We start from the raw sequence: 65,479 nt of genomic DNA, 5'->3' as shown, positions 1-65,479 counted from the left end.
AAACTCTGAGAAACTTAACTTGAAGCTGGACTCAAACTAAATTGTTAGGTCAATGTCAATTACACTATCTCTGGTGACCTTTTTGTCTGAACATATTGCGGTAGGGGACAAATAAGAAATACAAGGCTTGGGGTTTACTCACAAGAGAGAGATTTAATTACCAGATCTGAATAGACCTCTGACAATCTCCTCTCATGAGAGGCTTCTTTTTTGTGCAGCATGGGGGAACTTCGGCCCACTATAGACCCAAGAATCCTGTATATAATTGCTAGTTGCCAGGGCAATGCCTGGCTTTGCAACAACATTGGGACTTCAGGGTGATGGTAGCCTCTCAGGAAGCATTGTGGCTCACCCAACTTGATCAGCAGCTACCCAATGCCTGTCAGACCATAGTGTCACGTAGCCAGAATTTTGACCTAACAGTAAATGGTATAAAGCTAGGTCCACTGACTTCCACGATGCACACACTCGCCTATGAACACACTATTCACGGATCTGCCCATTGTGCAGTCATGGCGCAAACACATCCATGAACCCTCTGTCGTTCAACAACTCCGGCAGCCTCCCGATGCTGGTCCCTCTCAGGAAACACCCTCACTGACTCCGGCGGTTCCCCACATTTCTGGGTGCTCAGAGGATCGTGTCCCTCCTCCAACCCTGTTTTCAGGAGAGGCAGGATCCTGTAGCACATTCCTTTCACAATGTTCTCTGTTCTTCACGTTACAGCCCTCTGCTTTCCCATCGGAGACAATGAAGGTGGCTTGTGTGATCACACTCCTCACCGGAAGGGCCGGTAAATGGGGGACTGCCATGTGGGCCAACAGACATCCTTGTTGCGCTTCTTTTCATGCCTTCTCCACAGAGCTCCACCGAGTGTTTGATTGCTCGGCTCAAGATCAGGAGGCGGCGAGGGTCTTATCCAGACTGTCTCAAGGAGATCTGCGAGTCTCAGGTTATGTGATCAAGTTTCGCACCCTGGCTGCTTCTTGTGAGAGGAACGATCACGCCATGTGGGACCGGTTTCTGCATGGGCTTTCCGAAGACATCCAGGATGAAATCTATCATTTGGATCTGCCTCCACGCTTTGGCGATTTGGTGGATCTGGCTTTCCAAGTAGATCAATGTCTGGCTCTATGCCGTCAACGCCACTCTCCACCTACCCTGGAGGCTGGCCATTCAACCCAGTCCACTGCTTCGGCCAGGTCACCAGAATCATGGCCCGACATATGTTGGGAGAACTCGGATTTCGCATAAGGAGAAGCAGCGATGTCTTGTTCAAGGATTATGCTTTCATTGTTCCTGGTCTGGTCACTTCTCTGCTTCCTGTCCGGTAAAAGACACCGCTGTTCAGTCTTGTGTTTCATTGCAGGATGAACCGGCGGATTTATCCGGAGTACCGTTGACATACCATGACTTGAGGGCAGTGTTCAGCCGGTCCCGCACCATGACCCTTCCTCCTCATCGCCCGTTCGACTGTGCGATCAAATTGCTTCCTGGCACTTCACCTCCATTTGCTCTCGGCTCCCGAGAGGGAGGCCATGAACAGGTATCTTAGTGATTCTCTGGCAGCTGCCTCATCTGCCCTTCCTCATCACCGGCAGGGGTGGGGTTCTTCTTTGTGGAGAAGAAGGATGGCTCGCATAGACCCTGTATAGATTATCAGGGGCTGAATGACATAACGGTGAAGAATCGTTATCCTTTGCCGTTGATGTCCTCAGCTTTCGAGCTCTTTACGAAGTTGGATTTACGCAACACTTATTGTCTGGATTAGGAAGGGGGATGAGTGGAAGATGGTTTTAACACCCATAGGGGGCACTTTGTATATTTGGTCATGCCTTTCGGATTGGTCAACTCCCCTGTTGTCTTCCAGGGGCTTGTAAATGATGTGCTTAGAAACATGTTGATAATTTTGTGTTTGTTTATCTAGATGATATTCTGATCTTCTCCCAGAATATCCAGGACCATGTTCAGCATGTCAGGCAGGTGCTTCAGTGACTGCTACAGAATCAGCTGTTTGTCAAGGCGGAGAAGTGCATTTTTTATGCACAGCCAATTCTGTTCCTGGGGTTCATCATTTCATCCGAGGGAGTGCGCTTGGACCCTGCTAAGGTCAGAGCCATCTCCGATTGGCCAACCCCAGATTCTCGCAGAGGGCAGAGGCCGCGTTCTCTAAATTAAAGGAGCGGTTTTCTACTGCACCCATCCTTGTTACTCCGGACCCTGCATGTCAGTTCGTGGTGGAGGTGGATGCATCTGAGGTTGGTGTCGGAGTGGTCCTGTCGCAGCGCTCTTCCTCGGATGGAAAGATGAATCCGTGTGTTTTTTTTTCGTACCGCTTAACACCAGCAGAATGGAACTACGACGTCAGTAACCGAGAATTGCTGGCTCTCTGGTTGGCTTTGGGCAAGTGGCATCATTGGTTAGAGGGTTTGGGGTACCTTTCGTGGTCTGGACTGATCATAAGAACCTAGAGTGCATCCGTAGCGCTAAACGCCTTAACTCTAGACAGGCTCGCTTGGCACTATTTTTCACAAGTTTTAATTTTGTTCATACTCTAAGAACGTCAAGCCTGACTCTTTGTCTTGATGTTTCGAGGTCAAGACCTCCACCGTCACACCGGATACCATCCTACCTGCCACTCGACTCGGCCAAAGTCCGTGCTGCACTACGAAACACCATACCCCCCGCTATGTGTCCAGCGGTCGGTTATTTGTTCCACAATCAGTTCGAATGCACGTCCTACAGTGGGGTCACTCATCCAACGTCGCTTGTCATCCAGGGGTGACTCGCACCCAGACGCTCATTAGACAATGATTCTGGTGGCCATCGGATGCACGGGACGCATGCTGGTTCATAGCCACTTGCCCTGTTTGTGCGACAAACAAGACTTCCTGTAAGTGAGTTTGTCCTCTGAGTTCCACCTCCAGACAAATGGGCAAGCGGAGCGGGCGAATCAGGAGCTTGAAAAAACCCTGCGCTGTGTGGCCTCCTGTAATCCGTCTTCTTGGAGCAACCATTCAGTCTGGGTTGAGTACGCCTACAACTCCTTGCAGTCATCGTCTACAGGGTTATCATCCTTCCAGTGCATCCTCGGTTATCAGCCCCCTCTGTTCCCCACACAAAAACCCGACGTTCAGGTCCCGTCTGCCCATGCGTTTATTCAGAGGTGCCGGCACACCTGAAAAGCCGCCAGAGAAGTCTTCATACAGACTGGCGCTCGTGTTAAGAGGTCGGCGGACCGGCACCAGTCTAAGCCCCCAGCTTACATGTGTGGGCAGAAGGTTTGGTTGTCCTCTAAGTATATTCCACTCCGACTCCCCTCACATAAGCTGGGTCCCAATTTTTTCGGGCCGTTTCCCATTACCAAGGTCATTAGTCCGGTGGCGGTCCATCTTAAAATACCTCCTCACCTCAAATGCATTTCCAGTTAGCTGTATGCTTGTTCTCAGTGCTCATGAATCTTCTATGGAGGATTCCTTGTCTCTACCCATGTGTCGGGAGAGTGATTGCCTTCCAGTCTGCTGTGCGCTGTTCTCTGCACCTCACTACGCTTCAATGGAAGATTCCTACGAATCTGCTCCTGACTTCCACAACGCATACACTCACCTACGAACACACTATTCATGGAATTGCCCATTGCGTGGCCACAGCACGCACGCATTCACAAACTTCTCCCCTCTACTGCAGCCGGTGCCGGGATCCTCAGTCTTTGCTGGCACAGTTGAAGTGAATATTTATTGTTAATAAATCCTTTGAACTGTTTCTCTGCACTTGGGTCTCTTTGTCTCGGTCTCACTGTCTTGACATGCATGATCTTCGTGCTTCAACAGTAAGAGAATGTGAGAAGCTGCTGCTTATATACTAACTGCATCATTAACATTGTGTGCGCTCTGTGTGTGTATTAATGACAAAGAGCAGATCACTTTATTCACTGTGAAGTGCGTAGCACATACATATATTTATATATACTTATAATTAAATCATAGCCTTTTGCGTTCTAACACCTTAAACTCTGGTGCATTTTTGGGCTGCCGCCCGCATTTAAAAGCTCACCATTCACACATACTGTGGATTAATTGCAAAACATTTGTCACAATGTGCTCGTCCATAGACATTCAGTCTAATTTTCAGTTCAAGCATCAACCTTGTTGTTTCATTGAATATCTTAGCCTCTGAGTGGAATAGAATAAAAGTGTCATTAGAAAGCTGAGATCTTTCTTTTTGTGATGATATATAACATTTTATCATCAATAGTCAAAAACATATATTTCTGATGGTTTGTTTAGCATGCTTTGCCTTCTGAATAGCATAATGTGTTCTGGACATCTAAGATATAGCATTGGATTATTCAGCCTCAAAAGCTAACAGACAAGTAAATAATTTATAATTTTTTAGAAAAAGGTAAAAGCAGATATAAAGTGTTTAGCTGTTTGGGGCTTACAGAAGCAGTTATCGGAGCATGAAAGATACGTTTGTATTTGATGACTTATAGAACTAATATTTCACTTTGTGATTCTTTTGAAAAAATAAAACGGATTTTCACGGGCCCTACAACTGCAGGTGGATTTTAAAGTGTGGCTTTACATTATTATAAATCACTGTCACTAACATCTTTAGTAACATTCTTTAGAAGAGACACTTGCACCTACTGTAAGAATGTCAGTAGCTGCACAATGTTTATATAGCAGATATTTATTGCTGTTCTAGATCTTTTGTTGATACAGCATCAGGAGCAGGTGTTGTAATGTTCAGCATCTCATTAAAGACACAGCTCTTCTGGCTTTCCTGCGAGACCACACCTTTAAGTGGTTTTATCAGTCTTTGTTATAATGGTTAAGGGGTAACCTGCCATAACCCTCTGTGGTCTAACATGTTTGCACAATGTGGTTGTTTTTAGTAGTTTTCTTCTACAAATGCATGTGAGTTTTTGTTCTCAAACATCTCCTTCCTTGGGTGATCTATTCATGTTTTAATTGTGGCTGGTTACAATTGATTTCTCCTGAAGAAATTCCCAGTTTGAGGTCTGAAGGCAAGAACTCCCATGGTATAAACGAAAAATAAAAATGACAGTATTTTGTAAGATTATTACGAATACCTCATTCAGACTGGAGCATGTGTGTGATTGAAGTGTCAGTAACAAGTGCTTGATGAGTAAGGGAGAGATACAATGCTTTGGAGTGGTGCCACAACTTGACCTCTGAGGTTAAAGGTCATGAAGTGAAAGTGAACGCGGTGATCAACCTGTGGAGAAAAAAAGAGTCCAGATTGAGGGTGGAAAATAGGGTGGGGTTGCTGGCTGACAGGAACAGGCCTCTAAATGTTACTGTGCTGCACCTGTTCTGGGGGACTTATTTCCCACAACAAGTAGGCAGATATAACCAACTCCTTGCCAGTGTAGAATATCATAGTGGTGGTGCTGGGGTAACAAGTGCAACATATTACTATCATGCACTGTGTGTCAGTGGCTTGTAGGAGCTTGATATTTATATAAACCCAACACTCAGTGTGGAAAATATTCTGTAAATCTCAGAGGCTGAAAGGCTGCTCTGAGATCTACTGTAAAAATATCTCCCTCCGACTGGAGAGCATCCTCTTGATTAGACTAAATATAGGCCAACTTTATTTTAATGGTGGCTAAAAGTAGCAGTTGGAATCGTGCAGTGTGCCACTTTGCAATTGAGTTGTGCACTTTTTATAAACAGAACTCCCTATTTTTATGCCGCAAAAGTGTGTATTGATATCACAGGAACTTTTATCCCTTGTAGCCCATGCTTAGCTCTATAATCATGCTTGAAAATAGTCTCACTGTGACAGATTCATATTTGAGAGCTTTGGCATTGGTATTGCATTGGAAAAAAGTGAATATAACCAAAAAGATGGCCACAAATCCTAAATCAATTCATCTATTATTTGTCAACAATAATCTCGCCCTATTTTCCAGGGATTCTCCATTCACTACATGCATTTATCTAAAGATGCACTGTAAAGAAAAATATTGTTGTTTCAACTTAAAGGAATATTACGGGTTCAGCTCAACCGACAGCATTTGTGGCATAATGTTGAGTACCAAATTTTTTCTTAAAAAAAAAAAAAAAATCAAAAACAGAGGTTACAGTGAGGCACTTACAAAGGAAGTCAATGGGGCCAATTTTTTGGAGGGTTTAAAGGCAGAAATGTGATGCTTATAATTTTATAAAAGCACTTACATTAATTCTTCTGTTCAAACTCTGTTCAAACTGTTTAAATCATAATTTTTACAGTCATTTTAGGGTTTTAGAGATGGAAAAGTTGTTTAAATCAAGTAGACAGTTGACTTAAATGTATATAACTTAAACTGTTTTATAGTCTAATTTTATCATTAATCATTCTCACTGCATACCATAGCAGTTATGGTCATCCCTTCATGCAAAGCACAAGAATGCTGACAATCATTACATGATAAATTACTGAAAGGGAGAGCAAATATAACAAAAACAGCATTTAAAAGTAGCAAAAAGTAAAACAATAAAAAGACAGTAATTTGCAGTCGTATGGATTACTTTTATGCTGACTGTATGTGCTTTTTGGACCTTCAAAGTTCTGGCGACCATTCACTTCCATTGTATGGACCTACAGAGCTGAGATATTCTTCTTAAAAATCTTTGTGTTCAGCAAAAGAAAGTAAGTCATACACATCTGGCAAGGCATTTTGGGTGAATTAACCCTTTAAGTCTGCAACTCAGCCCAAAAGATGACCCTCTGAGAGTCAAAAACGTTATTCTTGTGGTGGACAGAACAAGGGGTATGGAAGATATGGTCTGTGGGAGGAGACACTAGCTGTTAGAGGATGGATCAAGCTCTGGAATTGTTAGCTGAAGTGTGGACATGCATGTTGTCTGTGGAACAGGAGAAGAGCTGACTCATTAGGGGGATCAGAAACTCTCAGAGTTCCTCTCCTTCTTACCAGAAGAGAGTGGGAATGGAAGTCCTCCTGCTTGGGCCAGTTGATCAGAAATAGTCCCACCAGACCTATTTTTAACCCCTCCGAAGCAGTATGGGGGTGGGGCTATGCTCCCTCACCCTGGCTACAATGTATTTTTAGAGTTGGTTACCTCTTTTATGGAGTCACAGTGGTTATAGTTAGGAGCAACAGAGTCAGCTGCTGATGCAAACGTCATGGAGAATAGTGACAGAGGGTCAAGATCACATCTGCCATTGAGGCCTTTTGTTGATTCAACTCTTTATCTCGATCTGTTCAGATACAACAGCTACAGCCACACTGGAGCACTTGCACTGACCCATATTTTTTTTTTACCACTTATGATTTGTCCAAGAAATGTAAGCACAGCGTAGTTCTAGCAGGAAGACTAGCAGCTGTACATCATCGCACCATTAGCTAGGTAACTCCTTGCCAATCACATGTAAGCCATTGCTATATAAGTCTGCTCACATTATCACATTGCTGTTTCAGTGTGCTAACACGGCAACCTCCACCACCCCACCACCACCAGTTGAGTCCCGTCCTGCACAGGGATAGGCTCCTCGCCCCTGCCTCCTATCTCCGGCAGGATATGACAGTTCCGAGTACAACTTCTTCGTACCGCCAGACGAGGCTTATGCCAAAGAGAGACATTACATTTCTGTTTTATATTCATCAAATAAAGTCTGCAAGTCTTCCTGATATAACTGATATGCAGAACCGTTATTTAAAAATTGTTTTATTTATGCCTTTTTGCACAGTGGTAATGAAATAATCATTAGACTACAACAATAAAAGCATAATAAAATTAGCCTATAAATATTTTATGTAATTATATTTAATATTTTAATATATTAAAGGAATATACAATACAAGTTCAATACAAGTTAAACTCAATCGACAGCATTTGTGGCGTGATTTTAAAAATTAATTTCGACTCGTCCCTCCATTTCTTTAAAAAAAGCAAAAATCTGGGTTACACTGAGACACTTACAATAGAAGTGAATGGGGCCAATCTGTTAAAATACTCACTGTTTCAAAAGTATAGCCACATGACGTAAACAATATACATGTTAACGTGATTTTAGTGTGATAAAATTGCTTATTAATCTATCTTTTCTGTGTAAAGTTATAGCCAGTTTTACAACTGTGTTACAATGACAAGACACCGTAATGCCACAAATCCTGTAATCCTGGTAAATAACTATTTAAACAACTTTACAGCTCAAATAATACATGAGTTTTAACAGAAGAATTGCTGTAAGTGCTTTTATAAAATTATAAGGTTCACATTTCTGTCTTTAAACCCTTCAGAAATTGGCCCCATTTACTTCCATTGTAAATGCCTCTTGTAACCTTGATTTTAGCTTTTTTTTAAAGCAAAGGAGGGACGAGTCAAAATAATTTTTTGTGGTAATCAACATGATGCCACAAATGCTGTCAACTGAGCTGAACTGGTACTGAACCTGGAATATTCCTTTAAATACATGAAAACTTCGGGCACTTTGATGTCCCAGGAGTTGATTTTTATTACAACAAAACAATTTCAACTTTTTTTTTTTTAAATACACATTATAACTAACTTTATTTATTTATTTATTTATTTATTTTGCAAATGCCTTTTATGAATAGACTGTGCAGTTTTAGTCAAGATAGTCTCATGAAAACTTTGTACGTGATAGCGAAATTGTAACATATCGTACGAAAAAGGTACTTTTATTCTCATCGGCCAATAAACAAAATGAATTTCAAATTGGTACAATACAGACATCACATTTTAGCTAGCCTCATATCAACACTTTATTTTAAGAAAGAAAATGTCTGTGAACAAATTTGGTTACTCATTCCATATTTATTTATGCAATACAAATGACTGATGTGTGTCAATAACCTGTAATACGCTTCTCTCTTCTCGTTCCAAATCTCTTTTTTCCATGGGACACAAAAGTTATTTTCCTATTAAAATCTTGGTTAGGTTAATGTTTGGGTTAGGGGTTAAACTAGGGAAAAATCGTAATAATATCGTTCGTTGGTTCTTTCCTTTTTTTTCTCCATTGGACTAAAAGTGGTATGTTTTTGTACGTGCCAGCTCATACAATTTCACCATCTAGTACTATTATTACAACATGTCATGAAACCTTGTCCCGGACCCATGAAACTATTAAACCATGAAAATCCATCATAAAAGTACACATCATCATATGTTTAAAAGTGGTGGCATTGGTAGGCTGTGGCTGAAGAACAAGCAGGATGTAAATTTAGTGCCGGAGGAGAAGGTTCGGCCATGTCGGCTCCAGTCAGGATAAGCTAAGGAATTTCAGCCTGCATCTGCTGTGCCATGACTAAAGTAACATCCCAGGGAGACTTGCAGATGGAGCCAGACCTCTGCCCTCAAGACCTGTCCCTTGACATGGGTTACCGTTAAATTATTAGGGGCCACAGGTGCTTCTTCTTCTGGCCTGGTAAACAAGTACACTAACTTATGAATTAAAAAAAAAACAACAACAATAATAATAATAATAATAATTATATATATATATATATATATATATATTTGTTTTGATGAAAATCAATCCCTGACTTAAAAGTGCCCAAAGTTTAAGAAACACCCATATGTGTCATATAGACAACGCCTATTATACAGTCTGGCTCTGTTGCCCTGTCTGCACCCCTTAAATCAATCATGTGGCTCCAACCTGCATGTATTTCCAGAGCAAAGGGACATACCAGACATGATTGGGATTCTATAAGAAAAGAGTTGTTCAGCTCAACAGTGATCAGACAAACAGAAGGGTGCGACTAAAACCCCTACTGATGGAGTTTTGGCATGGCGCCATCGTGGCATGCAGCTGGCCTCCATCCACCTGCTAATAAACAGATATATCTACAAAGACTTTTTCCATGCACCATTACAAATGGGAAACATTGTGAGATTTATTTAGCCTCAAAGAATTTTCCTTTCCTCAGCTGCCCAAGATATAGATATATTAATTATATTATAATATACTTTAATTTGTTAACATTAGTTATCATTAACTAACAGTGAACAACATATATTTTTACAGAATTTATTAATCTTGGTTAATGTTAGTTTCTAAAAATACAATTGTTTATGATAAATTAATGTAAGTTCATAATGCATTAACTATTGTTAAAATACATAACTTTTAATGTTAACATTTTTGTTCATTGTTAATTCATGTTTTTAGGAATGTAGTTAACTAATGTTAACGAATACAACTTTATTTTAAAGTGTTGCCAAAATATTATTTTTAAATGTTTTCCTATCACTCAAAACAATATTTTAGCCTATTTTTACGATTTACGCATTTCAATTTCAGAACAAAATTCTGAAAATTTTGCTGAAAAATACAAAATTGTTTAATGTTACAAAATGGCAGAAAATTTTATAATATACAAAAAAAAATTATTTAAGAAAATGTTACATATTTTTTATTTTTGTATTGATTTTATTAAAGATTAGTCAATGCAGTCTGCTGGATTTTTCTTTATTTTTTTTAATAAAATTTAAATGTGTTAATCTTAAAAAAAAAAAAACAATATTTTGAGTGTATACAAAATCTTAACCTGAAAACCCTTTACAAATACCATTAGAAAAACCATAAATATCATAAATAATTGTTTAGCTCTACTTTATCACTAGAAATGATTTGTGTTTGCACCGTATATTGTACTTTATAGTTTTCATTGAGCGTTATGCGGTGTGCCTTTTGAGTCATCTTGGCTGGACGGCCACTTCTAGAGAGAGTATCGACAGTACTAAATCATCTCCATTTATAGAAAATCTGTGGACAGATGAATAGCTAAGCTCTTCGAGATAACTTTGTAACCATTTCCAGCTTTATGCAAAGCATCAATTCTTGATAGTAGGTCTTCTGAGATCTCTTTATTGCGAGGCACGGTCCACGTCAGCAGATGCTTCATGTGAATAGCAAACTCAAAATGTTTAGGTGCTTTTTATAAGTCAGAGTAGCTCTAACCCACACCTCCAATCTCATTTCATTAATAAGATGCCAGGTTTGCCAACTCCTGTCTCTAATTAGCTTTGGTTGATGTCATCAGCGTAGGGGTTCACATACTTTTTCCAACCTACACTGTGAATGTTTGAATGATGTATTCAGTATGTACAAGAACAATACAATAATTTGTGTCATTAGTTTAAACAGATTGTGATAAGACCAAGACCAAGGAAGATAATGAAAATAATTAAGTAAAATCTTTCCAAACTTTTGGACTGTTAGTGGCAGTGTAAAAGCTTTGTTTTTACACAAACTTGTTAATGTCATACTAAACAGCACAGATATTATAGTGTTAGAAAAAATATTTTATTGTTTTCATTACAATTTCTCCATTACAAAATCTTAACCTGAAAAAACGATCACAACTACCATTGAAAAACTCAATTATAGGTTACACCCAATGCATATTGTTCTTTATACAGTAAATTCAAAATTCATCAGTGCATTAGTGTGTGATCACGGTGTAGCTACAGTATGTATCGTTCTGTATATCAGATTCTTGTGCACAGCATTTGTTGATCCACCCAATAGGAGGAACTTGAGGAGGAACGGACTACTGCCACAGTAAATATCAGGACATGGGACAGCAGCTGGCCTCCTCATGCTTTGACAGGAGTGATATCCTGGAGAAGGTCTTGAAACAGCTTCTGCACTGGTATTTCTTGATCTCAGAGTGCGTTTGAAGATGTGCCCGAAGGTTTGAGCGGTCAGCGAATGCACGACTGCAGTGAGGGCAGGAGAACGGCTTTTCGCCTAAAAGGATGAAAAGATTTATATGTGGTCATTTTTCCATGCCTGATCTCAAAATTAAATTACGTGTTTCATTTCACATATCGCGGCAGTTCAGAGATGAATTGTCCACTTGGTGGCGCTAAAAGCGAGTTAAAAGTTCTTCTGAAAAAATGAGGGTTTTAAGGTTAATTCTTTATCGAGTTTAAACCTAAACCTAACCTAACCGAAAGTGTCATGTAACATGAACATTGCAATTGCTGAAGCAACCACGTCACTTCTATGACACTTTCAGCTCACGTATCAGCCCTCATGCTATTCTGGATTCATACCCAAGTACTTTGCGATACATAGGAGCCACGTAAAAATCATTTTGCATATATTTGGATAAAGTGATTCTATGAGACCAGGTTGCTTTTTTCATAGTTTTCATTTTGCATTTTGTATTTTCAATACTTAAATTCTGTTCAGTTCGAATAATTAGGAATTCCTTTATTATGTCTTCTGTTAAAGGAAAAGTTTACGCACTCACAAGTTCATTTACTCACCTCCATGTTGTTCCAGCCAGCATTATTTTTCTAGCTTCCATGAAATGCAACAGGAGATCTCAGGCAGAATGTCCAGGCTTCTGTTTTCCATACAAGAAATTGTGATTTATACGATTAGGCTCCAAAAAGGCACTATAAAAGTAGTCTATAAGATATTTGTGCTAAATTGCGCTAAAATTGTGCTAAAAAAAGGTTTCTGAAGCCATATAATACCTTTTTGTAGGAACTGGCTGAAATGTAACCCTTCTATTGCGTATGGGTCATTTTTAACCCAGGAGAGGTAGATAATAATTTTTAAATACCACATTGTTTTTAGTACGGGAACCAAACTTTGTGATTTTGTCAAGACCATCAAAATAGACATTCAGATTTTTTAATAAAATTGTTGAAGAGATATAACCATTTTAAAAAATTGTTACATTTTTGTGGCTTTAGACATGATATTATGTAGATTTTTTGTACATCTATGAATTTGATTTTTACTTATAAACACTTCACCTACATTTTGCCTCTTTCCTGTACTCTCTCACACACTTTTTTTGTCTCTCACTGGGACAAACATGCACACACACATAAACATACAGTCACACACAGACACACACACACGTTCCTGTACAAAACAGACGTGACTGATGTAACAAACATAACATATATATATACTAAATCAAAGGTACTACTGTCTAAAGCGGGTGTGGAAAGATTTTGTTCAAGCACACATTAGTCTAAATTGGGCGTGAAAGAGGAAATTCAGAACCAGCTTACAGCAAACTCACGCATCAACATTCAACAGTTCATGCATATTAATAGAATAGATTCAGCTTAAAAACACAGTAAAGAAGGATTAACGTTGTATACTTGAGTTGTACAGTTGTTTTGATGAAGTTTATTGGAAAAAGAATACGTTGGTTTCATCACTTTTGACCAACAAGTTGTACCGAGCAGTTATGAGTAATAGGAAATTCATTCAAATTACTAGTAATTCTCACATTAGATGTTTATATAAATTGTACATTATGTTATATTTAGATACAATTTCACAGAAATGTTGACAAAAAAGATGTCTTCACATGTATCACACTGGTTTTGCTGTAGTTTATGAATACTTTAAAATGTCAAAGAATTTCTACATTTTATTATTTAAAAACAAAATGGCATATTAATTAATTACGTTTATATTTGTCAGTTTACATGCCACAAATATCAATCTTTTTACATGTAGGAACAGTTAAGAACTTATTAATGACTTACAATGTAGTTTTAGATGAAAACCATCGGGTTATAAATTATTTATAAGCTTGAATTCCACCGGGTCAAAATTGACCCGCGAATGCAAAAGGTGTATGCAGATTCTGAACGCAGTTGGAGGGTTAAATTCCTATTCATTTATTATCTCTGCAATTTTTTCTCATTTGCGGTCCCATTTTCATTTTATTTTTTTATTGAACACAAGCATAATGAGATTTGAGGACGGCATATTATACGATTATTAGTGAATAACAGCTTAAATTGTGGTCCGTTCATAACTATTGTATGGCTTCAGAAGACTTGGAATAGAGCTCACATGTTGCATGGATTACTTATACGGTAATTTTATGCTTTTTGTCCTTTTTGGAGCTTGGCAGTTATCACTATCCAGTTTAATTGCATGAAAAAGAGGAGCTCAGATATTCAACATCCCATTTAAACAGAAGCTTGGACATTCGGCCTGAGATCTCCTTTTCCGTTTCATGGAAGAAAGAAAATAATATGGTGTCGGAATGACATGAGGGTGAGTAAATAAGGACAAAATTTCATTTTGGGGTCAACTATTACCTTTTCAGAGCAGTTGACAAGTTAATACAGTCCCTGAACATACCTGTGTGTGTGCGAATGTGTCCCTGAAGTAGCCAGGGTCTGGAGAAGGCCTTTCCACAGAGTTTACACACACAAGGCAGCGTGTGTGTGCGGATGTGCATCTTCAGCGCCCCTAGACTCACATACTCCTTGTCGCAAAACTTACAGCTAAAGTACTTTTGGCATTGCCACTCACAGTGGAGCTGCCTCTGTTTGGTCAAGCCAGAGATGGTAAAGTAAGCTTTTTGGCAGTCAAAACACTCATCACGGCGTTCTTGACTGCTTCCAATAGTGCCCAGTCCTAACTGGGACACAGATACTTTGTCTTCTGGGTCTGTCTTGTGTGCTTCTGTTGACTCCAGTACTTTGAGTGCAGGCTCCATGTCTCGGAAGGGACTGGACATCATGTGTAAGGGATAAGTGAGAGCCAGAATTGGGCCTTCCATGGACTGGTTTGGGTGCTGTGGAGGCAGGTAAATCCCTGGATTGATAGGGTTCACCCGCAGAGTGGTGCTCAGCGCTGAGTTCACAAGACATGGCGCTGGAAACAAAGCCTCGTGGTGATGCAGCATTTTCAGTTTGGAGCATGAAGATTCAATATGGATCACCTCTGTGTAAAGATATTTGACACAATCAGTACAAACTGTGTGACAAACATATGATAGTATGTTATTTAAAATAATTTGCTAAGATATAGTAAAAACAAAATTCTTGTTGGGTGATTCTCATGAAACATGAAAAATATCCAGGTCATATTTAACCCCAAATCAATGCAAAAAATTATGAAATTATATTTTGCATAATGAAAATGAAGACTGCATTTAGGACCATTATGTTTTTTTGGATTGTGACATTATTTTGAGGACACTTAAGCACATTTACCCCCCTAATTCTTGTAATTGTAACGCGTCTGTATGTTTTACTATTCTCATTTTTTTCAATTATGACTCTCATTACCGTAAAAATTTAAGGTTGTATGTAACATTGTTTTTTTTAACTTTTTTTTATTTTTATTAAAATCTGCCAAAATGAAAAGCAGTCCCAAGGGAGTATTGCTATGATGTATAAATGCTTTGCAATTAACCTCTTCAACTCCGCGGACTTACCGGCGGTTCAAAAGGGGGGCGCTATGTCGCGAAAAAAGTTTACGCTGAAAATGTTCAAGTCTCTGAAAACATAAGTCATATGGGGTAGCATTAGAAAGCTTAGAATCTGAAAGTTTCATAGATAACCAACACTTCTGCATTTATGTTACATAAAATAACAAAATAAGGCCTGAAAACATTCGCGTCGCAAATCAGCGCCATCTAGAGGTCATGTGGTAGAAATATTAATATGAATATTAAAGTCTTTAAATTAGCACTTAAATAGACGAATCATATATCAGACGAAAGCTATCATTCTAGGGAATGTGACTGTATAGTTTATTTTGTTGCCCTCATACCACAGTTTGAAAGATTTTCAAAAGAATCACAAAGTGAAATATGATATCTGGTAGACATCAAATACAGACGTCTCATTTATGCACCGATAACTGCTGCTGTAAGCGCCAAGTAGTCAAAAACGTTATATCTGCTTTTACGTTAGGAAGTTTTCTAAGAAATAAGCCATTTTCTACTTGTCTATGAGCATGCTTGTGTGAATAATCCAATGTTTCATCTTAGATGTCCAGAACAAAATATGCGGTCCAGCAGGAAAAGCATCGGAAAAATAAGTTTTCAACTATTGATTTTATATATATATATATATATATATATATATATATATATATATATATATATATACCTCATCGGGGAGGATCTCAGCTTTCTAATGACACCTAGATTGAGCTTCTAGTCCACTCAGAAGCTGAGATTTTTGATGAAACAATGGGGGTGGTGCATGAACTGAAAATTAGACTGAATGTCTATGGACGAGAACATCTGTGAGGGATAAAATGCGTTAGAGCGCCACCTACATTCCAGACTGGCAATTTGTGATGGAAGGTGATAGAGGAAAAATTATTTTTCTAGTACTTTCTAGTACTTTTCTACTTGCTGCCATCTAGTGTTCACTCCAGCTCCCTTTTTAGAGGGAGCTGGAGTGAACAGAACCAGTATTACATGCTTACAAAGTTATGACCAAAACTATATATATATATATATATTTAATTCTATTCATCATAAGATTGTAAATATATACAATATTATTTATGATTTATTTGATTATTTTTTTATTTTGGGGGGTTTCATCATGACAAAATTTTTGCATTGCGGTTATTAGAATTGGGGGGTAAATGTGAGTGACTGTCATTAAAATAATGTCATAATGTAAAAAATTGTAAAGACGTAAAAATAGGCTTCATTCTCTATATGCAAAATGTCATTTCTTATTAATTATTTTCTATTTTGGAGTAAAATTGGACCAGGACATTTTATTTTTCCCAGTTATATTCAGCTGGGACAATTAGCTATATGGTAATTGGTTCCCCAGGTAGCAAATAAAACAAAACAGACTTTCATTGAAAAGAAACTATAACAGTCAGTGAGGTCTAATCCACCATATATGATCCCAAATGTCTTTAAAGATTTACTGTTACAAATACATTGTTATGTTTTTCTCCCAAAGATGTTACTGGCAGGCCAAATGGGAGAACAAGCCCACAGATTTCAAGGCATTGCAGGGTAAACGGATTCTGAGAAAACACTATATTACCCTTCAGCTTTTCTAATGGGACACTTCAAACCACAAAGCAAAGGCGAACAACGACCCCCTTTTTTGTGAGAGATTTTGCACCTGCTAAACTCTTGCCGTGTTTACGGTATCTATTCTCGTGTTTCGTACCTTTCTCTTTATCTAGTCATCATGAGTGTATAGAACATCTGTAGCTAATCATAAATCTAGCCTATCATGAATCTGCAAGTATGGACATGACATTTTAAGCTGTGACAGCATGCTCTTCTATAGTCTATCCATCTAAAACTACTTTAAATAAAATTGTTCTCATTAAATTGTTCTAAAAAAGCAACACAATAAAGTGTCAAAGAAATGCATGGTAACAAGTCACAACATCAAAAATATGCACTTTCCAAAAGTCTAAGGCCACACTGCAAATTTGGGATACAAAATCTAGGTTACTTTGAATTTAAAAAAAAAAAAAGAAAACCTATGATGTAAAATGAAGAAGAAATATTAAATATTCTGCACTATTTCTATGTCACTAATCCAACAAGGATTGACAATGCTAACTGTTTGTCCAAAATGACAAATTTCCAATTTTGAATATTCCCAAATCATGCTGGAAAAATTTTGTCATTCAAAAAAAGGGGGACACGCCAAATACTAGAAAAATGCATCCAAATTTGAGTGAAAAGATTCAACTTTTCATTTAAATTGTTACGCTGATAAGTTAACCCTTGTCTGTCAATTTAAAAACGTTACTCAGAGGACTTTAGAGGACAAAAATATTCACATCAAAAACCTGCCATAATAATATTATATATTAATATTAATTTCCACATTCAATGAGTTATTTTTTTTAACCAACATCAGTCCTGATTATAACTACCAAATATTCATTCAGTTTCAGGATTTTAACCCTTTAAATGCCAGTTTGTTTACATAACACACACACACACATTTCTCAATACACGCATACAAAACACACTCTGACATCCATACCAACACACCCACACAATTTTAGCTGCATCATTTATTTAACTGGCCTGCAGTGCTCTATAATACAGCAAACAGAAAATAGGAAAAAAGCTTGTATTTGCTCCATAGGCTAAACATGAGAAAAATGGCGCCATCTGGTGAAAAATATTAAAAATTTAAATTTTGAAGCCAGGTCTCCAGAATGAAATCATAATATCATAGAATTCATGATTTTATGCTTTAATGGCACTAGGATCAAATATTGCCAGTTTTAATGGGTTTCAGTGGGGACATTTTTTGTCCTGAAGGTCCCGAGTGTAACTATTTTGTGTACACAGTATTATTATAGGAACTGAGGTTGAAATATGAAAATTCCCCCTAAATATACACCTTTGGCAAAATGTATGCCGTTGGCATTAACACAGACAAAATTATCAAAAAAACAAAAATGAAAAAGACAAAAAATTTCCAGAAGGTCTCACAAGGGTTAACTGAAAATGGACAAATAATTGTAATAATAGTATTAAATTAGAAAAACACTAAATAGTATTTTCAGCCTTTTGGACCCCAATACAAAAAAGTCCATGTTATCTGTCAACTACACCTTTGACAAAGAAAAGGTATTTATTAGTCTTATACTGTAGGCTAATATAAGTTATTTGTATTCCTAATAGGCCTGTAAGAAAGAAAGAAAGTTAGGCTACAACTGAAACTACAGTACACAACAAATGGCCTTGAACAAGTCTGTCAACAAATGAGCAACATAACTGAAATATAACTTGCCGTGTTTTTTTGAATTCAGCATTCCATAGTCAGGCTTCTTGTTAGTAAAGTGCTTCTTCACCAAGAAAGACCTTGGCATCGTACCTTGGGTCTTTAAAGTGAAATTATTACTGCCGCAGCGTCCGGACGAGCAACTTTAACTGAGTGATGGTGAAGCTGAATATATAGCTGATGCTTGGAGGTTGTCTTTGCGCCACATTCTCGAGTAGAGAAGAGAGAGTCAGGTGCAAGGCTAGATGGAAATTACCATAGACATCCTGTTGAACCAGTTAGAATCACAGGACAAGTGCAAGAGGGCAAAGTAATGTGTGAACCAACATACCGTAACAAAACAGGTGCATGCGTGTGATCAAAATAGCTTTACTTTGTTTTTGTTTTTTTAACGAAACACATGTTGTGTTTCCAATATTGTTCTCTGTAACAACTGCTCTATTTTCACCCTGTATTCCCTTCTATTAGAACTCTGTTTTTGAGAATAAGATTGATGGACTACAGCTCAAGATCTAACTTATTCAAATAGATCAAACTTATTTTGTCATTTAGAGGACTGAATATATTTTATTTCAGTGTTCAAAAAAATTTAGTGAATAAATAATAATAAAAATATATATATTATATAAGTAAAATGCATTCATAATTTATTTATTGAAATAATTATATATAGATGAAATGAATAAACAATGACTGGGGACATACTGATTGGGTGACTTTTTATAGAATAAAATAGGGCAGGCTACAATTTTGTATTTTATCTATATAGTCCATTAAAAAGTGGAAATGCGTATTTCAGTGTGTTGTATACAGTAGGGCCTTAAGTGAATTCACTTCGGTGTGAATGCATGGAAATGTGCAGGTATTGTTTGGTGCAGAATAAGGCTTGATCCAATAGTATTGAGAATGTAGAGCCTGATAATAACAAATTACATTAAAAAAATTACTATTCCCACTTTTCGATATTTTGTTAATGCATCCTACCATATGAAAGACAACAACTTAAAGTTTAACACCTTACTAATATATATATATGTTTATATATATATATATATATATATATATATATCTTCAGAAGCTATATGTTAGGTGTGGGTGAGAAACAGATCAATATTTTTTAGTTTTGTTTTACTATAAATCTCCACTTTCACTTTCAAAATGTGAAAGTTGAGATTTATAGTAAAATAAAAGGACTTAAATATTGATCTGTTTCTCACCCACACCTATCATATCACTTCTGAAGACATGGATTTAACCACTGGAGTCATATGGATTACTTTTATGCTGCCTTTATGTGCTTTTTGGACCTTCAAAGTTCACTTGCTTTGTATGGACCTACAGAGCTGAAATATTCTTTTAAAAATCTTTGTTTGCATTCAGCAGGATAAAGAAAGTCATACACATCTGGGATGAGGGTGAGTAAATGATGAGAGAATTTTTATTTTTGGGTGAACTATCCCTTTAAGTAGCTTATATAATCGTCCTAATTGGTAAAATAAAATAATGGCTTTTATACGTATAGCCTACCCAACATGTGAAAAACGGCAGTTAAGTAAGTGTTAAATAAAACAGGATGTGGACCATGTAAAAAATAAAGTTAGTTAATTTCAAGATTTATTTTTAAGTTAATAATAATAATTATATATATATATAATTATTATTATTATTTTTTTTTGAAAATCTATGTACCGAAGAGATCTGAAAAATTTACAGAGAGAATGGGAATCTTGAATCTATTCAAAGTCGCCACCTAGTGTGCCCCTACTGTATTCACATTAGATTTTAGATTTGTTTTTTTTCTGCCAGTTTTGGCTAACATATGGGCTTTTGTTAAACCAGTGTTATCTGTATTCCTTTGCTAACACAATCCTATGTTATATTGTTTCATGTTTCAAATGTTCATACTTTGCACTGGGTCAGTAATTAATTCATATTATTTTCAGTAATACATTTTTGGTTAGTGGTGAAGTACATCAATCAGCTGTATAGTTAAGAGTTCGACTGGGTGGTCAAGTGGCATCAAATTTGCCCCTTGAATAAGAAGTCCTGGATTCTGTCAATTAAGTCACAATAACAGAATTTAATATTTAAAGTAATATGTGCCTTAACATGAACTTATGTCAAAATATTACTGTATTCTAAAAACATGGGATGCTATTTGAGATTTAAAGTAGACAAAAAGATTTCTTAATAATAATAATAATAAGGCAGAGGCTATTTGCATTAAGTGCAAATAGTGTTAGATACTATTTGCACTCCTAATTAAAAACTAACAGGGCATCACTGCAGTGTGTTTATTTAGAGTCCCACAGACACCCTACACCAACCTCTACCCCTAAACCCAATCCTAACCTTCTCTTACAAAAATTAATCATGGTTTTAATACAGTAACCTTAGTATCACCATGGTATTTTATAGTAACCACCAAAACATGGTTACTATGTTAACACCATATTACTGTAGTAACACCATGATAATTGCATTAAAATTATGGCTTCCGCCAAAAAAAAAACATGTTTACTACAATATTACTTTAGTAAAACCATGGTTAATTTTTTTACCCACATCAAACCTTTCTCTCAACTCTCTGACATTCATTTTGACCAAATCACTGTGAGGAAATCAACTTTTATATTCATATTATTTATTATTATAAGTAATATTCAAGAAAAATATTAAGAGTGGAGAAAGAAAACAGGATGGAGAAAACTGGGTCAAAAGCTGAATTAGAACCCAGGTCATCCACATAGAAAAAGCATATTCACACTGCCTTAACACACTAAGCCATTGCAACAACACTAAAGAATGCAGTTTGTCTGTAATTTCTTTGTTTCCACCAGACTAATTCAGTGCAAATAGCCACACTGTGTGGCAGGTATTTACACCCAGTGCAAACAGTCACTCTGTGATGATGATGATGATAATAATAATCATAATAATAATAATAATAATAATGATGTTATATTATTGATGTTTTTAATGCATCATTAATACGCTGAGATGAGAGTGGAAAAACAAAAGGCGAAAGCATCATACCAGAATGCGCATGCGCGAGAACTTGACGAGAGAGGGATCCCTTCTAGACACAACCCTGACCTGGGCATCACAGGATCTGCAACTGGATGGTTTGAGTCGTACCTCACAGGCAGATCCTTCAAGGTCACCTAGAGAAAAGAGGTGTCCAAGTCACAAGAGCTGACCACTGGTATTCCTCAAGGATCAGTGCTTGGACCTCTTCCCTTCTCAATTTACACTACATCACTCGGACCGATCATTAAGGCACATGGTTTTTCCTACCACTGCTACAGAGATGATACGCAGGTCCATCTGTCGTTCCAGCCTGACGACCCCACCATCTCAGTTCGTATCTCTGCCTGCCTGTCAGAGATCTTGGCCTGGATGAAGGAACTCCTCGTAATCCCAGCCAACCTGTCTGTTGACCACAACCTCACTATTCATCTTGGTTAAACTACACCAACACCAACCAGGACAGCCTGGAACCTGGGAGTGGTGGTAAATGACCAGCTTAACTTCACTGCCAACATCTCATCAACCGCCTGGTTTTGCAGGTTCACCCTTTACAAAATCAGAAAAAAATCAAACCTTTCCTGTCTGAATATGCTGCGCAGCTCCTTGTCCAAGCTCTCGTCTTTTCTGTACTGTACTACTGTAATGCTCTGTTAGCCGGCCTCACAGCTAGCACGATTAAGCCACTGCAGATGGTCCAGAATGCAGCAGGCTCATGTCACCTCACTCTTTATTTCACTTCACTGGCTACCTGTAGCTGCCCGTATCACATTCAAGGCTTTGAGTCTGACCTTCAGGACAGCTTGTGGAACAGCACCTTCAATTCACTTCTCCAGGTCTATGTCCCCACTCTCTCTCTGCGGTCTATGAATGAGCACCCTCTGGTGGTCCCGTCACAAAGAGGCACAAAGTCCATTTCACGATCATTCACTTTCTACTGTTCCTCTGAGGTGGAATGAGCTTCCAACCTCCACACGATCTGCTGAAATCATCTCAGCATTCAAGAACCAGCTGAAAAGACATCTGTTCTGCAAGCACTTAATCCACACTACATGCACTTCCTTAAAAAAATAATAATAATCATCTGTCCCTTTCTTCTACACTAGCTTCTATAGTCCAACCACAATTAGCAGTGTGATACTGCAGATATTGTTGACTTTTGTATGAAAAATTGCTTGCTTTGTCCCTCATTTGTAAGTTGATTGATTGGCTAAATTTTATCACAAAATTATGATTTAGTATCTCATAATTGACTTAGCATCTCATAATTTGATATTTTATCTCACAATTATAAAGAACTACACTCCCCAAGATCCAGCATAGAAAGAATTCACCAATCAGAGAATCGCGGGCAACAAAGTCCACCAAACGAGCCCAACAGTGACCACCCATTTCCATGATGCACTGTGAATAGCCGTGCTTCCACTATCGGGCCAAATGAGGGTGTGCTAGTGTGTGCCAGGGCCAGTTGCGTTCCCACTGTCAATTTCGGGGCTTCATCGTGTCGCCTCAGGGCTTTCTCTGGGCCAACGGCCAATGGCCTTTGAACCGCCGATTACCCTTGGGCCAAACAATGCCAACTGGGGACTGAGCCGGTGCCAATTTTCACCGAACTTCCCAGGTTGTGTGTCCAGTGCACAATGGTACAGGTTCGGGGAAAAAAATTAAATAAAAAAAATCTGGGCACAGTACAAATCCATCAAAACACCCAATGGACAAAGCGATGCCCAAAGAAATTATTTTCCATGGTTTGCTGAACTTTCATAGACAGTGTGCTGGGACATCGTCCCGCTGTTAGTGGAGAGACCACTCGCAACACCATGACAGTAACAGTAGGTGAGTTGTCTACACTAATTTATCTTGCTGTTTACATATGATGTAAACTCGGTATTCTAGATTACTAGATAACATGATACCTCAGCTTGAGCTTCCCTCTCGCTTGTGAAATGGACGGGGTGTGTGACGGCGGCACCAGGGCGCCGTATTAAGGGTGGGTTTTTGAGAAATGCTGCAGAGTTATAGGCGCAATGGTGGGAACCAGGGTTGTGTACCATTCAGAATTGAAGAATGCCAAATCAATTCCAGAATTTGGACTGAATTTCAACTGAGGCAGCAAAAAGGATGTAGAATTGCAATTTGAATTTAAGGAAGTAGAATTAAAATGAAATGAAATTCATATGACTGTTTTTAAGTTTATTTTTAAATATGTCTTTTTAGTGTAACATGAAACATGTTTTGATATTATCATATGCATAACTAATGGGGTATTTCCAGAATCATTACACTGTAAAACAAATGCTCTTAGATCAGGTAAACAAAAGAAAGATTTACTTGATTATTGTAGTTTTTTGACTTGGCAACATTCAGGAATGCAAGTAATGCAAAACCATGTAATTAAAAGAAGCAATGCAAACTTAATTACGTTCCACAAACATCACTTTTTACAGTATTTATAATCAATATTTACTGGAATACTCTAATTTGTTCAGTATATTCAAATTCAGTTTTGGAATCTATTTTTATAAAGTTATCTGAAACAACGTGATGGACCATTTCTTGCGCTGTACAATAAAAACAAAATATATTTAGAGAGAGAAATTTTGTGTCTATTAGTAGAAAACAATTCTACCTATTAGGGAATAAATAGGCATACTTGGTCAAAAATAGTAATGTTGTTATTTGTAATGAAATTGTGTAGTGTGACGGTGTTGGAATTTCTTTGAATTGCAATTCAGGACATTCCACTTCAACTTCCTGTTGGGCGTGGCCAATTCAATTCAATTTTGCACAACCCTAGTTGGAACGCAGATCGATTTTGGTCTTGCGGCTCAAGGTCCGAGGCTATTGGCCCTGGCTTGCACTTGCCCGAAAGTGGAAAAGCGGCTAATGATGCAATAGGTCTTTGTACACTCTCAAACTTGTGCATATACCTGAATATATTGCAATAACCTTAATATATTGTTTCAATATATAACCTAAAATCAATAATGTCAAATGTCTGTACGATTACATAATTTGCAATGATTCATGTGACTGTAGTTCGTACCTTCGTCAAAGACGTTAAGTACACAGTCTTGTACCTTTGTCTTTTTGTCCAATTTTCAAATAATGTTTTGCTTCAAATAATATGTTGACTCATCTCAGAGCTGCTTGGTTTGGTTCATTGCTTAGAAATCTTGAAGTATTTTATAAAAAAAAAGAAAAAAAACAAAAAAAAAACCCTTATGGAACCAAGCCTGAAAAAGTAGACATGCACTGCTATGCTCCATTTTGTAGTAAATGGCATCAGCTTGCTGCATCACAAACAGACAGTGCTAAATACAAATGTAAACAGGGTCACAAACGGTTTGTCTCCTATCACACAAACCACATTCAAAAAAGGTAATAATGCACGTGACCACATCGCATTTGCAGCGTAAATGCCAACATGTCCCAGACAACCCTTTAAAGAACCATAAGACTCTCCCCTCTAAATCCAATTGCTAGTTCTAACGGGACACATTTGAATCATGTTTTTCCCCAGGTATAAACCGTTATCCGTCTCTGGTGGTCCAATGACAAATGGTCAGCCGATTTTAATATCAGGTGTAAACAAAGGGCCACGTTAGAACTTCGGTTAACCCAGGGTAAGAAGCCTCAGAGAACAAAACATTCAGAAACTAAAAAATTCAAGTAACTTGTTTAATAAAATATGGAACCTTGTAAAACTAGTCTAAACAAGCATATAACATGTACATAAAGAATGAAAAATACATAAAGTCATTAACATTCTTGCAGTTCAGTAAAATGAAAGGGATGCCTGCAAACATTTAAAAAAAAGTCACCACTCTGACATCAGTGCTTTTCAAAAAAAAGGAAAATTGACAGTATCGTTCATGCTGTGCATTATCCTTTAATGCCAAAGTAGTGGAAGTTAACAAAAAGTTGAAGGAAATTCATTTTACAAAATCATTAATTTGAATAAAGTATGTTAAGTAAACAGCTTAAAATTTAAGACCAGCATCTTGAGCTGTTTTACAGCTCCTTACCCATAGATCAATCTTACAATACATAGTCCTCTCTTTTTCAAGTGGGAGCTTCGTAAAAAAGAAAAAAACCCAAAACATTTCAGCCAAGTTCCTGCCAAGACTGCTCCCAGGAAAAAGGAAACACTTGTGGAGGTCTACGAATCTTTCCTTGAGGTGAACAGTGCTATCAATCCAGTTCCAACGTTAAACATAACATGCAAATCACCAGACCATAAAGTGAAACTTGTATAAAACATTTTCCATATTTAAATGATCCATGTGCCTCTTGCATTAGGAGAAAAACAAGCCTTGCAAATAAAACTCTAATGAAGATGACTTAATCCTCTCCTCCTCCATACATGTCCGCCAGCTTCTTGAAGCGTGGGCCCCAATCACTGAGGAAGTCGTAGTCTACATCCGCTCCTGAGCTAGAAGAGTTGAGGGAGCTGAGAGAACCTGCATCTGAGCCGCCTCCTTCATAGTCAAACACCAAGAGGGAGTCATAGGGGGGTGCAGTGGGGTCGTTATCTGCGGCCTTTAGATTCTACGGTCCAGAAAAATGGTCACGTTTAGTATTTTGACTCCTCAGAACTTGTTGGGTCTAAAGAAATGTTCAACACTTACATCATCAATGAAGGTGCCAATCTCATCAGGGTTGGCAGGTCGAGGTCTATATTGAGGTGCAGCAAAGTAAGTGGGAGCCTCGTCATTTCTGAACACTTCAGGTCTATTGTCAAGGCCTCGATGCAGCACACTCAAATCATAATCCTGTGTAGAAAGTGTTTGATATGAAACAGAATAAACCACAGGAGGAAATAAACTGTGACACAGTAGGAACAGTCTGTTATGCAATCTGAGAGTTCAAAAAGGAAGCTCCAACTACATTGTCTCAAAACCAACCTTGAAATACTAATGAATTCAGCCACCAGAAGTTTCAGTTTTTGAACTCCAACTAACCTGATCATCCTCTCCACCGCCTTCCTCATCATAATAGTAGATGTTGTCTCTAATATCATCTTCAGCGAGGAGTGGCTCTTTTTTACTCTCCCTTTTCCTCCTCAGGAACAAGAGAACTAGAAGAACAAGCACTGTGGAAGGAAAATGAATCAAAGTTACAACAAACTTACAAGAAACATTTTTTTTGCAATTCATTAATGAATATTTCGAAAGTGATTAACAAGGGTCATACATCATGGAAAATAGGACTGTTCTTGATCTTTTAATCTCAAATGTTCAGAACTAAAAAAAAAAATCCTGTCCAGTCCCAACTAGGGTTGCTCCGATAACACAGTTTTGGCTTTGGCAAGATACTAAGTCCCGGTACCGATTCCAAATCGATACTTCGGCAACAAATAAATAGCCTCAGACTACTGATGAACTCACATAAAAGGACTTGATTAAAATAACTGCTTAAAGTCTTCAGTTGCAAATTCTGCATTTCCATTTTTATTTTTCAGGATGCCATGTTTTATGTTTTATTTAAATGTAATCAGCAGAACCGTGTCAAATGAATACATAAGCAGAGCAGCACCTTTCGTTCATCGTGAAGCGTGCTGCGCTTGCAGACTGCATTTTAATTTAACAAAATGACATCCTTCACTCTTTAAATGATTACACTTGGCCATGTTAAGATTTTGTTGAATAATTGCCAAATCTCATTGTAGTGGTACCGAAATTAGCAACAAGATGATATCGTACGGTTTTAAATTTTTTGGTATCGCAATATTTCGTTAGTACCTGTATACCACGCAACCCAAGTACCAACATTTTATGTTAAAGCAGTGGTATTTTAAATTGCATCCAATTCACATGCAACAGAACAAAAAATTCCTTTGTGTAGATTACTTGTCCACTTCTAGAAGTAGGAATTGTCCTAATTAACAGTTCTCGTTTTGGATGATGCATTGACTACAACTCCCTATTCTTGAATCTTGTTTACTTTCAAGGAGAGGCACTTGACGTCTCAAGCAAGCTCATTTCTAAAGTGCACAAGATGATAACCATTATTCCAGTTGGTAATTATAAGAGTCAGATGTAAGGCCCAAATATGCCATTCCTGGACACGTGTAGCACCTACAACTCTGCATTACCTTATAAAGGATCCCCAATAGTCACGTTCCATACAAGCTACAAATTTAGTTTTTGAAAAAATATGAATAAATCAGAATTTTTGCATTGTCGAGTGTTCACGTCTTTAAAAGTATACTCCATTGACCACGAATCCGTATGGATATTACAACTGCTTTGTTATACTCTTAAATACAGTCAACAGCGGGCAAATGACGTGCACGGATGCAGACTGTCCGCTTGTCTGGAAAAACTGGGCTGCAAAAAAGTTGCATCATGCTCATTGTGCGAAAGATGTAGCGGGACATCGAAAACCGAAGAATACTTTGGCCTTCACAATGTAATACATGCTCTGCGATGGTGCAGCAATGACTACAATAGACCTGAAAGGAAATCAGCAATCCCTCACGAAAGCATTGTTACTCATTTCACATGCAAAGAAAACAAACAGATGACCTCTGTCACTTTAAATGCATGAATGAAATTACATACACAGCAGAGCCAAGATGGCTCCCAGGATTCCAAGAACTCCAGAAAGTGGCAACCCTGCCACAGCTAGCTTTTCATTGCATTTGACTTCTTGTCCTGTGCAGTCACACACAGATACTTGAATGGAGCTGTCCTGGGATAGTCCCTGCTGATCATAAACCCTCAGGACTACATTGTAGTCACCCTGTTCCAATGGAGTCTTCAGCATCAGCACAATGCCGGTTGCTAAAAATGGGCACAATATAATAGTGAGAATTTGCAGAGAGACTGACTATTTAAAGACTTGATTGCAAAGTCATCCCAATACATAAGTAAATCCTTACCGGTGTCATTCATTACGGCAGTCCAGTTTTTACTCGTGTCTCCTAGGGTTTCAACACTAAACGGAGCAGCAAAAGGATTTCCATCTTTATCAGTTATTGAGAGATTGACTGGTACTGACTCACGATTGCAAATCTTAATAATCCTTTCATTAACAGATGGAGCATTGTCATTCACATCCTCCAATTCAATTATCAGGGTTCCGGTGCCAGTTGCTGGAAATTCTGTATCTGCATATATAAAATACAAACTTCTTAGAAAAGGCTACTCTAGTAAGAATTTAAGATTTTCTTTGTATGAACACACAATTTACCATTATCAGTTGCCAAAATGATAGCTTTGTATTTTCCATCTTTGACAAAGCTAGACTCTCTGTCCATAAGGATCTTGACTTTGATCGCTCCGGTATCTTTATTTACATTAAGCCAGCCGGCAGGATCGTTGCCGATTTTATACCTGTGAGGCATTAAAACACAGGTTAAAACAAGTGAAAACTAGAAAAGGAAAGTTCATAAAGAGACAAACTTTTGGGATTATCAAAGTTTGTACAATAACTAGGGATGTCCCGATACCGGTATCAGGTCTGATACCGGCCGCGCCTCATGTACTTGAACTCCTGCTCGTAAAAATGCTACGATACTATCTGACATGTCATTACGTAAACATTCAGTGCACAAATTAAAATCACATTATGTCCTAGTGATGTTATGACAGAAAAAGCTGTGATTTAATGAGATAAATATATAGTTTGCATGTGCATAACTTTAAATGAGAGTACTTGTGAATGCGGAGCTGGTGTTGTGCGGACATAAAAACAAAGAGCTCATACCTTTATCTGTTTGTAGCAGATGACAGCAGGTACAGTGCTAATTCACTTTGAAGCATGAGGCACATACAGACTACATTTTTAAATAGTGATTATTAAACTGCAAAAGGTTGCTAAGTTATGTAGTGACCAGCTTTTCCAGAGTGGGAAGCTACCGCCATAACACAAACACAAATAAAAGTGCCGCCAAAATAAGCTAATAATTAAAAAAATAATAAGTAAATTAAGCACTCACATCTGTGATGCAGCACTTTATTTGACAAAAATAAATCCGATGTTGTATATTGGATTGTGCTGTGAAGTTCTGTATAAAATCACCATTTTATAAAAATACAATCATTGTTATACTTTCATATTAAAGATTAAATTCCTTATTTAAACACCATTTTGATGATAAAATTGAAAGTTTTATTTTTTTTTCCTGAATTTCATAACCTAATAGTACCAAGAAGAAAGTATCGGTACTTACTTTAAAATGATATCGGGACATCCCCAACAATAACTATTTTGTCGGGGCAAAAAAAGGCCTGCGCAATGAATAAAAAAACTAAACTCAAAATCGTGATGAGCATGTGCAAATTCTAAACCGGAGCAAGTTGCAATTATTCTTTTTTTTTTTTTTTTTTTTCAGAATTCTTTTGATGTTTACTTTGCTATTGTGATTGGTGCACATCTTTTGCACAGACAGAATCTCACAAATCAGTGTGCAAAAAAAAAAAAAGGTACAGAACAGAAATAAAGAAAAATCTAAAAAAGTGATTTAAGAAATAACTGTCACCATTATTTATCACTTATGCAAAGACAATTTTTTTTCCCTTCCTGAAATGTTAGAGCACAATTTTTGAAATGTATAAGGAAAAATTTGCAAAAATGTCATTTTTTTATTTATACACACACACACAAACACACACAGTGGTGTGAAAGCGTTTGCCCCCTTCCTGATTTCTTATTTTTTTGCATGTTTGTCACACTTTTAGTCAAAGATAACACAAGTAAACACAAAATGCAGTTTTTAAATGAAGGTTGTTACTAAGGGAAAACAAAATCCAAACCTACATGGCCCTGTGTGAAAAAGTGATTGCCCCCTAAACCTAATAACTGGTTGGGCCACCCTTAGCAGCAACAACTGCAATCAAGCGTTTGCGATAACTTGCAATGAGTTTTTACAGCGCTGTGGAGGAATTTTGGCCCACTCATCTTTGCAGAATTGTTGTAATTCAGCCACATTGGAGGGTTTGAGCATGAACTGCCTTTTTAAGGTCATGCCACAGCATCTCAATAGGATTCAGGTCAGGACTTTGACTAGGCCACTCCAAAGTCTTCATTTTGTTTTTCTTCAGCCATTCAGAGGTGGACTTGCTGGTGTGTTTTGGATCATTGTCCTGCTGCAGAACCCAAGTTTGCTTCAGCTTGAGGTCACGAACAGATGGCCGGACATTCTCCTTCAGGATTTTTTGGTAGACAGCAGAATTCATGGTTCCATTTATCACAGCAAGTCTTCCAGGTCCTGAAGCAGCAAAACAGCCCCAGACCATCACACTACCACCACCATATTTTACTGTTGGTATGATGTTCTTTTTCTGAAATGCGGTGTTACTTTTACGCCAGATGTAATGGGACACACACCTTCCAAAAAGTTCAACTTTTGTCTCGTCAGTCCACAGAGTATTTTCCCAAAAGTCTTGGGGATCATCAAGATGTTTTCTGGCAAAAATGAGACGAGCCTTAATGTTCTTTTTGCTCAGCAGTGGTTTTCGTCTTGGAAACCTGCCATGCAGGCCATTTTTGCCCAGTCTCTTTCTTATGGTGGAGTCATGAACACTGACCTTAACTGAGGCAAGTGAGGCCTGCAGTTCTTTGGATGTTGTTGTGGGGTCTTTTGTGACCTCTTGGATGAGTCGTCGCTGCGCTCTTGGGGTAATTTTGGTCGGCCGGCCACTCCTGGGAAGGTTCACCACTGTTCCATGTTTTTGCCATTTGTGGATAATGGCTCTCACTGTGGTTCTCTGGAGTCCCAAAGCTTTAGAAATGGCTTTATAACCTTTTCCAGACTGATAGATCTCAATTACTTTCTTTCTCATTTGTTCCTGAATTTCTTTGGATCTCGGCATGATGTCTAGCTTTTGAAGATCTTTTGGTCTACTTCACTTTGTCAGGCAGGTCCTATTTAAGTGATTTCTTGATTGAGAACAGGTGTGGCAGTAATCAGGCCTGGGTGTGGCTAGAGAAATTGAACTCAGGTGTGATAAACCACAGTTAAGTTATGTTTTAACAGGTGGGGCAAACACTTTCACACAGGGCCATGTAGGTTTGGATTTTGTTTTCCCTTAATAATAACAACCTTCATTTAAAAACTGCATTTTGTGTTTACTTGTGTTATCTTTGACTAATATTTAAACTTGTTTGATGATCTGAAACATTTAAGTGTGACAAACATGCACAAATATAAGAAATCAGGAAGGGGGCAAACACCTTTTCACACCACTGTATGTATGTATGCATATATATATATGTTTATACATATACACACACACTTTGTGTCCACAATGCTCAGCCCTTTTAGGAACCTTATTTCTAAAAAGCAGCAATAGTTCTTACGATATCTTCTGTGATTTTCCAATGTCTGGATCAGTGGCTGTATACGTAACCAATTCACTATCAACTGGAAGATCTTCAGGTTTGGAAATGACCTTCTCAGCTGGATTAAACACTGGAGGCTCATTCACATCTTCTACATTCACAGTGACTGTGGCAGTGGAAGTGGGCAATGAGCCGACAAATGGATCAATGTTCTCAACAATCACAGACAGAATGTATTGTTTGTTCTTTTCAAAGTCCAGTGGCTAAAATGGAAAAAGAAAAAAAATGTTAAGGTATGTCATTATAACTAATACACCTCTTCAGTTTTTAGTCCTAAAACTCGAGAGAATTAAGATTGAGCCATATGTTCCCTCTGGGATTTAGGAGTTAAATAAGGCCTTTGATTAACATTACTTGTGATTTTCAAAACAAAAGCCATGCACAGTCATTGCTCAAATGTGACCTTTGACCTACAAATTGACAATCACAGCTCAATTGCCTTGTCAAATTTATGAAGAGCATTCAGTACCTTGACAGTGGTAATGATGCCCTCTAGCTGGCTGGGTCCAGTACTGACATTGAAAAATCCACTTTTGTCACCAGCAACGATTCGATACTTGGTTGACCAGGCAGGTGATCCAGGTTCATCTTCATCAGTCACTGGCAGTCTGGCCACTTCAGCACCCACTTTATTCTCAGGTACAGATACAGTGAACTAAAAAAAGCAGTGTAGTGTATTAGTTTCATACAGTACAGCATATACTATAAATTGTTGTAAAATAAATCAAATCAGATTCAGGCAAATATATGTAAGTTAGGTGCATTACAGTGCTTTGCTCAAACTGGGGTGCGTTATCATTGCTGTCAGTCACTGTAATGACAGCTGTGCCAGTGGTTGAACGACCTTCTCCAGCCATGTCAGCAGCTCGAATGACCAAAGTATATTTAGGATGTTTCTGGAAGGGAACAGAATTTACAGTGAGTTAGCCTTCATTACAATCATTGCTTGAGATCCAGTCATCAGACGTAATTTCTCACCTCTCTGTCCAAGCCGGTTTCGATCACGCGGATCCCTCCAGTTACAGTGTTGATGTCAAACATTTTGGGTTTTGGAAGTGCTGGATCCTGGCTCACAATTGTGTATCTGACATCAGAGTTGTCATTATCGGGCTCATCGGCATCAGTGGCTGTCACCTTCATAAATTCGTAGTCTTTGGAGAGAGGAAGAAACGGTTCAGGAGGTATAAGCTAAAGTGACATTCAATTCCATCAAATTAAAAGGCTGATCCAGAGCAGTGGCAGCTGGTGGTTTTCAAAAGAGGGGTTTAAAAAGTGTACTCACATATTTAATTTTTTATGTTATTCATTTCATTATTATCTGTTGTTTCTTTTTGGTGGTCTAGTTAGGCAACTTAAATGTTAAGTCTGTTCTTTTTTTTGCACAAAATGGTCCATTTAGATTTTATTGATTTCTCCAAAATTAAGTCAACAACATTAGCGGTGTCTCTCAAAAGCAGATTTGCTGTTTTGTGAATGTAAAAAAGTCTGCAAAATTTCAAAAATCAAAGTGCATGACAAATGGAGTTATTGAAAGAACCGATTCTGAACACCTGAAACGAGTCATTAGTAATTCCAGACTTACTTCCTGTACTAACCTACGTAATTTGGTAACAGAAAACCCGCCTCTGGTCTTCATTGGCTGCTTGCGAACAGCTTTGACCCGCCCTCAAACACTACACTAAGTGGCAGACCAATCACAACAGACTGGGACATCTGACCAATTAGAGCAGAGTATGCTGTCTGAAAGGAGGAGTTTAGAATGAATCCTTTAGAACGGATCATTGAACAAGTCGTTTTTGACACTGGGAAAAAAAGGTAATGCTGCAATTTAAATTATGAGCAAATTAAAGTGTTTTTTGACCTTGGATGCATGTAAATCTATTGTATGAGACCTTAAAACAAAATTAGGCACATTTAAAACCATAACAGGTGCTCTTTAACTAGTGAACTTACTGAAAATAAAATACCAAAAATACAGAACCTTCAACATTCAATTTTATTATTTACAACATATACATTTGCCAAAAGTCATGATTTATAATCACTAAATTAATTGTGTTAAACTGCAATCAATTTCTTCTGCACCGCCCATCACTCTGCACCTATTGAATAGCTTTTGTGTATTCAAAACGCTGTCACTCACGCACATCACCGTTTCAATGACTGGCCGTTTGTTACATGGTTCAGCCCATTTGAGAGCTCGACCAATCATCAGATAGAGAACCTGGGCTTCCATTCGGATAGAAATACGTTGATTGAAAGCCCACTGCCGAATCAACAATCAGATCATTTCCCTTATGCAAATAGCGCTCATGAAGTTCCCATAGGCCCCCCAGAGACACACGGCGTCCGGGAGGGACCCAAAATGACACGTTAAGAGCCTCTTTTCCAATGAGCATCAATCTTCTGCCCCACTGAATTCAATCGGACACACCTCTGCCATAGACTCCCATTGAAGCACGAATTCAAATGGGGCTCTATGGGCTGTGCGTCCACAAACTTCGACGGACATAATCATGCTCAACAGAATGAACATCACGAAAGTGTTGTTTGCTGTTGCACATTTATTACCCGAAATATTGAGCTGGGACAATAATTATCTGAATTATAGAGAGGTTATATATGCAATTTGATAATGTCATTTGTGCAATTTTAATGAAATTGAAAGCAATTAAATTAAAGCAATCGCCACTGATCCAGAGTCATTTCATTTGACAGAAACTACACTGTATGCATACCTTTGGAAGCAGCTTCAGGAACGTTTCCGTTGAAAGGATTTTGAGTAAACACAGGGCTGTTATCATTTTGGTCAATTACGTTGACAATGACTTCCATGGGAGTCTCAGTGATATCCGCATCAGCTCCAACAGCATGAGCTATGAGCTGAAGACAAGGGATTAAATAAGGACATGTTAAGAGAGAGATGGCTCAGTGGGTAGCAATGTCGCCTCACAGCAAGAAGACCTTGGTTCGAGTCTCTGGTTAGAGTATATATATATATATATTAGTTTATTTTGCTTATTACATTTTGTACATTTTTAAACCAAGACTAAAATCAACTTACACGGTATGAAGCTTTGTTTTCTCTGTCGAGCGGCTGAGTCACAAATAGATTCCCTGTAAATTTGTCAATGGTGAAAAGTCCTTTAGGGTCCTGATCTGCCCCTTCACCTGTGATACTGTACACCATCCGAGTTTCCTTAGCATAATCTGACTTTATCTAAATACAGACAGACATAACAGAACAAAATCAGTAACGGAAAGGCCTCTTATATTCACGTGTCATTTTAAACAGTCACTTTAACATTTCCACTCACCTGGACGAGCTTTTTCGGGAATGGACCTTTACTGTTTTCTGGTTCATTGAACGGAGGAATAACCCAACCTCTCTTTCTCCTCTTAAGACCGGTTGAAATCTTTGGAAATGTCAGAACCGGAACATCGGAGGGAGATTCCGTCTGGAAAACAAAAAGTTTAAATGACATGGACTGCTCTGTTTCAAACCATTAAAAACACTAAAACCGAAAGAGTGATTTGTTAATCAATTAAATATGGTGTGCTTTCTGAAGAGGTAAACAAGTTAGATCTTTCAAGTTTAGTCCGATTTCCTTTTGTGACCAAGGCTACTCTTTCACCAATCATTTACAAACTGTATTTGCCGCCTTATCGGACTGATCTGGTTCTCGATTTCAATTCACGGACTCAAATCCGGTCACAAAGTTCTTTTTTTTTACAGCTGAGCAGGATTCTCAGCAATTAACTAAAATTTTGGTGTTCATTCCACAAAATTATTATATGGCCGACAAGTCATATGGACTAGTTTAATTGTGCTTTTTTTTTTGGGAGCATGTCAGATGTGGTCACTGTGTGCAAGTAAAAGGAGCATGACATTTCTCATTTTGTGTTCTACAAAAAAAAAAACAGCACATGGGTTTGAAAAGAAATCAGTGTAACTAAAGGACAGATATGAAAATGTTTGGGTTAATTTTCTCAAGTACAATTAAACCGATAACTCAAGTTCGAAATTGATTCATTAAAAATAAACATTTCTTAACAGTCATTAGTTTGCAAATCAGACTACACGCAATAGAAATAGGCATTGTAAATTTTTGGCTGCATCTTATTCCCCTGTGTCTCTTATCACATTCAATTCAGCCAGCAAACTCACATCCAAGCTAAAACAACTTTTAATTCAGTACTGTTGCAGGAAACAGTGTCAAAATATAGTGCAGAAGTTCAAAAACCATCGACAGAATTGGAAGATTATTAAGATTCAGTTCTGGCATTTCATTTTTTGATTTGTTTCCCCAAATGGAGCCAGTTGTGAATAAGAACCATTTCCAACACCTACCCATTAGCAAATACACACAGTGACTGAAATGCCCAGCAGAGGTCAGGCCTGTATAATGTTACTCAGCAGTTCCTTGTGCGTACCTGTGGAGTGCTGTGCACCACCGTGTCCATGTGATGCACCTCATGATCATGTGCACGCTCAACTCTGATAAATACTGTATGTTTCTTGCCACTGGAGTCCCAAGCGTTCAAAGAAAACACCTTGTGGCCTTCATGGAGAGTAACTTGTCTTTTCAGTGTTACAGTTCCATCCATGTTCACATCAAACCGCTTGTCAACGGACTGAAAGAGTGTTCTCGATCTTCCATCACAGGTGTTGAAAGTTACTGTCAGAAAAAGAGAATTAATGGGCACAAAATTAGGCCAGAAAAGAGTTGTTATACAACGAATTACAGATGGTGTTGTACTCAACAATGCATCCCTTCGGTGATATTTTAAGCATTTTAAAATAAATGCTATGGAGGTTTCAGAGTTGTTCCAGTTAAATGGAACATATATAGCACATTTCATTCATGTCAGCGAGTGCTGCAGTGTGCGGTGTTGGGAATATGACAAATAAAACTTTTAAGCGATATTTTTGTTCTTGGTCAATGTTTTATTTCTACATTTACAATAGTTTGTTCATGTTAGATCATAATGCATTAATGTTACCAGATACCATACATTAACACATTTTAATGTTAAAATATGTTAATGTTGGAATTAACATTAACCAATATTAATAAGTGATGTGTCATTCATTGTAAAGTTCATGTTAACTAATGTAGTTCAATGTTAACAAATACAGCTTTTTTGTAAAGTGCTACAGATCATATTTTGTGGCGTTATAATGGATGAAAACGATATTATATATAAAAAAAAAAAAATGGGCATTTTTAAAAGATACAAAAAAGTACACATACACACGTGTATATGTATATTTTTGTTTTGTATCTTTTGAAAATGCCCATTTTTTTTTTTTTATATTATATATATAAAAAAGAAAAACTAGTGAAATTTTCTAGACTATAACAGTTTCAAAATTAATTTTGCAATTTTCAAGTTTGTTTATTATGGCTGGGTATTGCCAGCCACCTCACGATACGCATTGCGATACACGTCACGATATATCGCAATACATCACGAAATCATGGTTCTATTTTGCTTTTAATTTCAATTAATTTGGGTATAGTTCAGTTATAATGTCCATTTTGCGTGCATACAGTATGAAAGAAATTCTCTTTCAGCCAATGCGGTTATTCATTATACAGGGGACAGTCTAACTTGTTAAATTACAGACATATACATTTTATCTTTAGTTTTTCATCATTTGTGACATTTTAGCTTTTTTTTTTTTTAAATGTAGTATTCCATCAATAAATATGGTGTATTGAAATGTCATATTATATTGCATATATACAGTATACTGTTACAAGTTTGTAGTTTACATGCCTAATTTGTACTATTTACAAGTATTTACTTAGATATGTAGAACAAGTGCTAAAATGGTACTGTCTCTTTAAGACCTGTGGCAGTGACTTTTACAGTAGCGTTTGTTTGGTCGAATGGCTTCTTTACAGCATCCATGTTGTGTGCGATTAGAACTAAATGCTTCTTTTGTTGTTTTTGATAAATCACTGACTGTAAAGAACAGAAAGGATATTAAAAGATACATTAAACAATAAATGGTTTGCTTGGATCTAGTCTTTGCACTCACATTACACAGAGATCTTTACTCTCAGAATGCAGTGAAAAGATCTCAATGCAGAACTTCTATGCCACTACACCACTGAAACACTGGATAGAGAAATTTAAGAAATTACCAGCCAGTGGCTAATCACAGGAATTTGTTGTAGCAAAAGGGAAGTATTTACACACATCTGATTGTAGGGGACTGCACTGCAGCTAGAAGAGCGATCTTAGCATTTTAAGAATTGACAGTACGAACGTACAAATGAAGATAAAGTAGAAAGTCTATATTTTTGCCTGGCCCTAGAATCAAACACGCTGGACCTCTCACACGTGTCCTACACCACTTCACGTGTACACTTATTTACTACTGCTTTGAGAATTTAATTATCTTCTCCCATTACTTACGTTTAGCCAATTATATTATTTTCATAAATTCTGATATGCCAGTTCTTACGGTCTCATTTTATTTTCTCGTCACATCTTCTGTAAAGCACTTCATGGTCACTGTTTTGGTAAAAGTTTGACTAACCCATTTCAGAACTAAACTAGCTGACAATCCTTTTACCAAAATCAGAATGCATAAAATCCCCTCAAACAAGCACTCTATTCCAATATACACATGTATTTAAATGGCCATAGTGCAGCCCTCCATTAGTGGTCTGTTGAAAGGAAGTAGCGAAAACAAAACTACCCCTTAACTCAAGAATAAGCGACCATTAGTGGGACACTGAGCAGGGTGCATCCTCCAAGGTGTACACTACACGGAGATAAACTATGGATCAATTTAAAATCAGAAACCAAACAATGGCATAGGTTAAAAAGGATAGAGTCACAAGTGTAGTTCTGCATTTTTCTTGGCTTGATCAAGCAGCATCAGAATGACAATTTTCTATAAATTGGGGTGAAAGAAAAATCAGACACCCTTTAGCCCAGACCAATGGGCCATATATTTAATGACGTATGAGGGGCTAAAATCAAAACCAAAATGTACATGCAATCTTCTCACTGGCATCACTCTTCATGGAAAGCACCTGACTTACTGACATATCGATGACTCAATCGTGACACCAAAAACAATGTAGACCTACTAGAAAGACAAACTTTACATTCATTTAATATACATTCATTCAAACTGAATGGTAAGCAAAACGAGTAAGCCAATCAAAAGCTCCTTCCTTCAGTCGCGCTATCTGATAGGCTAGATTTTTGTTTAGCGTCAAGATGTTCAAGTTCACGTAACTAATGCGTTATTAAGCGCTAAAATGGATATAGTGTAAGCATCGACGACCTACGCGGATTAGTTGATTTGAATGGAATCGAGAAAGTGAGGCTATCGAAACAAACAAGTGGGCGACTTTTACAACAAAGTGAGATATTCATTCGCAAGGAGACGCATGGATTTAGTGTTCAAGTAAAGGTAAGTTAATGTTTATTCAAAATCTGTGTTATTGATAATAGGTCATTGTTTCTGATTAATCTGCGGCTATGAAATTTTGATCTGGCAATCATATCCATCTTGTGCTATGCTTTGTCTGTTTTATAGTTCTAACGTTAGGGCGCAGTGTCTGCTTAAAAAAAATATATATCTATTAAGGGAATGTAGACTGCCGTGTTGCCTTGTGCATTCAGGTTAAGATTGTTGCCTTTGGTGGTCAGATTAGCTAATTGCTCCTGTCCATTCCAGTGTTTCTGAACTGTGGGAAGAGTGACGTAGTGAAACTAGTAACTGGCAATCTTTTTTTTTTGCTGTACGTCAAAGCAAGCTCTTCTGGCACTGTGGTTCATTGTATGATTTAAATGGACACTAACATGCTCGGCTCAATATGTGACAATCTTTTATTTGTGTGATTTGAGCAATATTACTGTCCAGAATGAAGTTCGCCACTGTGACAATTTTCCATTGACTGGTGGGTTCTAAGACAACAATTTACGTCTGTAACATTTCCACAACATTACACTCAGCTGTATAACGCGTTTTGGGCACGGCATTTAATAACGTGTATTAAAAATCTTTGATGCTCGCCCAGTCTCAAAGCCCATGGCACGTGCCTGCTACATGCATGTAAAGAAGAGCTTCTAAGCTTTCAAACTAAACCTATTTTGTATTGATCAAGACTGTAGTTATTAATATTTTGAATGTTTTTTTTTTTTTTGGAGGGCAATGTCTAGAACTGTATATTCTTCAGAAAAAGCAAGCTGTTGAAGGGAGTTATTTACATTTTTTGCATTTGCAGTAAGTTTAATTAGATTAAAATTTGTATATAATTATTAGATCACATTTTAAATAATTTTAAGAGATCTTGAGGCCCCCCTGGAATTGTGCTGAGGCCCCCTAGTGGGTCCCGACCCCCTGGACTAGAGGACAAACAAAAAAGGGAAAACAAGCTACACTAACTGGTATGAAGACAAGTTGATCTCTACACGATTGAAACAAATGCACAAACAGAACAGTAAAAATCCTACTCGAGTTACTGACCTTGATCCTTAAGGAAGTAAAAACTGTTTCAACTCTCTTGGTCACATACTACGTCTCCCACACACACCAAAACTCACAATGAGAGCATTATGAGTGAGATCATCCATGTGAATCAGTCGTTAACATTTCATAAAACCTGCAGCAACTCAACTAATCATGATGTAAGTTTGATCTGAAACCCCACACTCTGAAATATGAGAGCTCTAAAATATTTGGTTTTCAAATAGGCCTAGTTTATCCCAAATTAACAATAGCTTATCCTGCCCAACTCAAAATACAGAATCAATACGCCACAACTTGAGGCTGGTATTTCTGGTGTTGCAATGAAATCCAATGCAACAGAAACCAGGGCATAACATCGAAATCTTTTGAGGAAAAACAAGATTTGCCCCACTTCATGTCTCGGTGCTTATCAAAAGATTAACCCTTAAGCAACCTTCAGGACATTTGTCTTTTTCCATTTTTGTTTTTTTGATCATTTTGGCTGTGTAAATGCCAACGGCATACATTTTGCCAAAGGCGTGTATTTTGATGTTTCAACCTCAGTTCCCATAATACATCTATAATACACCATGTACACAAAATAGTTACACTCGGGACCTTCAGGACAAAAACGTCCCCATTGAAACGGCAATATTTGCTCCCAGTGCCATTAAAGCATGAAATCATGAATTCTATGATATTATGATTTCATTCTGGAGCCCTGGCTTCAAAATTAACATTTAATATTTTCCACCAGATGGCGCCATTTTTCTCATGTTTAGCCTATGGAGCAAATACATGCTTTTTCCCTATTTTCTGTTTGTTGTATTATAGAGCACTGCAGGACAATTGAATAAATTACGCAGCTAAAATTGTGTAGGTGTGTTGTATGTGTGTATTGAGAAATGTGTGTGTAAAAAAACAAGTGGCATTATGTAAACAAACTGGCATTTAAAGGGTTAAAATTCTGAAAATGAATGAATATTTGGTAGTTATGATTAGTTATGATTAAAAAAATCCAAGTCAGTGAAAGTGGAAAATAATACTAAAATATAATCTTTTTATGGCAGGTTTTTTTTTTGTGTGTGTGGACATTTTTGTCCTCTAAGGTCCTGAATGCAAGTTATTTATTTTTATTTATTTTTTTTTAATCTGACACTGCACAAATTAATTCATCAAAATCAATGTTGTTGCTAATCATTGACATCAGTATATATGAAAAAAAAAATCATAACAACAGTGGCATTATATAAACAAACTGACATTTAAAAGGGCTAAAATCCTGAAAATGAATGAATATTTGTTAGTTATGATCAGGACTGATGTTGGTTAAACAAATGAACTCATTGAAAGTGGAAAATAATATTAATGTATAATATTATGGCAGTTTTTAACGCGGACATTTTTGTCCTCTGAGTAACTTTGTTTCATTGGCGCACAAGGGTTGAAGTACAGAAAATGTTTCAACAATTGAAATACATTCAATAGCGAATAAAATAATACTGAAAACAAGTCACAAACTTGTTCTTACACGAAGAAAAGTAGGTAAAAAAAAAAACTTTAAGGTGAGACCAGATTTATAGTGCAAACCTGGCAGATACACATAACAAAACCGGTTTAATTACGATACTTTACACTTAAAATATATATATATAAAAAACAATATAGTCAAATTAATAAATAAAATAAAAACGTTCAGTTTAAGTGTTTCATATGCAAAGTTAATTGTGAACAACCTACCTCTTCCTAGTCTTTTCCCTCTGTGAAGGTGCTCTCTGTGAACTTTAAAAACCAACAACTCCGAATCAAATCCAGGTGTACATGATGACTCCTCCGCGAATCCACACGAAAACACCTAATTAAACAATACAAGGATTTTTAAAAAATTACAAAACGAAAAAACTTCGCTGCACTTTCGGTACACAACGTGATCGACGCCACCATATATTCTTACCTGGCAGAGCAAAACAATAACTCCTAATCGCACAATCATAACATTCTCCATTCGAGAAGCTTAAAGTTTGGATGAAAAAAGTCCTTCAGCGTTTTATTCCGTAAACGTGTTCAGCCTTCCGCAGCTGTGCAGTAAATGAGGAAATGATCAGGTAGCTTCGAGCCTGACTCAGCCAGGTGACCTCGCCCATCCGGTAATTAACATCTCCAAATATGGTCATACAGGTCCTTTAAGCCACGCCTATACATTCAGGTAAAGAAGAACGTTTCAGGGGGCCGTTCACACCCAACTTGTTTTCACATCCGTCCGCGCTGTTTTTCCAGTTGTTTTCCTACGTAAACAAGCGCTAGACAGACGTCTATCGTTGGTTATTAAGCGTGTATTTTAGACGCTGGGTCAAGTTCAAAATAACCTCAAGCAGGGGCGTAGATTCCAGGGGGGATGGGAGGGAAGTAACCCCCAAAAATAATAATAAAAACTAGCAAATACAAATTATTCACACTGTAACCCCCCCAAATGTTCAAGCCAAATGTACACCCTTGACCTCAACCTTTAAAAACGCGTTTCGAGACACCAGCGTTCCTGGCGTGGAATTTTTTTTAGCGCATTACATGTTCGGTTTGAACAGCCCCTACGTTTTTTGTAAATAGCCAGATTACTGAACTACCAATAAAATTTACAAACTATTTACTCTGTCAGAGCATAAAAGATGGCGGGCAAACAGTCACTTCTTAGCATTAACTACTAGCCTATTTCAGTCCACTCTTTAAAAGATTATTTGAGCAACCGATGTGTTCACTCATGTTGCTAAACTGAAAAATGCCATTCATTCCTGTGAACACTGACAAATCCCCCCCTGACGGAAGAAGTCTCTGTTGAAATGAATGATGAATGATTAATCAACTCATGGATTCACACTACTAGTTTTGTAAAACGGACACATAAACCAAAATAACACATTTTATGTTAAAAATTAGACATTGCTGGAATTAGAATTAGAATATAGCTACTTTATTTTTATATAGGGTACAATGGGGTAAAAGGTATATTTGATTTGATTTTCTCCAAAAACACTAAATAGGAACAAAAACTACCACAGTACTTTTCTTAACACCCTGTCTGTAACTGTACACTGCAAAACTTTCCTGATCCATGAGATCATTGCATGCAGTGTCTAAAGTCTGATATTGAGGTAATTTGATCTGATATTCAATAATGTTTTTAATATTGCAAATTTATGTAGCTAATGAGAATACCTTTATTTTGAGCCAAAATACATAGTTGTTATTTTCAGTTTTGTTCAAGGTCACTAAATCAAAAGCAGTAGCGGTTCTAGCTTGTATGGCGTCCTGGGCGAACACTGCTTCAACACGCCCTCAAAGTTGTTGAAGCAGTTGGGGGGGGGGGTGTGATTGTATGGCGCCTTGGGCGAAACCTGCTTCAACACGCCCCCCACCCCCCCGCAAGATGCCGCCATGTCACTCATGCCTAAATCTGCCACTGATCAAACGTTTTTTTAATAACTGGTTCAATACAAGTTAAGCTCAACTGACAGCATTTGTGGCATAATGTTGATCACCACAAAAACAAGTTATACTCATCCCTCCATTTCTTTAAAAAAAGGCAAAAATCTGTGTTTCAGTGAGGCACTTACAATGGAAGTCAAAGGGGCCAATTTTTGGAGTGTTTAAACACAGAAATGTGAAGCTTATAATTTTATAAAAGCACTTACATTAATTCTTCTGTTAAAAAATATGTATTATTCGAGCTGTAAAGTTGTTAAAAATGTAATTTTTACAGTCATTTTAGAATTTAGGGTTTGTTGACATTACATCATCATGGCAACAAAGTTGTAAAATTGCTATAACTTTAAAAGGTTAGTAATTTTATCACACTACAATCATGCTAAACATTCTGTAACAGTATAAGGACGGGCAAGGAGGAGGTGGGAACCGGCTGATCAGTAAACGTACGTTTAATGTCAAAACTCAAACTTAAAACAAACGTAAACAAACACATATGCAACACGGCCACATGCGTCACTCTCTCTCTCCCCCGAACCGGTGTCTCTGGCTGCCCTTTATCTCGCTGTCCCGCTGATCAGCTGATACACCGCCGGCCGTGCTCCATCACTGCCCGGCCACGCCCTCCTCCTCGTCACACTCCTCCGCCACCCGATGCAGGCCAGGGCGCCACCGATCTAACTAACCCCCCCATCTCTGGAGGGGAGACGCTGCCCTTCCAGCCGTTCTGTCAGCCGGTGGTCCACCCCGCCTCCTGCATCCCTGAGAGGGACAGGGCGAGTGGAGACACACAGAGAGAAAGAGAGAGGAAGAGAGAGAGGAGAGAGAGAAGAACTTGCTCGCCGGCTCCCGGACGCGCTGTCACCCGGTCCTCAACTGCTCCTTCTCCCTCTGGTGGATGCCAGCTCGCTCCTCCCCCGACGGACAGCAGTGAGTGCTCCGTCCCCAGGCAGACAGCCGCAGCTGCTCCCCTGGCGGATGGCAGTGGCGAGGACTCCGCGACAGCGCATCCTTCCTCCCTCCTGGGTTTCGGCACCACTGTAACTGTATAAGGACGGGCAAGGAGGAGGCGGGAACCGGCTGAACAGTCAACATAAAGGTTTAATGATATAAATGTACTTAAAACATAAATGAACAGACACACATGCGTCTCTCTCTCTCTCGAACTGGCACCTCTGGCTTGGCTGATCCCACCCTCCTCCTCATCACACATGCATACTGTTTATGTCTTTTGGCTATAATTTTGAAACACAGAGTATTGTAACGTTTACAGATTGGCCCCATTTACTTCCATTGTAAGTGCCTCACTTTAACCCAGATATTAGCTTTTTTTTAAGTCCTTGTGGAGGCATAGTGGCTTGCCTCAATCCAGGTGGCGGAGGACGAATCTCAGTTGCCTCCGCGTCTGAGACTGTCAATCTACACATCTTATTATGTGGCTTGTTGAGTACGTTACCGCGGAGACCTAGCGCGTGTGGAGGCTTCACGCTATTCTCCGTGGTTTCCACGAACAACTCACCATGCGCCCCACCGAGAGCGAGAACCACATTATAGCGACCACGAGGAGGTTACCCCATGTGACTCTACCCTCCCTAGCAACCGGGCCAATTTGGTTGCTTAGGAAGCCTGACTGGAGTCACTCAGCATGCCCTTGATTCGAACTCACTACTCCAGGTGTGGCAGTCAGCGTCTTTACTTGGTGAGCTACCCAGGCCCCCCAAGTATTTGCATTAGTTGACTAATTTTGCCCTATGACTATTGTCCTTATATGTCTACCTGAAATCACTTTACCCAAATGTGGGTAAATCAAGTGTTGCCATCTTTTAAAAAAACATAAAAAAAAATTAAAAAAATCAAAACAACCTGCCGTTATTATTTCTTTTCAGACAAATTATGTTGCTCCATCAGGGGCATAGATTTCCAATAATCAAAACAAGCAAGTACAACATACACACACAATATCATTAATTACACTAGAACATAAAGTAACAAAATACACTAGTTTATAATTTTGAATAAAATACACATTTCAATTTCATAACAAAATTCCATCAAATTTAATTGAGTAACCTTTAGCAAAATAAATAAAGAAATAAAAACAATATTTTAATTTGTATTAATTTAATTGTGTAAAACAAATACATATATTTTTTGAGTGCATAAAAACTTTGTACAGATTTTACAGAATAAAACAGCATAAAATGTCAAATAAATAAACATTTTAAAATAGCAGTCAATGAACCAATCTGCTAATATACAGTATTTTAATCCCATTGACAATGACCACTTTGATGTGAATTTATTAGTCAGAATTTTTTTTTTTTTTAGCTTTTACAAAATTCTATTGCACATCTTCCATAGTAGCTTACTCATTAGACCGGTATTTATTGTGGTTAATTCTAGATTAATAACACGATTATTTTCCAAGATTCATCAGACTAGTTAGTAGCCCCTCCCCCACAGTGCTACGCAATAACCAGCCCACACAAGGGCAATAATGCTTGCTTTGTATTATATTACTGACTGTAGTATATTTCTTAATTTAGTGGCTTACAGAGATGTCCGTAACTAATTGCAAATGAGAGACAATGCATGGCTGCCAATATCCCCTTTTTTCTTACTGTTCAGCGTGGGATGCCTCAGGCTACCAAAGACCTTTTTTCCCTTGACTGTTCACAAGTATAGTTTGATCATGAGTTTTCAATGTGATCACACTACTAATGATATATTAGTTGTGTGATCACACTGTTTCCAACAGAGCTTGGTAAAATGAGAAGGTAGTTTCTAGAAGGCTTCTTCGTCCTGTCTATCTTTTCTCTTTCTGTAAACAACAAGATATATTGGCTCCTCCATTATCATTATAATAATGTTGTCACTAGAGAATATATCCCAGTATCAGTTGTTATTGTACCTGTTTTACTAGAATGAACATTCATGATGTTTTTCATCTGACTTGCAATGTTAGGTCACTAAACTATTCTGACTGTGAGTGCTTGATTCTTCTCACTGAACTCTAAAATATGAATGTTTTCCAGCTAACATGTAGTATACATAAACCCTTACAAAGGAACATATTGTATTCTTCATCCTTGGAGAAACCGCGAGCATTTGAACTTGTTATCTGTCCTTGCTCCCATTCAAACTGGCTTTAATGTGTCTTTCTAATTTGTGTCTTAGAAGTTCCAAGAGCATTAGTCTCATGGCACATCACATCATTACATGACTTTGTAGAATAATGACAATGTAAAGTAGTCTAAAGAGAGAACCAGTCAAGAAGCACTGTTTGAATATCCAATATTTGAAGCATATTTTATTCTAAAATAATGATCATGCCAAAATAATAAACAAAGAACCAATAGTATCATAATGTAGCAACAGCAACTGGCATAGCGTTGGGGCAATACCGTATTTCCCAGCAAACCACTGCAGTAAAGCTGTAAAAATGCATCAGCCACTACGTGAACTGTTTGGTTGCAGATGACTCATTTTATAACACTCATAATAATAATACATAAAAACACTGTATAGTCTTTATAGGCCAGCATATTGATGTATTAGCCCCATAGCTATTCTGTCGTCCTAGAAAGAAGATTAACCAAACATTGCTATTCTAGATTTTAGTTAGCTGGTGAGTGCAAAGGCCTGTTCATTAAAGTCTTTTAAAATAAAATACAAGCTACAGTTTGAGCGTCTTTACATTGCGCAAATGAGTGAATTAAGAGGCTTGAAATGTATCCGACCAACTGGGAAAGAAGTCAACGAATATTTTGTTAATCATTTGTTGGGAGTCTGCTTATCTGTGGCTGTAGATAAGCCCAGAGGACAAATATTGGAGTAGAAAACATTATACGCACTGACCAAGGCCTGCATACCGTTCCCAGACTGACACAAAGGCACTTCTCATAACTAAACCATGTACTCAATTTTGAGGGAGAGACATCAGCTGATTTCTTCTTTAAATACAATCTGATTCACAAAGTCTTCACATATATTGATTTTTGTATCTACCTTTTTCCTGAACGCGGAAGTTTTCCTCGATTCATAACGGAAGTCAGTGTTTTCACTCAAATCTGTGTATGTTTTTAGCAGATAAGTGATAACTTATAACATTCTATATATTTTAGAAATAAGGTATGAGAGGCTGTGCTATATTGTGAATATAGTCACGGCTGTAAGGCAACCCCTTCAGCCGTGACTATATTCACAATATAGCATGGCCTCTCATGCCTCATTGCTTTTATAAAATGGTCACCACATAATAAAAACAATAAGGACACAAATGTTCATTAAAATTGTATATTTTGTAAGTAAAATCATTAAATTACATTAGTGTTTTCACAATACCAAATTTCGTAGCTGGTACCGATACCAGTGAAATTTCACGGTTCTCGATACCAATTTCAACACCAAAAATACACTAATATGGTAATGTGCTATTGAACTCCTTTATCCTATTTAAAGTTAAATAATAAATGAAAAGAAATGCTTGTTTTCTTCAAGTGGTTCTCAATTAAGTATGCATTGCTTAAGTGATTTAAAGTAGGGCCCTACTGAAATCTGTTGTATTTTTCCCCAAATCCCTTTTTTCCTTTTTTAATAATAACATTTCTAGAATTACATGTTTTAAAGTTTAATGTAATTTTATCATCCAAATGCTGTCTAATCAAATTCTTAAAACTTTTAACAAGTAAAAAATTAAAACAATGACTTGTTTGTGATATATTGCTTAATTATTATTATTATTATTATTTGATTTTTATTTTTATTTTTTATTTTGGAATTTTCTCCCCTTTTCTCCCCAATTTAGCGGGCCCAATATCCAATGCGCTCTAAGTCCTCGTGGTGGCATAGTGACTCGCCTCAATCCGGGTGGCGGAGGATGAATCTCAGTTGCCTCCGCATCTGAGACCGTCAATCCGTGCATCTTATCACGTGGCTTGTTGAGCGTGTTGCTGCGGAGTCCTAGCGCGTGTGGAGGCTTCGTGCTATTCTCCGTGGCATCCATGCACAGCTCACTACACACCCCACCGAGAGCGAGAACCACATTATAGCGACCACGAGGAGGTTTAACCCAATGTGACTCTACCCACCCTAGCAACCGGGCCAATTGGTTGCTTAGGAAGCCTGACTGGAGTCACTCAGCATGTATTATTATTATTACAATGAATATTACACTTTACTATACAGTAAATATATTTTTGTTTCAATTTCTTCAATTTCAGGCATCTAGCTTTTATTTTGACATGAGATTTGACAGAAGCTTCATTTTCTTCTTCTGACAGATAAACAGATCGCTACATGACCCAGTGTGATCGTTAAAGCGCAAATGCTGTAATTTAAAGGTGCTGTATGCCTTTCTGGAATTTCCACAAACTGAGCCATTGGATTAGCCATGCCCCTTCTTTCCAAATCCCATGCACTCTAAAGCCACCAAACAAGCTTTATTGACACCGACATGAGCAGAAACGGTTGTCAAAAACAACAGCAGCTCTCAACTGACAACATGAGCAACATGGCATAAAAATGGCATTATGCCTCAATATTTCGCTGCAACTACAGTACTGAGAACGCACAAAATGATTGAGAGGCAGAAATCGTCATTATCTGCAGAAACTTTTTTGTTTGCTGTTTACAGAGTCTAGAGACTGGTGAGATATCTCAGTACACTTATTTCATTAATATCTTTCAGGGAGTAGTAAAAATGTTTGCATACCTTTCCATGAAAAAAATCACTTACAGCACCTTTAAGTCGGTGCACCGTACTACCAGTAGTGCACAAACACTGGTATCGTGACATCTTTTTATTTTAGTACCGACTTTTGACAACACTAAAGGTGCGTTCCAATCAACCATCAGGGTCCTCCGAAGTGGACTTCACATGGTATTCCGCCATCTTAAGGGAGATTCCAATCAGCATACATGTTCAGTAGGGCACTCCAAACGGCACAGGGAATACGTGTATATCGATACATCACTTCACAAGAAGTGGAGAGGTAAAGTTACCCACCAGTCATTGCGAACCAGCAGAGTACTGATGTAGTGTGGCTAAAATAAATGCTAAAATCAAACAAACAAAAGGTGTTTGAGACCCTTGTGTTTCAATTTAAAAAAAAAAATGTTTTATCCCCTTTTCTCCCAATTTGGAATGCCCAATTCCCACTACTTAGTAGGTCCTCGTGGTGGCGAGGTTACCCCATGTGACTCTTCCCTCTCTAGCAACCGGGCCAATTTGGTTGCTTAGGAGACCTGGCTGGAGTCACTCAGCATGCCCTGAATTCAAACTCGCGACTCCAGGGGTGGTAGTCAGCATCAATACTCGCTGAGCTACCCAGGCCCCACAGGCCACTTCTATTAAAATGAATGGGGGAAACTGGAATGCCCAACGGTCAACAGATATAGAAAGGAAGTCCTGCCTTACAGGTAAAAGAACCAATCACCTTTTAGATACAGATATCGCCTGTCAACTCGAGAACGTGCAAAAAAAAGAAAAATGCGTGTTTAGCGTAATCTGAGGTAAAGAAGCACTTTTTATGATTCCAGTGTTGCCAGATTTTACTGCTGATTTGAAATATGTTCTTTGATCATAATCTTAACAAAGCGTTTTGGAGATTTCCCTATTTAAGAATATAGGAGGTGCTCTTACATGCCGCTTGTTTACAAAGAAAAGTAGCTGCCCGAGAGCATTTCAAAGATGGCCGCCAGTGGACTGACTTGCTAGAAAGACTTGAGCTGTGGTGCAGTTGGGTCTTTTTATAACACTGATGGTGATCCAATGCCTGATGAAAATCTAAAAGAAGCCCACATCTCCAATGTTCTTTTGGAAATGGGGGGTTTCAGCTCCAAAAACAGAATTTGTGGGGGGCATTTTCAGCCCAATTTAAACAAATTGCCCATTGAAAACAGTTCTTTTCATAGGTGCCAGAAGAACGTGGAAGAACCTCCGCCTAGTGTTTTGTTAGTATAACACAAGTGTTGCTAAAGAAAGAGCCTTGGTTCCTTTTTATCGTTGTATACAGCATTTCAGTGTCAGGGCATGACATTGAGTCTGTATATAAAGATATCTATTTTGACTATATAGTGTGTGCAAAAAATGTGCAAATGAAACTGTTTGCTCCTTCAGACACTAATCTTGAAAACGAAAGGCTTACTTCAGTGCACAGAAAGGAGGTGTTACATTTCACCTGAGCCATACTTTCATAAAGGTGAAGTGTTTAATTTCTGAGCCATTGTGGCACCACACCGTATTTAAAAAATAACCTCTGTTTTCAAGCAGGTTTCCAGAAAATTCCCCCCATCTTCCATTGGTTTAACAAACAGATAGTCCCGGCCCCAAACTCACAGTGATGGTGGGAGCTCAGACCGAATGTGTTTGAAAGCTAGAAACCAGTCATCTATGTAACAGGTTTCTTGGAGAAATAATTTATCCTAGTTAATGCAGTACACAGTACACACCCAAGTACACAAGGTCAGCATTGGAGGTATAAGTTAATGATTACTCAGAACTGTTGTTGTTCAAAAAGACACTACTCTCCGTCTGCCAGTTAAATGGGCCGAAATGCTCTTTGCTTTATGGTTGTGCTGTGAATCAAAAAACAAATGTTGCACTTACAAACACATCCCAAAAGTAGAATTTGTAAGTATAATCAGTGTAACTTTTGTCAGCTTTACCTGAAAATAATCTCTAACTGTAACTAGCATTTGCCGTGATAAAGTCTGCCTAAAGAGGAACCGGCGTGCCTGCATGGTGAATGATTAAGTTGTGTTATGTGGTTTTAACAAACAGGTTTGGAGATGTTTAGTGATTGTTAAAAGCTGGGCGAGGCCCTGAAGAAAAAGCGTAGGGGGATGGGTGCGTATTTCATCATGGAGAAAACAGTTCCGCATTATCAAAGCCACTCATCCATTTCAAAGTGCTTTGCTCCAATACTGAGACAGTCCTGCTCAAATCAATATCTCTTGCACGAATAATTATGAATGCAATTGTGTGCTTTTATGAGAGCTTTTACCCAATGTAATGTACAACATGCTTATTTGGTAATGGGTATGAGCTCTAATAAACTTTGTCAAAATGGACTCCAACCCCGTCCCAGTGATTGACCACTTGTGTTCAGCAGCCTTAAAAGCCCACCATTATCTCAGAAGGGCTTTTAGGCTCCATGAAATGTTTATGCTTGCACAACGTTTGGTATCATATTTGCTTGTGGTGTCGGATTCATAGAAGCATCATGCCTTCCCTGATTCAGTACTGAAAAGAGCTGCAGTGTGTGTTTGGACCTGCTGAATTGTCTGATCGCACCTTGGATTCACAGCCACAGGACAAGACCAGTTTTGCTTTGTGCTGGGGCTTTTGTTACTTAGAAATGTGAAGGAGGACCTCCCATCCCCTACTGAGCCACCCTGAGCCCCACAGCCAGAGGTGTGTAGTCATCTTGTGACTCTCTTTTAATTCCTCTGTAAATTAAACCCCCTCCCGCTGAGTGGGGGAGTCATTAGTCTGGTAGAAGGTCTGAAGCAGTTCGTGAGTTCAGTTTAAGTTTAGTCTCAACGCAATCTTACTGGTAATGGATGTGATGTCATAGGGAAAGCTGCCGGGCAGAAACTGTAGATATTAGACTGGCGTTATCGGTTCTCAGGGAGGGATTTGTGACATCATGATATTTAGACGAGTCATCAGTTTCTGTTTCAGGATCACTGTGAACACTTGTGTATATTTTGTGTGTATATATTTGAAGTAGTCTTGAGGTATGTGGTTTCAGGTTTCAAGTTGATCACATACACATCCTTTCCCCATAGGCAATCATGTTCAATTCAAAAAGAAAAGAAAAAAAGACATTTTTAAAGTATTGGGAACACTTTACAATAAGGCTTTATTAATTAACATTAGTCAAAGACATCAGTTCACATGAACAAACAATGAACAATACTTTTATAGCATGTATTGATGTTGGTTGTTAATTTCAGCACATGTTAGATACCTTAGAGCACTTTCTTGTTTCAGGGGTTAATTTGTATTAAAACAGATCATTTGATCACAGAGCAAACAGATTTTTTATTTATTTATTTATTTATTTATTTTTTACTTTTTATAACATTGGATTTTGGTTTAATTTAAAGGTATAGTTCATAGATTTTAACTGTTTTTAGCTTTGTCCCTGACTCAGACTTTCAATATGACACTATTTAAAAAATATATATATATATATATATATATATATATATATATATATATATATATATATATATATATAAAACTAATAACTAACTAATCCATAAAACTAATCTATAAACAAGGGGTGAAATAAACATGAACCATTTTAAAGGAATATTCCAGGTTTAATACTAGTTCAGCTCAATCGACCGCATTTGTGGCATAATCTTGATTACCACAAAAATTTATTTTGACCAGTCCAAGCAAAAATATAGGGTGTAAAGGCAGAAATGTGAAGGTTATATTTTTATAAAAGCACTTACATTAATTCTTCTGTTAAAGCTTGTTTATGATTTGAGCTGTGAAGTTGTTTAAATCTGTTTTTGCGGCCGTTTTAGGGTTTAAGTGTCTGGTGACATTACATCGTCATGGCACGAAGTTGTAAAATTGGATATAACTTTACACCGAAAAGGTTAGTAAGTGATTTTATCACACTAAAATCATGTTAACACACATATTATTTATGTCTTGTGTCTATACTTTTAAAACAGTGAGTATTTTAACGTTTACGGATTGGCCCCCATTCACTTCCATTATAAGTGCCTCACTGGAACCTCGATTTGTGCTTTTTTTGTTGTTGTTTTTTTTTTAAAGAAAAGAAGGGGCAAGTCAAAATAAATTTTTGTGGTAATTAAAATTATGCCACAGATGCTGAGCTTAACTTGTATTAAAAAACAGAATATTCCTTTAATATTTAAGGTGTGAAAAAGGTTTCTATCAAATTTTCAACAGTTACGACCATCCCGCAGTTATGGAGTCATTTCCACCACAACCAACAATTTTGCCCCTTACAAAGTTTTTTTTTTTTTTTTTTTTTCTTCAAAAGTTAATGTACTTGTTAACCAAGTTGACAAAAGTGTCAGTTGATGTTTGCAGAAAAAAATTAATAAATAAATAAATAAATAAATAAAATGTAAGGGTATCACTTGTTTGCAGAATACTTTTGTCAGGCATCATTTCCACTCAAGCTGTAATTTTGCCAAACTATGCAAAAACTGTGAAAACAATTTATTGTGTGTATTTAATATATAGAATTTTATATATGAAATTAACCTCATTAAGCAAGACAAATGAGTATTTCAGGAATGTTAAAAAATGTAATTTCCACCACAGAATTCTATTAAACACAGTACAGAGTCTGAGATGTGCTGGAAATAACACTGTAGTGTAGAGGGGATATATATATATTTAAATTAAACACAATAATTCTATACATTGTACAATATTTAATAAAACAATCAAATACAGCATTAGAGACAAAGTTCTAAAGAGACATATTATGTATATACTATATTATATATTATATACATTGTCCTATATGCAATGTACTACATATAATATATACATTGACAAAGAGGCATAAAGTTTAGTGCAAAAGATCTGCAATGTAGTTGCTTTTACTGTCATCAATGTGACCCAGCGTGTTTATCCTGAGCATTTGTTGATAGTAAATAGACACTCTTGACAAACCCTTTGTGCCTCGGGGGAAAATGAGTAACTGGTCAGACAGACAGCATGGGATTATGGTGGGAGGACTCTTTATTGGTCCTTCAAGGCAGAGCCCGAGTTTATCTGGACAATCCCACCACACCCCAAATCTCCCCATTTACCTCCTGCCTAAATTGATACTGTTAACACACAATGTGCGTTTGCTCTGTCAACCACAGTCAATGGCCTAATCCCTATGTTCAAAGCAAATTAATAACCTCACTGACTTAAAATATTAATGACCTGTGTTGTGCTTAGCTTGCAGTAAAAACAAGTGTGCTTTTGACCAGTGGAGATTGCATGAGGTACCGGAGCACTTTTGAACCAAAGTATGTGGCATGTGGGAGGTGTGTTATCAGTCTCCATCTATAAACAGGTTTTTCAAGCTCAGTCAGGTTGAAAGACACAATAGAGCCTCATTGTGCAGGCAAAAGGTTCCTCAAAACCTGTTGACTTGGTGATCCAGGGTGTTATTCAAGCCCAGGTTGAAAAGGTGTTCTGTTTGATATATGTGGAAAAAATTATAGGGACTCAAAAATAAATGAAATAAATAAAACACAGTTACAACACTAAAAATGAAAGAGTCTAAGAAAAGAAAGTGCAAGTAACACGATCTAACAAACAATACCCCTGCATGGTATGTTTTAACATGCATGCTTAAAGACTGGAATACATATGACTCAAAAGATCTTCTGACTGAGAAAAGAAAACACTTTGGACCTACAGACAAATATTTGCCGTCAAGGGATGTTGGTTTCCTTGTGAACTTAATGCGCATGATGATTTTCAATAACAAATTATACTGCTTGAAATGGTTTCCATTCTCCGTTTCATAATGAAAGTTGTATATTTGAGCGTTTCAGTTTAAACCAAGAGGTCAGGTTAAGCTGGTTAACATGGCTCAGTTTGCCCCTTCTGGTAGATACAGTATATATGCACAGTGCATCTGGAAAGTTATATTGTTATGTTACAGCCTTATTCCAAAATGGATTAAATTCATTATTTTCCTCAATTCTACAAGCAATACCCCATAATGACAACGTGAAAGAAGCTTGTTTGAAATCTTTGCAAATTTATAAAAAAAAAAAAATAATAAAACCACACATGTACATAAGTATTCACAGCCTTTGCTCAATACTTTGTTGAAGCACCTTTGGCACCAGTTACAGCCTCAAGTCTTTTTGAGTATGATGCTACAAGCTTGGCACACCTATTTTTGGCCAGTTTCTCCCATTCTTCTTTGCAGGACCTCTCAAGCTCCATCAGGTTGGATGGGGAGCGTCGGTGCACAGTCTCTCCAGAGATGTTCAATCGGGTTCAAGCCTGGGCTCTGGCTGGGCCACTCAAGGACATTCACAGAGTTGTCCCGTAGCCACTCCTTTGTTATCTTGGCTGTGTGCTTAGGGTCGTTGTCCTGTTGGAAGATGAACCTTCGCCCCAGTCTGAGGTCCAGAGCACTCTGGAGCAGGTTTTCATCAAGGATGTCTCTGTACATTGCTGCATTCAACTTTCCCTCAATCCTGACTAGTCTCCCAGTTCCTGCTGCTGAAAAACATCCCCACAGCATGATGCTGCCACCACCATGCTTCACTGTAGGGATGGTATTGGCCAGGTGATGAGCGGTGCCTGGTTTCCTCCAGACATGACGCTTGCCATTCAGGCCAAAGAGTTCAATCTTTGTTTCTCATGGTCTGAGAGTCCTTCAGGTGCCTTTTGGCAAACTCCAGGTGGGCTGTCATGTGCCTTTTGCTGAGGAGTGGCTTCCGTCTGGCCACTCTACCATACAGGCCTGATTGGTGGAGTGCTGCAGAGATGGTTGTTCTTCTGGAAGGTTCTCCTCTCTCCACAGAGAAATGCTGGCGCTCTGTCAGAGTGACCAACGGGTTCTTGGTCACCTCCCTGACTAAGGCCCTTCTGCCCCGATTGCTCAGTTTGGCTGGGCAGCCAGCTCAAGAAGAGTCCTGGTGGTTCCAAACTTCTTCCATTTACGGATGACGGAGGCCACTGTGCTCATTTGGACCTTCAATGCTGCAGAAATGTTTCTGTACCCTTCCCCAGATCTGTGCATCGATTCAATCCTGTCTCGGAGGTCTACAGACAATTCCTTGGACTTCATGGCTTGGTTTCTGCTCTGACATGCACTGTTAACTGTGGGACCTTATATAGAAAGGTGTGTGCCTTTCCAAATCATGTCCAATCAACTGAATTTACCACAGGTGGACTCCAATCAAGTTGTAGAAACATCTCAAGGATGATCAGTGGAAACAGGATGCACCTGAGCTCAATTTTGAGTGTCATGGCAAAGGCTGTGAATACTTATGTACATGTGATTTTTACGTTTTTTATTTTTAATAAATTTGCAAAGATTTCCAACAAACTTCTTTCACATTGTCATTATGGGGTATTGTTTGTAGAATTTTGAGGAAAATAATGAATTTAATCCATTATGGAATAAGGCTGTAACATAACAAAATGTGGAAAAAGTGAAGCGCCGTGAATACTTTCCGGATGCACTGTATACACACATACAGTATATATACAGTTGTGCTCAAAAGTTTGCATACACTTGGAGAATTGGTAATATATGTAGCACAATATTAAGCCACTTAATATAATACCACTTATTAAGAAGTGGAAAATTTGAGGATCTCTTGATACCAAGCCAAGGTCATGTAGACCAAGAAAGATTTCAGCTACAACTGCCAGAAGAATTGTTCGGGATACAAAGAAAAACCCACAGGTAACCTCAGGAGAAATACAGGCTGCTCTGGAAAAAGACGGTGTGGTTGTTTCAAGGAGCACAATACGACGATTCTTGAACAAAAATGAGCTGCATGGTCAAGTTGCCAGAAAGACGCAATGTGTGTACACACACTCACACACTGTATAAAAACAATCATGTTAAATTTGAATTTAATTCACTGACTTTAATGCAATAGTACAATTTTATTGAGTGTTTGGCCCGGGAGTCTAATAAACGCAAATGTTAGAATCTTCGTCTCTCTGGTTTAACAGGGGAAAAACAGCCAGGCAAGCAGTTGTTCTGTTTAGCCACTCTTACATATATATTTTTTAATATATGTTTAACATAAGTTGAATTTCATGCTTTATAACTTTTTTGGGGGGTGAGTTTAAGGCAAGTAGAGTTAGGAGACTGGACTTGTATTTACTGACAAAAAGAGTAATACTGACATCTAGTGTGCAAATGAAATGCAAGCTGTTTTTTGCTGGATTGATTTGTGCTGAAATATTTATGTGCAGTAGTACTACAATAAAGTAATTAAAATACTACTACTAATAAAATTATAACCAGTATATGAAAAGCCTGTTTCAAGCTTGCCATAAGCACATGCAAGCCTTTTTCTAGGATGTTAGTAGACTTAGCATATCAGTAAAGCATGAAACATTTTTTACTTTTTATAACATTGGATTTTGGTTTAATTTAAAGGGACAGTTCACCCAAAAATGAAAATCATCTCATCATTTCCTCACCCTAATCCCATCCCAGATGTGTATGACTTCCTTTCTTAAGATGAACACAAAGATATTAAGAAGAATATCTCAGCTCTGTAGGTCCATCCAATGCAAGTGAATGGTGATCAGACCTTTGAAGGTCCAAAAAGCACATAAAAGCAGCATAAAAGTCATCCATATGACTCCAGTGGTTTAATCCATGTCTTCAGAAGGGATATGATAGGTGTGGGTGAGAAACAGATCAATATTTAGGTCCTTTTTTACTATAAATCTCCACCTTCACTTCCATATTCTCCTTTAGTTTTTGGTGATTCACATTCTTTGTGCATTTATAGTAAAAGAGGACTTAAATGTTTATCTGTTTCTCACCCACACCCAGGGCACGATAAGCCCAGGGGCCCAGGATCACACCTATCATATCGTTCCTGAAGACATGGATTAAACCACTGGAGTCGTATGGATTACTTTTAAGCTGCATGTATGTGCATTTTGGAGCTTCAAATTTCTCCACCATTCACTTGCATTGTATGGACCTACAGAGCTGAAATATTTTTCTAAAATTCTTTGTTTGATTTCTGTAGAAGAAATTAAGTCATACAGATATGGGATGGCATGAGGGTGAGTAAATGATGAGAGAATTTTCATTTTTGGGTGGGTTAAGTTAGATCGCAGTGCTACTTTCCAGAAGCTGTAATAAGGTAGGTATAGACTTAAAACACGATAACTGTTTAATGATAACTGTTTTGCGACATTTATAAAATGTTTTATTTTTTAATGTTTTTTATGGGTGCACAAAACAGTTCCTTCATCGTCTAGTGTTAATCACAGCCTGAACCCAGCTGGACTTTCATAGCATCCATTTATTCTAATTTATAGAATCAATATCGCTTTTGTTGTCATTTACCCCCAGAGGATGCCACAGCCAACTCATATAGAGTGAGAACAGTTTGAAGTCTGTATAACACTTGCTTCTCAGCTTATTCCACCCTCTTCAGTTCCTTCATTTGTTTCAAAAAAGCATTAACAGTACAACAAAACACCTCTTTTCTTTTACTGTGTGATTATCAGTTATGTTCATAGTAGTTATCAAATCGATAACTAATTTCTCTCTTTTTTGTGAATTTTTTCAGTTCATCAAAAACACCTTTCTTAACAGTTTACCATTCTTGGCTTTAAACATCCTCACATATTAAATATTCATGTCTTACACTGCTGTGCAAAGTCAAAATGCAGTAACTACACATTTGGAAGTCTATGACCAAAACTGTGTCTCTTAGACTGTGATCTGTGCAGTAACAAATGGGTTTTGCTCAACTATGCTCAGATTAAGAAAAAAAAAAAAGAAAAAAAAAAAGTGTGAAAAATGCAGTATCTACTAAATCCACACAAACATCATAACTTTGAAGCCATTGTTTTTCTCAGTGTCTGTGTTGGTATAGTAACTCAACATTATGGCAGTGCAGTAAATTTAGTGAAATAGCAACAGAGTTAGGCCTATTGTGTTTCTACTAAAAAAGAAAAGAAAAAAAAAAAGAAAAGAAAAACACTTTAGGTAATTATGGTTAAATCCAGTTGGGGAAATGTCCATTATGTTAAGGTAACCCTTTACTTACATAGTTTTAACTAAAGTAGAGACAGAAAGATGTACTTACATCAGCAGGATGCAACCTGCTATACCAGTTCTGTTGCATGCTCACAGTTCCAGATGTTCTTTTCTGTTATTTCAGATTTTTGGTAAGAATTGGAAAATATTTCGTTTTAGATGCTGATGCTGCTGCTTGTCATGGCACTTGTCTGTCGCTGTGTCTCACACATACAGGATGCAGTGATACTTTTACACATTTCTCTTGTACACATGGCTCTAGAAGTGTTAAAAGTGTTAACCAGCACTGCTTGTTTCAACTGGTTACTTGCAAAAAAAAACTAAATTATTGCCAAATAAGCAAACAAAAGCCGTCACTGCACTCTCCCGTCAAGTTCAAGTGCTAAAGACCAAAAAACCTTGTCTGTATTCTCTGCAAGTCATGTCTGTATTCTGCACTGTAAAAAGTGATAACAGGCAGTTGTTACCTTAAAGGTGCTGAACAACATACAGTACCTTTGCAGTGGTTATGATGCCCTCTAGCCGGCTGGGTCCAGTACTGACATTGAAAAATTCACTACATCATCATTTGTTGACTACATCATCATGCCAACAAAGTTGTAAAATTGGTTATAACTTTACACAGAAAAGGTTAAGTGATTTTATCACACTAAAATAATGTTAACACACATATTGTTTATGTCTTGTGGCTATACCTTTGAAACAGTATGTTAATGTCCAAAAATTGGCCCCATTCACTTCCATTGTAAGTGCCTCACTGTACCTCCATTTTTGCATTTCTTTTTTTAAAAAAGGAGGGATGATCCAGATATATTTTTGTGGTAATCGGTATTTTGCCTCAGATGCTGTCGATTGTGTTTAACTTGTATTGAACCTGGAATATTCCTTTAAGCCTTTATTTTGGAGAAAGCTTTTATTTTGGCAGTACACTGAAGGAAGAAGTTTCTGTCTGTAGGAGAGTTGACAACGTCTTTTAATGCAGAGAAATGCTCTCATCCACTTTTCTGTCCACAAAAACCCAGTGTTATGTGGTTACTTTAGATTTGCATTGTAACTTTTAGCGGCCAAGCATATTTGTAATTACGCAAAGGTGCAATTAGTGAATCTAGAGTACTGTAAATATAACACGCTCAGCTCATTAGCCTCACGCATGCATAGCGAACAGAGCTGCGCACATACAGTGAGAAGCACATGTAGACTATTTATTTAATTAAATTGCAGCCTTTGCCGTTTGATAATCGCACTGCATCACATCACATCGCAATTTCGATTTTATTTTGAATTATCGTTAAGCCCTAAGAGCACATTTTTGCGCTCTGTAATAACCAACACATAGTCGTAATTCATCGAACGAGAGCGGTACTTGTTTATGATGTGCGTAAAAAGCGTGGCTTCGCGCTGTGGTTTGGCTGGTCTTTGTTCGTTTTTGGTTTGTCAAACCTGACGCTTTATGTCGAAAACATTCAACCGGCTCTTTTCTGAACGTCAGGTGTTTTGTTTGTGTTTATAAATCTCCACTTTCACTTCCACATTTGTCTTCTTTAGTTTTTGGTGATTCACATCCTTCATGCATATCGCCAGCTACTGGCCAGGGAGGAGAACTGATAGTAAAAAGAACTTAAATATTGATCTGTTTCTCACCCACACCTATCATTCAAGGTGCGTCCCAAACCACACACTTCTGCACTATTCTACGCCCTTTTATAGTGCAAGTAGTGCGAGTAGTATATCAACACTGAAAATGCATCAAAAAGAAATGTACAAGCTGTGTAAATATTTACATTGTTTATGAAACAAGTGTTGAACTGAGGTTGGCTAATGTGCTAAAGCTAGCGGCAACACATCATGTACGCTTGAAACGTCACTTCCGTCAGCTGTTAAACGACAAATGCTTCCGTGTAGTAAAAAAACCATTAAGAGTTCCATTCGGAACTCTACAATTTGAAAATTCATACACTACATGGATGAGTGCATAGTATATTTTATAAGTGCATAGTGTATATTGTGTCATCTGGGATACAGCTATAGCTTTAAAAGACAAGGATTGAACCACTGGAGTCGTATGGATTACTTTTATGATGCCTTTTTATGCTTTTTAGACCTTCAGATTTCTGGTCACCATTCACTTGCATTGCATGGACCTACAGAGCTGAGATATTCTTCTAAAAATCTTCATCTGTGTTAAGCAGAAGAAAGAAAGTCATACACATCTGGGATGGCATGAGGGTGAGTAAATGATGAGAGAATCTTCATTTGTGGGTGAACTATCCCTTTAAATGCCATGCACAATAACATAATATGCAATTTCATGTTCAATATGCTTAGTAGACTAAGAATGTGTTTTGAAACATTTGTAAAATTTTTTATGATGACCTTGTTATTGTTAACATAAGGCCTCTGACAAATATTCCTGTCCTTGTATGAGCAATTTGTAAGGGAATAGCATGATTTTGTTGAAGTGCTATTAAACCACCAGAAGGGGGCAGATATGTTTCCTAAACAAATGCCTTGTAGTTTCCATCAGCCTGAAAAGGTCAACTCTGATAGCTTTCATGACAGGGAGAAGCTTTCAACACACGTGTGGTGGGATAAATTTGGTGGGTGAATCTTAATCTTGCTTTTCAGTCTCATGTTTCTACATCTGGTATATTCGGTTGGAGATTGCTTTCAAAAAATTTTGTTTTGGGGAAGTTGCCTGATTACCTGATTAGGTCATTAAATTCAACTTTAAGTGACTTTATACCCCAAATATCTTGGTTTACTAAGTATATATCAAATAATAAACAATTCCATATTGACGTCTTTGGATTATCGTGATGCAATAATGTTGGTGAACCAGCCGTAAGGCTCATAGGTCACAACAGAGTTGATTCTCCATTTTTGACAGTGAACAACATGAGGGTGTGTAAATGATGACAGAATTTTCATCCTTGGCTAAACTATTCCTTTAATATCCTCTTTTCACTATGTTGGGTAGACCTGCTATTCTCCAGTCTTGGGTCTTGCACTGTATTTCTCCGTACTTGTTTACCAGAGCTGCACTCTAGAGTCTTGTTACCTGGATTTGTTGAACTATGGGCACAAGTTGTTCCTCACTCGAGCCCTTGAGAACACTTAATGACAGGGTCTGTTTTTGTGTGCTGAAGAAGTGAACCTGAACTCTTTCCGTGCCGTCGCATAAGACAAGCAAAGAGACACACAGATATCTCAGCAATGCTTATGCATAAACATATTAAATCAAGCTGAATCTCTCTCAAACAGGCTGGTAATACACAAACACACCTGAATGTGATATCTCGTGTTTTGCTTGGTCGCATTGGGATACGAGAGAGAGAGAGAGAGAGAGAGAGAGAGAGAGAAGAGAGAGAGGGCAGCAAGGGAGTATGTGATGTCCTGCAAGCGCTCTCCATCTCCTCCAATCCCAAAAAAGGACATAAATAAAAGCCAGTCCACCAGAGAACTCTGTCAAAGGAGGAACGTTTGAAGAAGAAGCAGGAAGGAGGGAAAAGGATCCTGCTTTTCACTGGAGACAGACAGAATTTCATGTACAGATTCAACATGGGGTGAGTTGAAAATGCACCATTGTGCTTATCTGATTATGTTACGTAAGTTTGTGAAAGTAATTTATCTGCATGGAGGAGGTTCGAACGCTGTGGGGTGATTGATATACCTCTTGCCATCAGGTTGTGATGTGTTTGAGTGGGCGTGTGCTAGTTACTCCCTTTTTAGTACACTAGGCCCAAAGCTGTAGGTAGTGGAACCATGAAACAAACAGTGACCCCCGAAAGGTTTTTGGACTCTTAAGGATCTATTAAACGTGTATGAATGTCATTGGAGTACATGACAAAATATGAAATCAAGCATCTTTTATTTGAATGAAACACAGCGTAAGCTTTTTACAGCTTTTTATGCATTATATTTGGACACATTCTGGTTGTCACATTTTAATGAAACGTCTGTGTCCATGTCCGTATTCATGTGATGAACTACACCTGTGGTTACTCTACTAGGACACCTGTGTGAACCTGAGGGGAACTGATTTTATCCATCCACTAAAAATCACCTTGACAACAGATGGTTAAAAGGCATTGCATTTAATGTAATGACATTTAGATGTTTTTATGTGCACCTTAAGTATCCAAATACTTTCTGGAGCCACTGTCCGTAATTTATTCCTTTCTTTCTGAGATTTTTAGATTGTCTAAGAGTGTGAAGAATACGGACAATGAATGTTATTTTGATTTGCACTTTCATTATGCGGCGTCCACAAGGGATGAATGTACACTGCTCATATTCCACTTAGAGTGGCTTTGTTTGTCAAACTGTCGAGCTACTGAAAACTGTTTTTAAACCTTTTTTTTTTTTTTTTTTAACAATTAACAATTTCCAAGTATACAAGTCAGCTAAATGGGCAGGTATGCAGATCTCTCTGATTAAAATAAAATAAAATAATATATATATATATATATATATATATATATATATATATATATATATATATATGTATATATATATATATATATATATATATATATATATATGTTTTTAAATATATAGTGTACAATATGAACTATATGGAAAAGTATTGATACTATATTGTGAGGTCAAAAATTTAAATTAAAATAATAAAATAAAAAATTAAAGATATTGATACTGTACTGTAAAGTTTAAAAATTAAATTAATAACAAAATTAAGATTAATTGTGTACTGTAAGGTCAAAAATTATATTAAAATAATAATATAAAATAAAAATAAAAAATAAAGATATTGATACTGTACTGTAATGTCAAAAATAAAATAATAAAAAAATAAGATTCATACTGTACTGTAAGGTAAAAAAGTATATAAAAATAATATGATAAAATTAAAAATATTGATACTATATTGTAAGGTCAAAAATTAAATTAAATAATGAGAAAATTAAGATTGATACTGTACTGTAAAGTCAAATTATATTAAAATAATAAGATAAATATATATATATATATATATATATATATATATATATATATATGTATATATATATATATATATATATATTGATACTATACAGTATTGTTAGGTCAAAAATTGAATTAAAATAATACAATTTATTTATGAGAGTAATTTTTTAATTAAAACAACAGCTGTTCCAGTAAACTAGTTTGGGAGTTTCTCACCTGAACTACCCAGACTTATCATCAACATGAATCATAATTCTCAAAGTTTGTTTTTCAGACTACAAAACATCAGGTGTAATTGTATTATTTAGAAGGTCCAAGAGGATCAGCTATTATTTGCTTAGCTGATTGGGGCAATCATTACTGAAGCATGAAGTCATAATAATAAAGTCATTAACATGAAGTCAGTTGTGAAAAAGAAAACTGGAGCGCTTTTAATTAAGTTTGTATCCTTCATTCTGGAAATTCTCAATGGGCCTCATTCATGAAACACGAGCAACAAATTTCTGATGAAATCATATGTATGTATAACCATTTGTACATGCAATTGTGCTTTCCAGGCCTTAAAAAGTCATTGAAATTAGTGACATCTTAAAAGTCATGGACATTTCTAGATATAAAGTGAATGTAATTTTCACCCCGATTTACCTATCATCGCCAGGATGAAGTCTCGACATGATCTCAAATCAAACTCGAAATAATTTGTACAGTTTAGCCACTTGGCAAAACCTTAAAATATAAAAATAATTTTCTGTAAAGAAAAATAAACAAATAAAATAAAAATAAAAAATCTTGTTGTTTCAACTTAAAAAAGTAAGTGTTCGTGCTGCCTATTTTAAGTTGTGTCAACTTAAGAGGGAAAGTTGTTTAAAGGTTGACTTAAATCAATATACGTAACTTGTTAAATGTGC

At 37.5% G+C, this 65,479-nt stretch overlaps 3 protein-coding genes across 3 annotated transcripts in view; 1 reads left to right on the top strand and 2 right to left on the bottom strand.

Annotated features, from left to right (window-relative positions):
- Positions 1-11,332: 11,332 nt before the first annotated feature.
- On the bottom strand, positions 11,333-18,624 carry LOC127454395 (zinc finger protein SNAI2-like). Its single transcript, XM_051721583.1, has 3 exons — positions 18,528-18,624; positions 14,131-14,718; positions 11,333-11,751 (listed from the first exon to the last, which is right to left on the bottom strand). Exons 1-3 carry the CDS (start codon positions 18,604-18,606, stop codon positions 11,570-11,572), a joined length of 849 nt encoding a protein of 282 aa, XP_051577543.1. The 5' UTR covers positions 18,607-18,624; the 3' UTR covers positions 11,333-11,569.
- Positions 18,625-25,212: 6,588 nt separating this feature from the next.
- On the bottom strand, positions 25,213-42,479 carry LOC127454021 (B-cadherin-like). Its single transcript, XM_051720942.1, has 16 exons — positions 42,332-42,479; positions 42,118-42,232; positions 36,330-36,574; positions 35,213-35,353; positions 34,960-35,115; positions 34,634-34,778; positions 32,874-33,046; positions 32,663-32,791; positions 32,365-32,550; positions 31,854-32,098; positions 28,743-28,885; positions 28,432-28,659; positions 28,112-28,333; positions 26,510-26,640; positions 26,177-26,320; positions 25,213-26,096 (listed from the first exon to the last, which is right to left on the bottom strand). The coding sequence occupies exons 1-16, from the start codon at positions 42,380-42,382 to the stop codon at positions 25,890-25,892; spliced, it is 2,661 nt and encodes an 886-aa protein (XP_051576902.1). The 5' UTR covers positions 42,383-42,479; the 3' UTR covers positions 25,213-25,889.
- A 20,607-nt stretch (positions 42,480-63,086) lies between these two features.
- LOC127454026 (cGMP-specific 3',5'-cyclic phosphodiesterase-like) overlaps positions 63,087-65,479 on the top strand; it is an 80,209-nt gene continuing 77,816 nt past the window's right edge. The window contains exon 1 of the mRNA XM_051720968.1: positions 63,087-63,190. Coding sequence (XP_051576928.1) covers positions 63,171-63,190 — 20 coding nt within the window. The 5' untranslated portion in view covers positions 63,087-63,170. The remainder of the gene's footprint in view (positions 63,191-65,479) is intronic.

This window comes from Myxocyprinus asiaticus, chromosome 2 (assembly GCF_019703515.2).
Source record: "Myxocyprinus asiaticus isolate MX2 ecotype Aquarium Trade chromosome 2, UBuf_Myxa_2, whole genome shotgun sequence".
In the NCBI taxonomy this organism is placed as follows: domain Eukaryota; kingdom Metazoa; phylum Chordata; class Actinopteri; order Cypriniformes; family Catostomidae; genus Myxocyprinus; species Myxocyprinus asiaticus.
The sequence above is the reverse complement of the archived record's forward strand: the minus strand, read 5'-3'. Positions and strand labels throughout refer to the sequence as shown.

Excerpts from the sequence above, each read along its gene's own strand:
- LOC127454395 (XM_051721583.1), bottom strand. The coding sequence starts at position 18,606 with ATGCCAAGGTCTTTCTTGGTGAAGAAGCACTTTACTAACAAGAAGCCT. Across the intron at positions 14,719-18,527 it reads GCTGAATTCAAAAAAACACG|AGGTGATCCATATTGAATCT; the intron begins GCAAGTTATATT and ends ATCTTTACACAG. Across the intron at positions 11,752-14,130 it reads ACACATTCGCACACACACAG|GCGAAAAGCCGTTCTCCTGC; the intron begins GTATGTTCAGGG and ends TCATCCTTTTAG.
- LOC127454021 (XM_051720942.1), bottom strand. The coding sequence starts at position 42,382 with ATGGAGAATGTTATGATTGTGCGATTAGGAGTTATTGTTTTGCTCTGC. Across the intron at positions 35,354-36,329 it reads TGGTGCACAGCACTCCACAG|ACGGAATCTCCCTCCGATGT; the intron begins GTACGCACAAGG and ends TTTGTTTTCCAG. Across the intron at positions 32,099-32,364 it reads GCATCATTACCACTGTCAAG|CCACTGGACTTTGAAAAGAA; the intron begins GTACTGAATGCT and ends TTTCCATTTTAG.